At 33.1% G+C, this 53,386-nt stretch overlaps 1 protein-coding gene and 1 pseudogene across 1 annotated transcript in view; one reads left to right on the forward strand and one right to left on the reverse strand.

Annotated features, from left to right (window-relative positions):
• Positions 1–24,820: 24,820 nt before the first annotated feature.
• LOC125834294 (uncharacterized) lies at positions 24,821–44,983 on the reverse strand (annotated as a pseudogene).
• A 6,875-nt stretch (positions 44,984–51,858) lies between these two features.
• The window catches only part of LOC125834295 (adenylate isopentenyltransferase 5, chloroplastic-like), a 28,724-nt gene continuing 27,196 nt past the window's right edge, over positions 51,859–53,386 (forward strand). The window contains exons 1-2 of the mRNA XM_049513455.1: positions 51,859–52,082; positions 52,174–52,214. Of these exons, the coding sequence (XP_049369412.1) occupies positions 51,859–52,082; positions 52,174–52,214 (265 nt within the window). The remainder of the gene's footprint in view (positions 52,083–52,173; positions 52,215–53,386) is intronic.

Raw genomic sequence — 53,386 nt, forward strand, 5'->3', positions numbered from 1 at the left:
CTATAAATGTTTGGGAAGATTCTAACCTTAAAGAATTTTTAAAGAATAACATTCTTAACTCCAAATTTAAAATTGTTACATAGACTAGAAGAAGAAAATAATAAATTTGCAATATCATATCGAGATCATTTATAAGGAAATATATTCTACCAAATTCAATCACGATGCTGTAAGCTTCATTCAATAAAACCATTTATCATATTATTACATGCTGCACAAGTAAATATAAATAATTGTAATTGAAATAGTTATCGATAATTGTTCCTTCCCTTCTAATTGAATTAGACTTAGCGCTTATGACGTGTTGTTAAATAGTGTATGAATTGACGCATTATCACTTGAAGTATTCCTTCAGAAATATTATTTAGTTCTTTTTACAATCCTTTAGAAATCCATATTTTCGTCAATCTTGTATGTTATCTCGTTACAATGTGCATCTAGAAACTTCATCCTAAAATTATTTAAGCCTAATCACCCAATTTCACGCTAACATATATGTAGTTTTTTTTTCAAGAATTATTCTTATCCTAACAGATATGATTTTTTTTTTAAAAAATTTTGGTATATACCAATTCATTAGTTCATAATCACATTTTTACTATAAATGCCCAGTTATATGCCATCTCCAAACAATGTACATTTGATAACTTTATCCTAAAATTATTTACTTGTCATTACCAAAATTCCAGTTGACATATCTATACATTTTTCAAAAGTCATTGATCTTATCCTAAAAGATATCAGTATTTCTGAATATGGTCTGATAATTAATAAGTCCACAAAAATATTGTACTATAAATTGTCAATGCAATCACTTTCATAACCACCATCAAGAAAAATAAGTTATTTTACATAGTTTAATTACATCTCAAGCAAGGTTTCTACTTATTAACTTGATATTTATAAATTTTTTTAATATATGAGTGTATGCATGAGTGGTTTTAATTAGATTATTTATTATTTTAAATTAATTATTATTATAATTTATTTTATGTGTAGCTAAAATGAATACTTTCATCAACAACAATAACAAGTTCAACAAGAAGAAAGTGCTGTTCATAATGGGAGCAACAGGAACGGGAATATCTCGTCTCTCTGTTGACCTAGCCACCTATTTTCAAGGAGAAATAATCAACTCGGACAAAATGCAAGTGTATAAGGGACTTGAAATCGTGACCAACCAGATCACACACGCTGAGAAACAAGGTGTACAACACTATTTGCTAGATATACATATTTGTAAACGACATTTTTTTGTGATTCCTTTATTTTAATGTGAATATTAACTGACAATTATTTTTTTTCACAATTTTTTAGGTGAAATCGATCTAGATTCCAACTTCACGGCCGAAGAATTATGTCTGAAGTCAATTGTCTACATAGAATTTTTTTTGAAGACTCAATGTGTTCCAATTATTGTTGGAGTGTCAAATTCGTATATTGAAAAACTTGTGGAAGACCCTACATTCTTGTTCAGCCATAAGTATGATAGTTCCTTTATTTGGATTAATTTAGAAACAATTAGTCTTGAACCGTAGAGTTCACACGAGAGTTGATGAAATGGTCAATGCACTTAGTTTTTGTAGTTATTTTATATATGAATCAAAATATAAAAAATGACTCCAACTAAAACTTTTCTTATATAGTTTTTCTTAATAATACTTTTGGTTTTCAAATATATGTTCGCCTAAATAAACTATTCTTAAATTTATGTTGCATGCAGAGCTGGTAGATGTGGTGCGCCAAATTTTCATTCCAGATGCAGATTACACCAAAGGAATCCGACGGTCCATTGGTGTCCCTGAAATGGCCAAATATTTAAGAGAAGAAAAAAATATAGACGGAGATGATGAACCAAAGAAGATGATTCTTCAAGCTTCAAATTCAAGTATCAAGTGTAATACTCGTATATTAATTTGTAACCAAACTTGACAAGATTCAATGATTAATAAATGAAAACATGTGGTCGGTGCATCATATTATTGCTACTTACGTTTTCAAAGAAGATATAGAAGAAGCTGTTGACTAAGCATGGAGGAATACTGTTTTGGCAACTATGCCTAGATATTGTGGAAAGATTTCTCAAAAATGATGATCAAAATTTTAGTATTGACTGTACATAAACTATCATTATCTCTATCTTGTGTTATTTTTTCTCTTGGTCATTTTAATTTTTAACCTGGTTTGTACAGTTTGTATCGAACTACAGAAATATATACTTTTCTAGTCTGTAAAATCATTGTTATTTATAGAGTAAATATTTAAGCTTTATAAAAATATTTATTTTAAGGTCCGATCCAAGCCAAAGCGCCAAGTCCTAGTCTGAGTCTTTGATATTTAATATATAATTATATAAATATGTACTTGCACAATTACATGAGATCATTCTTAATATCAAGGTAATAGAGTGAAAAAATAAATGACTATAAATGTTTGGGAAGATTGTAACCTCAAAGAATTTTAAAGAATAACATTCTTAACTCCAAATTTAAAATTGTTACATAGACAAAGAAGAGAAAATAATAAATTTGCAATCTATCGGTAAGGTTCAGTTAAGGAAATATATTCTACCTAATTCAATCACGATGATGGAACCTTCATTCAATAAAACATTTATCTATTATTACATGCTGCACAAGTAAATATAAATAATTGTACTTGAAATAATTATCGATAATTGTTCCTTCACTTCTAATTGAATTAGACTTAGCACTTATGACGTGTTCTTAAATAGTGTATCAATTGACGCATTATCACTTGAATGTATTTCTTTAGAAATATTTTTGAGTTCTTTTTACAATCCTTTTGAAATCCATATTTTCGTCAATCTTGTATGTGATCTCGTAACAATGTGCATCTAGAAACTTCATCCTAAAATTATTTAAGCCTAATCACCCAAATTCAAGATGACGTATCTGTAGGTTTTTTTCAAGAATTATTCTTATCCTAAAAGATATTAATTTCTTTTTAAAATTTGGTATAAACCAATTCATAAGTTCATAATGACATTTTTACTATAAATGCCCAGTTATATGCGATCTCCAAACAATGTACATTTGATAACTTTATTCTAAAATTATTTACTTGTCATTAGCAAAGTTCCAGTTGACATATCTATACATTTTTCAAAAGTCATTGATCTTATCCTAAAAGATATCAGAATTTTTGAATATGCTATGATAATTAATAAGTCCACAAATACCTTTAATTATAAATGCTCAATTCAATCTCTCTCATAACCACCATGAAGAAAAATATATTATTTTACATAGTTTATTACATCTCAAGCAAGGTTTCTATTTATTAACTTTATATTTATAAGATTTTTTAATGTATGAGTGTATGCAGTGTTTTTGATGAGATTACTTACTATTTTAAACTAATTATTATTATAATTTTATTTTATGTATAGCTAAAATGAATACTTTCATCCACATTAACAACAAGTTCAACGAGAAGAAAGTGGTGTTAATAATGGGAGCAACCGGAACGGGAAAATCTCGTCTCTCTATTGACCTTGCCCTCCATTTTTGAAGAGAAATAATCAACTCGGACATAATGCAAGTGTATAAAGGACTTGAAATCGTGACCAACAAGATCATACATGCTGACAAACAAGGTGTACGACACTACTTGCTAGGTATACATATTTGAAAAAAGACATTTTTTTTTGTGATTCCTTTATTTTAATGTGAATATTAATTGACAATTATTTTGTTTCACAATTGTTTAGGTGAAATTGAACCGGATTCCAACTAAACGGCCAAAGATTTCTGTCTGAAGTCCACTGTCTACATAGAATTTATTTTGAAGACTCAATTTGTTCCAATTATTGTTGGAGGGTCAAATTCGTATATTGAAAAACTTGTGGAAGATCCTGCATTCATTTTCAAACATAAGTATAAAAGTTGCTTTATTTGGGTTGATGTAGAACAATCAGTCTTGAACCATAGAGTTGACACAAGGGTTGATGAAATGGTCAATGCTGGTAGGTTTTGTAGTTATTTTATATACGAATCAAAATATAAAAATGACTCTAACTAAACCTTTTCTTGTATAGTTTTCTTTATAATACTTTTGGTTTTCAAATATATGTACACATAAATAAAACTATTTTTAAATTTATGTTGCATGCAGGGGTGGTAGATGAGGTGTGGCAAATTTTCATTCCAGATGCAGATTACACGAAAGGAATCCTACGGTCCATTGGTGTCCCTGAAATGACCAAATATTTAAGGGAAGAAAAAACAAATATAGACGGAGATGATGAACCAAAGAAGATTATTCTTCAAGTTTCAATTTCAAGTATCAAGCGTAATACTTGTATATTAATTTGTAATCAACTTGACAAGATACAATGATTAATAAATGAGAAAATGTGGTCGGTGCATCATATTATTGCTACTGACGTTTTCAATGAAGATAGAAAAGAAGTTGTTGACGAAGCATGGAGGAATACTGTTTTGCAACCTTGCCTAGATATTGTGGAAAGATTTCTCAAAAATGATGATCACAATATTAGTATTGAGTGTACATAAACTATCATTATCTCTATCTTGTGTTATTTTTTCTCTTGGTCACTTTAATTTTTGACCTATTTTGTACAGTTTGTATTGAACTACAGATATATATATATATATATATATAAAAAAAAACTATTCTTGTCTGCAAAATCATTGTTATTTATAGAGTAAATATTTAAGCTTTATAAAAATATTTATTTTAAGGTCCGATCCAAGCCAAAGCGCCAAGTCCTAGTCCAAGTCTAAGTCTTTGATATTTAATATTTATTAATAAAAATATATAGTTTCACAATTACATGAGATCATTCTTAATGTCAAGCTAATAGAGTGAAAAAATAAATGACTATAAATGTTTGGGAAGATTTTAACCTTAAAGATTTTAAATAATAACATTCTTAACTCCAAATTTAAAATTGTTACATAGACAAAGAAGAGAAAATAATAAATATGCAATCTATCGGTAAGGATCATTTAAGGAAATATATTCTACCTAATTCAATCACGATGATGGAAGCTTCATTCAATAAAACATTTATCTATTATTACATGCTGCACAAGTAAATATAAATAATCGTAATTGAAATAGTTATTGATAATTGTTCCTTCACTTCTAATTGAATTAGACTTAGCACTTATGACGTGTTGCTAAATAGTGTATGAATTGACGCATTATCTCTTGAATGTATTCCTTCAGAAATATTATTGAGTTCTTTTTACAATCCTTTTGAAATCCATATTTTTGTCAATCTTGTATGTGATCTTGTAACAATGTGCATCTAGAAACTTTATCCTAAAATTATTTAAGCCTTATCACCCAAATTCAAGATGACGTATCTGTAGGTTTTTTCTAATAATTATTCTTATCCTAAAAGTTATGATTTTTTTTTAAAATTTGGTATATACCAATTCATAAGTTCATAATGACATTTTTACTATAAATGCCCAGTTATATGCGATCTCCAAACAATGTATATTTGATAACTTTATCCTAAAATTATTTACTTGTCATTACCAAAATTCAAGTTGACATATCTATACATTTTTCAAAAGTCATTGATCTTATCCTAAAAGATATCATAATTTCTTAATATGGTATGATAATTAATACGTCCACAAATACCTTTTACTATAAATGTTTAATGCAATCTCTCTCATAACCACCATCAAGAAAAATATATTGTTTTACATAGTTTATTACATCTCAAGCAATATTTCTAATTATTCACTTTATATTTATAAGTTTTTTTAATGTATGAGTGTATGCATGAGTGTTTTTCATGAGATTATTTACTATTTTCAATTAATAATTATTATAATTTTATTTTATGTATAGCTAAAATGAATACTTTCATCAATAACAACAACAAGTTCAACAAGAAGAAAGTGGTGTTCTTAATGGGAGCAACATGAACGGGAAAATGTCGTCTCTCTGTTGACCTTGCCACCCATTTTCAAGGAGAAATAATCAACTCGAACAAAATACAAGTGTATAAAGGATTTGAAATCGTGACCAACAAGATCACACACGCTGAGAAACAAGTTGTACGACACTATTTGCTAGGTATACATAATTGAAAAAGACATTATTTTGTGATTCCTTTATTTTAATGTGAATATTAATTGACAATTATTTTGTTTCACAATTGTTTAGGTGAATTTAAGCCAGATTCCAACTTCACGACTAAAGATTTTTGTCTGAAGTCCATTGTCTACAAATAAATTTTTTTGAAGACTCAATGTGTTTCAATTATTGTTGGAGGGTCAAATTCGTATATTGAAAAACTTGTGGAAGACCCTGTATTCATGTTCAAACATAAGTATGACAGTTGCTTTATTTGGATTGATGTAGAGCAATCAGTCATGAACCGTAGGGTTGACACGAGTGTTGATGAAATGGTCAATGCAGGTAGTTTTTGTTGTTATTTTATATATGAATCAAAATATAAAATGACTCTAACTAAAAAATTTCTTAATAATACTTTTGGTTTTCAAATATATTTTCACCTTAAAAAACTATTCTTAAATTTATGTTGCATGCAGGGCTCGTGGATGAGGTGCGGCAAATTTTCATTGCAGATGCAAATTACATCAAAGGAATCCGACTATTCATTGGTGTCCCTGAAATGGCCAAATATTAAAGGGAAGAAAAAAATATAGACGGAGATGATGAATCAAAGAAGATGATTCTTCAAGCTTCAATTTCAAGTATCAAGCGTAATACTCGTATATTAATTTGTAACTAGCTTGACAAGATTCAACGATTAATAAATGAGAAAATGTGGTAGGTGCATCATATTATTGCTACTGACGTTTTCTATGAAGATAGAAAAGAAGTAGTTGACGAAGCATGGAGGAATACTGATTTGCAACCATGCCTAGATATTGTGGAAAGATTTCTCAAAAATTATGATCACAATATTAGTATTGAGTGTACATAAACTATCTTTATCTCTATCTAGTGTTGTTTTTTCTCTTGGTCTCTTTAATTTGTGACCTATTTTGTACAGTTTGTAACGAACTACAGATATATATATATACTATTCTTGCCTGAAAATCATTGTTATTTATAGAATAACTATTGTAGCTTTATAAAAATATTTATTTTAAGGTCCGATCCAAAGCCCAAGGGCCAAGTCCTAGTCCAAGTTCAAGTCTTTGATATTTAATATTTATTAATAAAAACATGTACTTTCACAATTACATGAGATCATTCTTAATTTCAAGGTAATAGAGTGAAAAAATAAATGACTATAAATGTTTGGGAAGATTCTAACCTTAAAGATTTTAAATAATAACATTCTTAACTCCAAATTTAAAATTGTTACATAGACAAAAAAGAGAAAATAATAAATTTGCAATATATCGGTAAGGATCATTTAAGGAAATATATTCTACCTAATTCAATCACGATGATGGAAGCTACATTCAATAAAACATGTATCTATTATTACATGCTGCACAAGTAAATATAAATAATTGTACTTGAAATAGGTTTCGATAATTGTTCCTTCCCTTCTAATTGAATTAGACTTAGTGCTTTTGACGTGTTGTTAAATACTGTATAAATTGACGCATTATCACTTGAATGTATTCCTTCAGAAATATGATTGAGTTATTTTTACAATCCTTTTGAAATTCATATTTTCGTCAATCTTGTATGTGATCTCATAACAATGTGCATCTAGAAACTACATCCTAAAATTATTTAAGCCTAATCACCCAAATTCAAGCTCACGTATCTGTAGGTTTTTTTCAAGAATTATTCTTATCCTGAAATATATGAATTTTTTTTAAATTTGGTATATAACCAATTCATAAGATCATAATCACATTTTTACTATAAATGCCCAATTATATGCGATCTCCAAACAATGTACATTTGATAACTTTATTCTAAAATTATTTACTTGTCATTACTAAAATTCCAGTTGACATATCTATACATTTTTCAAAAGTCATTGATCTTATCCTAAAAGATATCAGTATTTCTGAATTTGGTATGATAATAAATAAGTCCACAAATACATTTTCTATAAATGCTCAATGCAATCTTTTCCATAAACACCATCAAGAAAAATATATTATTTTACATAGTTTATTACATCTCAATCAAGGTTTCTATTATTAACTTTATATTTACAAGATTTTTTAATGTAAGAGTATATGCATGAGTGGTTTTCATGAGATTATTTACTATTTAAACTAATTATTATTGTAATTTTATTTTATGTGTAGCAAAAATGAATACTTTCATCAACAACTACAAGAAGTTCAACAAGAAGAAAGTGGTTTTCATAATTGGAGCAACATGAACGAGAAAATCTCGTCTCTCTATTGACCTTGCCACTTATTTTCGACGAGAAATAATCAACTCGGATAAAATGCAATTGTATTAGGGACTTGAAATCGTTACCAACAAGATCACACATGTTGAGAACAAATTGTATGACACTATTTGCTAGGTATACACATTTGAAAAATACATTATTTTCTGATTCCTTTATTAATGTGAATATTAATTGACATTTATTTTGTTTCACAATTTTTTAGGTGAAATTGAGCCAGATTCCAACTTCACGGCCGAACATTTTTGTCTGAAGTCCATTTCTACATAGAAAATTTTTGGAGACTCAATGTGTTCCAATTATTGTTGGAGGGTCAAATTCGTATATTGAAAAACTTGTTAAAGACTCTGTATTCATGTTCAAACATAGGTATGACAGTTCCTTTATTTGGATTGATGTAGAGCAATCAGTCCTGAACCGTAAAGCTGACACGAGGATTGATGAAATGGTCAATGCAGGTAGTTTTTGTAGCTATTTTATATATTAATCAAAATATAATAATGACTCTAACTAAAACTTTTCTTATATAGTTTTCTTAATAATACTTTTAGTTTTCAAATATATGTTCACCTAATTAAAACTATTCTTCAATTAATGTTGCATGCAGGGTTGGTGGATGAGGTGCGACAAATTTTCATTCTAGAAGCAGAATACACCAAAGGAATCCGACGGTCCATTGGAGTCCCTGAAATGGCCAAATATTGAAGGAAAGAAAAAAATATAGACGGAGATGATGAATCAAAGAAGATGATTCGTCAAGCTTCAATTTCAAGTATCAAGCGTAATACTCGTATATTAATTTGTAACCAACTTGACAAGATTCAACGATTAATAAATGAGAAAATGTGGTCGGTGCATCATATTATTGCTACTGACGTTTTCAAAGAAAATATAAAGAAGCTGTTGACGAAGCATGGAGGAATACTGTTTTACAACCATGCCTAGATATTTTGGAAAGATTTCTCAAAAATGATGATCACAATATTAGTATTGAGTGTACATAAACTATCATTATATCTATCTTGTGTTATTTTTTCTATTGGTCACTTTAAATTTTGACCTATTTTGTATAGTTTGTATCGAACTACAAATATATATATATATACTATTCTTGTCTGCAAAATCGTTGTTATTTATAGAGTAAATATTTAAGCTTTATAAAAATATTTATTTTAAGGTCCGATCCAAGCCCAAGCGCCAAGTCCAATTCCAAGTCCAAGTCCAAGTCTTTGATATTTCATATATATTAATATAAATATGTACTTACACAATTACATGAGATCATTCTTAATGTCAAGGTAATGGAGTGAAAAAATTAATGACTATAAATGTTTGGGAAGACTCTAACCTTAAAGAATTTTAAAGGATAACATTCTTAACTCCAAATTTAAAATTTTTACATAGACAAAGAAGGGAAAATAATTAATTTGCAATCTATCGGTAAGGATCATTTAAGGAAATATATTCTACCTAATTCAATCACGATGATGGAAGCTTCAGTCAATAAAACATTTATCTATTATTACATGATGCACAAGTAAATATAAATAATTGTAATTGAAATAGTTATTGATAATTGTTCCTTCCCTTCTAATTGAATTAGACTTAGCACTTATGACGTGTTGTTAAATAGTGTATCAATTGACGCATTATCACTTGAATGTATTCCTTCAGAAATATTATTGAGTTCTTTTTATAATCCTTTTGAAATCCATATTTTCGTCAATCTTGTATGTGATCTCATAAGAATGTGCATCTAGAAACTTCTTCCTAAAATTATTTAAGCCTAATCACCCAAATTCAAGCTAACGTATCTGTAGGTTTTTTTCATGAATTATTCTTATCCTGAAAGATATGATTTTTTTTAAAATTTGGTATATACCAATTCATAAGTTCATAATGACATTTTTACTATAAATGCCCAGTTATATGCGATCTACAAACAATGTACATTTGATAACTTTATCCTAAAATTATTTACTTGTCATTACCAAAATTCAAGTTGACATATCTATACATTTTTCAAAAGTCATTGATCTTATCCTAAAAGATATCAGTATTTCTTAATATGGTATGATAATTAATAAGTCCACAAATATATTTTACTATAAATGCTCAATGCAATCTCTTTCATAACTACCATCAAGAAAAATATATTATTTGACATAGTTTATTACATCTCAAGCAAGTTCTCTAATTATTAACTTTATATTTATAAGATTTTTTTATGTATGAGTGTATGCATGAGTGATTTTCATTAGATTATTTACTATTTTGAACTAATTATTATTATAATTTTATTTAAGTGTAGCAAAAATGAACACTTTCATCAACAACAACAACAAGTTCAACAAGAACAAAGTGTTCATAATAGGAGCAACATGAACAGGAAAATGTCGTCTCTCTGTTGACCTTGCCACCCCTTTTCGAGGAGAAATAATCAACTCAGACAAAATGCAAGTGTATAAGGGACTTGAAATCATGACAAAAAAGATGATACACGCTGAGAAACTAGGTATACAACACTATTTGCTAGGTATACATATTTGAAAAAGACCTTATTTTGTGATTCCTTTATTTTAATGTGAATATTAATTGACAACTTCCCGGCCGAAGATTTCTATCTGAAGTCCATTGTCTACATAGAATTTTTTTTGAAGACTCAATGTGTTCCAATTATTGTTAGAGGGTTAAATTCATATATTGAAAAACTTGTGGAAGACCCTGTATTCATGTTCAAACATAACTATGACAGTTGCTTTATTTGGATTGATGTAGAGCAATCAGTCTTGAACCGTAGAGTTGACATGAGGGTTGATAAAATGGTCAATGAAGGTAGTTTTTGTAGCTATTTTTTATATGAATCAAAATATGATAATGGCTCTAACTATAACTTTTCTTAAATAGTTTTCTTAATAATACTTTTGGTTTTCAAATATATGTTCACCTAAATAAAACTATTCTTAAATTTATGTTGCATGAAGGTGTCATTCCCCGAGCCTACACCCTGGGCGGGACTGGCACTCGAAGACCATTGCTGGCTCCAAGCGAAACCTTGGCCTGGCTTACTTAACTCAGCGGAAGACTTAAAATAAACAAAGATAAGTTCATATAATAAACTGGAATGTTATAAAGGAACATTCAACTGGCCATTAAGGCAAACTCAAGTCTCAACATGGAATAATGACAATGAAAAGAAAAAAAACTAACATCTAACTGTCTATGAAGCCTCTAATAACAATTGAGATGGATGTTGGGACAAACCCCACAACATCCTAATAAACTAAACTACAAAGCAATGAAATGGATCCTCCGGAAAGCATGGAGGCTCACCAACAGACTCTGGATTGCTCACTGGATCAACGATGCGTCGGGATGCCGATCCTAGTTACCTGTGTCATCATAATACGATGCAGGCCAACTGGCATCAGTACATTGAATGTACGAGTATGCGAGTTGGAATGCTAAAATACATAGGCTAGAAAGAATCTGAGAGAAACTGAAGAAATTACCCAGCTCAACTCAACTCAACATGACTGAACTCATTTCAATATAAAGCAGTTTAAAAGCAAGTGTAATATAAAGAAAAGCTGTTTAAAAACATGATATAAACTCTGTGTGTATGCAAGATACAAATAACTCTGAGATATATTTAAAAATACAATAAACTGATGTATATAAAAATACAATAATTTCTGTGGGAGTTTCTCTAACCGACAACCATCACTTAAGAGCTATAGTGATGATACATCGATCTACCTCACGCTGCCAGCGCATCCTATACCTGGACAAAGGTATAGGACCTGAACTGCCTAATGGATCCACTTGTCTATTTCGAAAGGGGTTCATCTAAAAAGTATGACCTATTTCTACCCATGATGGCTACATGGTTTTATGGAGACGTGAGTTATCTGAACTCATGCCCGCCCCCAATTCGGTGCTCAATACTACTCCCAAAATATACTAGCTCTTATGTTTTAAAAACGTACTTCTTCTGTGATTTGAGATTAGTGCTCAAAACTTAGTTCAAAGGATATCTTGGAAATCTCAGTTTCCCTACTTGCTTCATTTAGAAAGCTAATACTCTTTTCTGAAAACTAGCCCGAAGGCTCTTTGGAAATCTCAGTTTCCACTCTTATTTAAATGTGAAAACATTTTAAATCTCTTTGGGAATACTTAGTCCCCATATTCTTTTGAAGAAATGAACTTCAAATCTTTACTCTTACTCTTTACTCAACTTGATCTTTAAGTCTTAAAACAAAGTTAAAAGCATTTTGCAAAAGACTTCTTGAAAAGACTCTAAGAACTTCCTAGACTTGGCTCTTGACTTTCCTTGAATTTGAATTTATGGATTCAAGGTTCATGATCTCATGTTTATGGAGGATCTCAATAACAATATAGCAATTCGATAATTAGGAATATAACTTTTAAAAGAAACACGAACTCAAGAACTCAAAATCAACTTATTTCAAGAATACTCAAATCTAGGGAAAAAATCCTAGATTCGTCTTTTACTGATTTAAACGTAGATGTAGGGCATGAGTATGAACTAGTCCAACACTATGATAGCCTTACATACTTGAAAAAAACAAGGTTCTTGAAGAATCTTGAAGAAGAACTTGATTAGAAGCCTTGAAACCTTAGCTAGAAGGTAAACAATCAAGAAGACCTTTCTTGAGATTCTCGAGTTAGTTTCTTAAAATCTCTATAGCCAAAAATTATGATTTTCATGAGTGAAGATGAAAATCTGATTGTTTTGAGCTTTTTATTAGTCAAGAAATCCGTTGATGGTTTTCTTGGAGGTAAAAAGACAAAAACGATTACTTTCAATATTTTCCCGTCGGCTAATTTGTAACAGCACTGTATAGGTTACTAAAATAGTCATAACTTTTTACTCAGATATTGAATTGACGTGAAACTGGTGGGGTTGGAAAGTAGATTCAATTACCTTTAATTGGATAGGTTATGGCTCACGTAAATCTTAATATTCTAAGAGATATGGTCGTTTAAAGTTGACCTAACCAGAATCTTGCTTCAAAACTTAATGAAACTTCAAGAACACTTATCAAGAACTCATCAAGAACTCTAATCTTTAAATTTCAAGAACGAAATTACGCTGAATAAATCATGATTGGTATGTGGGTGAAAGAACCCAACACTGGAAGCTTACATACCTTAATGGATTGAATCCTCGGCGAAATTCGCAAGCAATTCCTTGTGACGACAACAAATCTAGCTTTTTCCTCCTTTTCTCTTTTCTTGCGTTCCTCCTCCAAAACCCTAGATCTATTTGGTAAATGTCTAAACTGATCTAATTCAGTTTAGACCACTTATTAATTACCAAAAATGAATTAAAATAAAAGGGTAAGGAAAAGACCAAACTACCCTTTGAAATCCGGATTGGACATTTCCTTAATCCAACAGCCCAATTTTCAAAGGGCATATCTCACTCATACGAACTCAAAATCGTGCAAACTTGGCAGCGTTGGAAAGATCGTTCAAAGAGCTTCCAAACCATATCTATTAATACTCCTAAATCATCTTGAACTAGGAGTTATGACAATTTGAAAATGACAAAAACTCAACTTTTCTTGCTTACAATTTTCCAGATTTCCCTTGAACTTTCCAAATACGAAAATTTCCAGATTTAAACTACATTCTAATTATGTCTAGATGCGGGATGTTACAGCAGGGTTGGTAGATGAGGTGCGGCAAATTTTCATTCCAGATGCAGAATACACCAAAGGAATCCGACGGTCCACTGGTGTCCCTGAAATGGCCAAATATTTAAGCGAAGAAAAAAATATAGACGGAGATGATGAATCAAAGAAGATGATTCTTCAAGTTTCAATTTCAAGTATCAAGCGGAATACTCGTATATTAATTTGTAACCAACTTGACAAGATTCAACGATTAATAAATGAGAAAATGTGGTCGGTGCATCATATTATTGCTACTGACGTTTTCAAAGAAGATAGAAAAGAAGCTGTTGACGAAGAATGGAGGAATACTGTTTTGCCAGCATGCCTAGATATTGTGGAAAGATTTCTCAAAAATGATGATCACAATATTAGTATTGAGTGTACATAAACTATCATTATCTCTATCTTGTGTTATTTTTTCTCTTGGTCACTTTAATTTTTGACCTATTTTGTATAGTTTGTATCGAACTACATATATATATATACTATTCTTGTATGTAAAATCATTGTTATTTATAAAGTAAATATTTAAGCTTTATAAAAATATTTATTTTAAGGTCCGATCCAAGCCCAAGCACCAAGTCCAAGTCCAATTCCAAGTCCAACTCTTTGATATTTAATATATATTAATATAAATACGTACTTACACAATTAATTACATGAGATCATTCTTAATGTCAAGGTAATAGAGTGAAAAAATAAATGACTATAAATGTTTGGGAAGACTCTAACCTTAAAGAATTTTAAAGAATAACATTCTTAACTCAAAATTTAAATTGTTACATAGACAAAGAAGAAAAAATAATAAATTTGCAATCTATCGGTAAGGATCATTTAAGGAAATATATTCTACCTAATTCAATCACGATGATAGAATCTTCATTCAAGAAAAAATTTATCTATTATTACATGATGCATAAGTAAATATAAATAATTGTAATTGACATAGTTATCGATAATTGTTCCTTCCCTTCTAATTGAATTAGACTTAGCACTTATGACGTGTTGTTAAATAGTGTATGAATTGACGCATTATCACTTGAATGTATTCCTTCAGAAATATTATTGAGTTCTTTTTACAATCCTTTTGAAATTCATATTTTCGTCAATCTTGTATGTGATCTGATAACAATGTGCATCTAGAAATTTCATCCTAAAATTATTTAAGCCTAATCACCCAAATTCAAGCTAACGTATCTGTAGGTTTTTTTCAAGATTTATTCTTATCCTAAAAGATATGAATTTTTTTAAAATTTGGTATATACCAATTCATAAGTTCATAATCAGATTTTTACTATAAATGCCTAGTTATATGCAATCTCCAAACAATGTACATTTGATAACTTTATCCTAAAATTATTTACTTGTCATTACAAAAATTCCAGTTACCATATCTATACATTTTTCAAAAGTCATTGATCTTTTCTTAAAAGATATCAGTATTTTTGAATATGGTATGATAATTATTAAGTCCACAAATACATTTTACTATAAATGCTCAATGCAATCTCTTTCATAACCACCCTCAAGAAAAATATATTATTTAACATAGGTTATTAAATCTCAAGCAAGGTTTCTACTTATTAACTTTATATTTATAAGAATTTTTAATGTAGGAGTGTATGCATGAGTGATTTTCATGAGATTATTTATTATTTTAAACTAATTATTAGTATAATTTTATTTTATGTGTAGCGAAAATGAATACTTTCATCAACAACAACAACAAGTTCAACAAGAAGAAAGTGGTGTTCATAATGGGAGCAACATGAACAGGAAAATGTCGTCTCTCTGTTGACCTTGCCACCCATTTTCAAGGAGAAATAATCAACTTGAACAAAATGCAAGTGTATAAGGGACTTGAAATCGGGACCAACAAGATCACACACCCCGAGAAACAAAGTGTATGACATTATTTGCTACGTATACATATTTCAAAAAGGCATTATTTTGTGATTCCTTTATTTTATTGTGAATACTAATTGACAATTATTTTGTTTCACAATTTCTTAGGTGAAATTGAGCCAGATTCCAACTTCACGGCCGAAGATTTCTGTGTGAAGTCATTGACTACATTGAAATTTTTTTGAATATTCAATGTGTTTCAATTTTTCTTAGAGGGTCAAATTCGTTTATTGAAAAACTAGTGGAAGACCCTGTATTCATGTTCAAACATAAGTATGACAGTTGCTTTATTTGGATTGCTATAGAGCAATCAGTCTTAAACCGTATAGTTGACACGAGGGTTGATGAAATGGTCAATGCAGGTAGTTTTTGTAGTTATTTTATATATTAATCAAAATATTATAATGACTCTAACTAAAACTTTTCTTAATAATATTTTTGGTTTTCAAATATATGTTCACCTAAATAAAACTATTCTTAAATTTATGTTGCATGCACGGCTGGTGGATAAGGTGCGGCAAATATTAATTCCAGATGCAGATTACACCAAAGGAATCCGACGGTCAATTGGTGTCCCTGAAATGGCCAAATATTTAAGGGAAGAAAAAAATATAGACGGAGATGATGAATCAAAGAAGATGATTCTTCAAGCTCCAATTTCAAGTATCAAGCGTAATACTCGTATATTAATTTTTATCCAGCTTGAAAAGATTCAACGATTAATAAATGAGAAAATGTGGTCGGTGTCACGACCCGAGTCTACGCCCTGGACGTGACCGGCACTCAAGAACCATTGCTGGTCCCTAAGCGAACCCTCATCCTGGCTGACTACAAGCGGAAGACTAACTTAAGCATGCAAAAGCTTAAAACTGAAATAAAATTCATGAATAAACTCAACTTTTGAAACTTTAACTCAAATGAACAACTTAGAATAAAAATAATATATTCAACTCGCCATAAAATAATATATTCAACTCGCCATAAAATAGGCACTTAAGTCTTTAATACAGACTTCTTAACTATACTGACTATCTACGAAGCCTCTAACTGATAAAGAATGAAGTCGGGACAAGATCCATGACATCCTGACTAAATTGAAAAGTAAATGAAATCCTCTGAAAAATAAGGAGGCTCACCATAGCTAACTCGAACTCTCGGATGTATCAACGAATCTCCTGTTGATGATCCTGAATACCTATGTCTGCATCATGAAAAGGTGCATGCCAAATGGCTCAGTACGTGGAATGTACAAGCATGTAAGGGGAATTCTAAAGCCTAACATAACCTTGAAAGAATCTGAAAGAAACTGAAGAACTTACCTGGCTCAACTCAACTCAACATAACTGAACTCATTTCATTATAAAGCAGTTTAAAACAAGTGCAATATAAAGAAAACTGTTGAAAACATGTTGTCAATTCATAATCATAATATCATAAAAAGACAAACCATGCTCCCTCTCAAAGTCTACTTGTGCAATGCATGAATGAAGTCCCATACCCCTATTCACACTAAGCAGAACCCCTTGAGGAACCATGCTACTACTGCTATGGGAGTTTCTCTAACCAACAACCATCACTTAAGAACTATAGTGATGATACAACGCTTTACCTCACGCTGCCGAGGCCCATCCTATACCTTCCCGTGATATAGGAAGCTAACTCACTAAGTGGATCCACTAGACTATGCGAAAATGATTCATCTAAAAAGTATGACCCTTTTCTACCCATGATGGCTACATGGTTTATGGGGGCTGTGAGTTATCTGAACTCTCCCCCATATCGGTGCTCAATACTACTCCCAAAATATACTAGCTCTTTATGTTTTGAAAACATACTTCTTTCTGCTGATCTGAGATAATTGCTCAAAAACTTAGCTCAAAGGCTACCTTGGAAATCTCAGTTTCCTCTTTTGCTTCATTTAGAAAGCGAATACTCTTTTCTGAAAACTAGACCGAAAGCTCTTTGAAAATCTCAGTTTCCGTTCTTATTTAAATGTGAAAACATTTATAAACTCTTTGGAAATACTTAGTCCCCACATACTTTTGAAGAAAAGGACTTCAAACTTTACTCTTTACTCTTTACTGAACTCAAAGCTTTAAGTCTTAAAACAAAGTTTAAACATTTGTAAAAGACTTCTTAAGATATGGTTCATGCCGAATTATGGACATGAACGACTCAATGCAAGGTTTTCAATAACCATAGATACAACTCAATACTTGGAACTCAAGAACTTCAATGATACTACTCACTTCAAGAATGCTCAACTCATAGGGTTCATGTGGAATTATGACCATGAACGACTCAACTCAAGGACTCAAAGATACTTCTCTTCTCAAGACTGCTCGACTTATAGGATTCATGCGGAATTATGGGCATGAACAATTCAACTCAAAGACTTTATGGGTAACATGTAATAGTCCCATGCTTAGAAATATAATCTCAAAGGGGATTAGGAACTCAATACTCAAGACTTAGAACTTGAAGATACTACTCCTCTCAAAGATACTTAACTTCTGGAGTTCATGCAGAATTTATGGGCATGAATGACTTGACTCGTAGGTCTACATAACATTATGAAACTCATGTATGTGACTCTTCTCATTCTCTGACTTACTTCCTCAAAACTTAGTTCAAATTGATAGTTGATCTCAAAGGATTCACAATTGAACTCAAATGCTTTCTTGAACTTTACTCTTAACTCTCTCTTGAATGTGAATTATGAATTCAAGAGTTTTGGTTCATGCTATGAAGGATCTCATGAGGACAAAGTAGATTCATGAATACATTCTCCTCATCCTCATACTCACTTGCTCGAGTCTTGGAACAAGTTACTAATAATTGTAGAAGACTCCTCAAAAAGACTCTAAGGGACTTTATCAAAAAGGTTTGAAAGAACTCTCAAACTTGACTCTCAACTATACCTTGAATTTGATTTATGAATTCAAGGTTATGATCATGTTAGGAATGGTTTTAGATGTTTAGAAGTAGCTTAGAGTAGTTAGAATCGAAAAGGAGTGAAGGAGCACTTTAAACGAACTCAAACGGGTAAACAACGACAAACTGGGTGGGGAAGGCGACCCTGGAGCTATGGCCCTAAACTTCAGAAGTGGGTTTGGGGCGCTCTTGCAGGCGCAACGTGCCAGGCTCCAACCCAGAAAATTCAGCAAGTTTATTTTCTCGTTTTCTCACCCTATTTTGCCTAGAATCGAATGGTTTCTTCCCTAATCACTTAGAATTGATTACTTAACATAAGTACACTCTAATCTACTCAATACAACCCTGAAAACACTCACTTTGATCTCAAGAAATCATCCAAAACCCAACACAACAAGATTTAGTATGAACTTCAAGAACACCTATCAAGAACTCATCAAAAACTCAAATCTTTCAACTTTAAGAATAAAATTTGCACTGAAAATAACATGTTTGCCGTGTGGGTGAACAAACCCAATACTAAGGAAGCTTACATAACTCTTAGGGATCAAACCCATGGCGAAAATCTGCTACAATACGCTAGAATCTCGACGAACGCTTGATCCTCTCCTCTTTTCTCTTCTTCGTTTCTCTTCTTGAACTCTCAACTAAAACCCTAGGCATAAACTCGGATTATAAAACTGAACTTAATCAGATTATACCCCTAAAATATTACTCAATGTGCTCCAATTATTGTTGGAGGGTCAAATTCATATATTGAAAAACTTGTGTAAGACCCTGTATTTTTGTTCAAACATAAGTATGACAGTTGCTTTATTTGGATTGATGTAGAGCAATCAGTTCTGAACCGTAGTGTTGACACGAGGGTTGATGAAATGGTCAATGTAGGTAGTTTTTGTAGTTATTTTATATATGAATCAAAATATAATAATGACTCTATCTAAAACTTTTCTTATATAGTTTTCTTAATAATACTTTTGGTTTTCAAATATATGTTCACCTAAATAAAACTATTCTTAAATTTATGTTGCATGCAGGGTTGGTGGATGAGGTGCGGCAAATTTTCATTCCAGATGCAGATTACACCAAAGGAATTTGACGGTCCATTGGTGTCCCTGAAATGGCCAAATATTTAAGGGAAAAAAAAATATAGACGGAGATGATGAATGAAATAAGATGATTCTTGAAGCTTCAATTTCAAGTATCAAGGGTAATACTCGTATATTAATTTGTAACCAACTTTACAATATTCAATGATTAATAAATGAGAAAATGTGGTCGGTGTATCATATTATTGTGTAACACCCTAGAAATTTTTTGAACTAAGACTCGAACCGTTTTTCGTAGTGAGTGAGATTTTACCAAGGAATTTAAAATATCTTAAGTGTTAAGGTCACTATGTAGCACCTTGAGTTTCAAAATTAATTAAATTGGAAATAGCAAAATTTGAAATTTTGCAAGTTATGCTTAAGTATGAGTTTTGGGTCGACTTAAAAAAACCATAAGTCCTAGCTCAGGATGATTTACGTGTGCTACCAGATACCGTAGCGAAGATATTTGAATTATATTTCCAACGCCGATGAGTTTGCTAAGTTTTGAGTTTGGATGAGTGAGTTATGGCAATTTGAAGTAGGCTGCCCAGTTAAGGAAAGTTAGCCGGAAATAGTAAGGGGTATTTTGGTCTTTTCCTTACCCAATCAGATTTAATTCATTTTTAGTAATATTTTAAGGGTATAATCTGATTAGGTTCAATTTTATAATCCTAGTTTATGCCTAGGGTTTTAGTTGAGAGAAATGAAGAAGAGAAAAGAGGAGAAAAGAGGAGAGGATAAGCGTTCGTCGAGATTCTTGCATCTTGTTGTGGATTTTTGACATAGGTTTAATCCCTAAGAGGAATATAAGCTTACATAGTGTTGGGTTTGTTCAACCACAGTCCAAACATGTTATTTTCAGCGCAAATTTCATTCTTGAAGTTGAAAGATTTAAGTTCTTGATGAGTTCTTGATAGGTGTTCTTGAAGTTCATTCTAAATCTTGTTCTGTTGGGTTTTGGATGATTTCTTGAGATCAAAGTGAGTGTTTTCAGGGATGTATTGAGTAGATTAGAGTGTACTTGTCACACCTTGTATCTACACCCTGGACGTGGCCGACACTAGAAGACCATTGCTGGCCCCAAAGTGAAACCTTGGCTTGGTTTACTAGCACAGCGGAAACCTAACTCAACAGAATAACTTAATGCAATGAAAGGTCATAAAACAACCTAACTGATAAAAATCTGGCCAAAAAGGCAAATCGAGTCTCAAAATAGAATATTTACATATACACAGATGAGACACTCAACACTAACTGACTGACTGTCTATGAAACCTCTATAATACTGAGATGGATGTTGGGATAGACCCCTCAACATCCTAATAAAAGAAAACTAGGAAAAATGAAATAACAGAGTCCTCCGAAATGCAAGGAGGCTCACCACTGGCTCTGGAGTGTTCAGCTGGATCAACGGCGTGCTGGATGCTGATCTTGGGTACCTGCGTCTGCATCATAATAAGATGCAGGCCAACTGACATCAGTACATGGAATGTACGAGTATGCGAGCTGGACAACTAAACAATAACTTAAGCTTGAAAGGGATACAAAAGAGAACTTACCTTGGATCTGTTCAACTCATGAATAACTGAACTCAATATAAAGCAATAAGACACATGCAATATATAAAGCTTGTAAAACTATTTAAAACATGACGTCAAAATCATATTTATAATATCATAAAAAAATACCATGCTTCCTCTCAATGTCTACTTGTGCAATGCATGAATGAAGTCCCATACCCCCATCCATACTAAGCAGAACCCCTCGAGGAACCATGTAATTTCTATTGTGGGAGTTTCTCTAACCGATAACCACCATTATGAGCCCTAGTGATGATACAACGTTTTACCTCACGTTGCCCAAGGACCATCCTATACCTTGCCGTGATATAGGACCTTACTTTAACTTTAACTTAGTGGATCCACTAGCTTAACTTACGTGATCATCTAAAAAGTATGACCCCTTAAATCCCAAGTTTGGCTATATGGTTCTTATGGAGAGTTGAGTTAATATGAACTCGTGTCCCCAATTCGGTGCTCAAGACTATTCCCAAAAATACTTTAGCTCATAAGTGTTTTAAACACATCTTTCTTTAGTTTGAAATAATTGCTCAAACTACCATCTTAAAAGAGGTAATTGCTCTTGATAACTCTTTCTAAAAAGAACATGTCAAAACCATATTTTTAATATGATTATTGATTACTCGGGAAGTCATACTGCATAATCATTGATGGTATATATAGAGACCATACTGTTTAAACATTGATGACATACTTGATTGTCATACTAATCATGTTTTAGAAACTCCTTCGCAAAACTCATCTTTTTCTCAAAAAGAGATAGTACTCAAACTCCTCAAAACTCTTTTGGAAATCTCAGTTTCCTCTCATCTTAAATGTGAAAACATTTATAAAATTCTTTGAGAATACTTAGTTCCCTAATAACTTTTGAGAAATGAACTTGACTCTATATTCTTGGCTTAATTTGAAACTCTCTACTCTTTACTTAACTTGAAACTCTATACTCTTTACTTAACTTGAAACTTGAGTCTTAAAATGAAGTTAAAACATTCAATAAAGACTCTTGAAAAACTTTAAAGAGTTGCTTTGACTTACTTCTTAACTTCTAAGCTTGACTCTAACTTCACTTGACTTTTAACTTCACTTGACTTGGATCCTATGTTCCCTTGAATTGGATTATGGATTCAAGGGTAATGATCTCATGTTTATGGATGAGTTCAGGATGTCTAGATGTAACTTAGAGTGTTGAAAACAACTATAAAACATAGGTACATTACCAAGGAACATGCATGAAAAAGTGGGGAATGAATGGGAAGACTTGTCGTCCTTGGCGCTCTGAGAGGCGCGGGGCTCTAGCCTTCAGACTTCAGAGGGGCCTGGTGGGGGCTCTGCTAGGCGCACCCCCCAAGGGTGGAAGCTCAGAATTCCTTTTGGGGCGCGCTGGCTGGCGCGACGCCCCAGCCTTTTTCCCCGAAAACTCTACTTTTCCCCTTCCTTTTTCCAACTCTAAACTTTCTTAACTTCAAAGTTTCCATACCCAAACACTTAGAATCATAAATCCCCTTACTATACAGTAGATTCAACTCGAAATCACAACCGGAAACATACACCAAACCAACAAGAAATTTCAACAACACAACCACAACTTCAACAAACACAACCAATCTTTTCTCGGAATTAAAACAAGTTTGGCGTGTGGGGGAATGAAACAACCCAACACTATGATCTCACATACCTTAATAGGGATCACCCCCGACGAAATCCACGACGATCTCTACGAACCTTGCTTCTTCTTCTCCTTCTCCTCTTATTCTCCTCTTCTCTCTCAAAGCCCTAACCCTCACTTTTAAAAGGGAAAACTGATTTAAAATCAGTCTAGACCCTTAATATAACCAAAATAAATGGTTAGGGAAAAGACCAAAATACACTTACAAATTCAGACTAAAGTGCCCTGCCAACAACCCAACTTCCAAAAGGCATAACTCACTTATACGAACTCGGAATAATGTAAACTCGGCGGCGTTGGAAAGATCATTCCACGAGCTTTGCAAACATAACTGGAAATACACCTAAATCATCCTGAGCTAGGAGTTATGACTGTCTGAAGTTGACCAAAAATTCATTTGTCTCCATACTTAGCTAAATTTCCAGATTTTTAATTCTTTAAAAAAAATGACTATTTCCAATTCTAAGCTTCTTCATAGCTATTTCAAATTGCCAGATGTTACAATATCTCCCCCTTGGGAACATTCGTCCTCAAATGAGATGACTCTTACTAGGATAAGGGTGTAAATCAAACTCAAACACCTAACAAGCAACAATGCCCACAATCCACCTTGATACCTCAAAACACCATCTCCCCCTTGTTCAAAAGCCATTATTGCTTATGAACATTTTGCTCGTAATTCCAACAAGATAGAGTCTGGGTCTTTCTCACCTTTTACTTCTGACACTAATGATGACTCGGCCCCCTTCGTTACTTCTATTCCTCCTTCTGCAGAATCTATAAGTCTAACTCCCAGGCGTGGCAGTCTGTGCACATCTCTTGCTAATTCTCTATGTTCTTCCTCAATATGGGCGGTGCTACCCATAGACAACCTGCTTAAGGAATTAGCAACAATATTTGCCTTACCAGGGTGATAAAGAAAACTCATGTCATCATACTTGAGTACCATAACCACTCTCTCTCTGTTCTAGATTAAGCTCATTCTAAGTGAACACACCCACATGAACATCATACAACAATGACGCCATATCTTCAAAGCGAAAACTACAACAGCCTCTAGCTCATCACATTACACCCCGATTCACCTAAACTCGACTATTGATCTCAAATCCATTTTAGATTCAGATACCCAGTATGTACTCAAGAACCAAATATCATAACTGGGCGGTAGTCAACTTCTCTTTCCATTCCTGAAAGTTTTCCTCACAAGGTTCAGACCATTGAAACTTCGTTGTTTTTCTGAGTCAACTTGGTCAAATAAAACCCTTATCTACTAGATCCCTTTAACTGATCTTTCAACTCTTTCAACTCTGCTGGTGCCATTCTATATGGCGAAAAAGAGATATGACGAGTATCTAGAATGATGTCTTACCAAAGTCTATTTCTCTCTCAGGAGGAATTCCGGGTAGATCATCAGGAAAAACTTCTGGAAACTCTCTTACTATAGGAACTGACTAAAAAGGAGGTATATCAACACTAGAGTCATTAACTCGGACTAAGTAATAGATACAACCCTTCGAAACTAACTTTCTCACCTTGAGGTACGAAATGAAACAACCCTTAGGCACTGCTGAACTACTACTCCACTCTATGACTGGCTTACTAGGTTGCTCAGGTATAACATCAAAGTTCATAGCAACATAAGGAATTACAAAAGATAAACTCGCTTTGGGGTTTAGCAAAGCATAAAAAGAAAAGTCAAAGACTCGAATCATACTAGTGAAAACATCTGGTGAATCCTCTTGCTCTTGGCGACTGTTGATTGCGTAGTGGCGGTTTGCTCCTCTGCCAGTACTACAAGTAGCTCCTCTAGGTACCATCCTGTCTGGGGGAGCAACTGATGAAGCTTGGGCCCTATTGCTCATATTTCCACTACCTTGCCTGTTCTTTGGACACTCTTGCATGAAGTGTCCACTCTGACCACACTTGAAACAACCAATGGAGCCCTCACGACAAATACCTGAGTGGTTCCTACCACACTTGGCACAGACAGGAGGCTTACTACCCCTTGGCACCATACTACCTTGAGGATATGCAAGTCTAGCCCTGAAACTATAGGAATTTCTATTGTACCCATATTTGTTCTCAGGTGCAAGTACACTAGCATATGGTGGAGCAGGTCCATTCTGTTTCTATGGGAGGGATGACTGATTGGCATCATTCTTTTGCTACCTGAACTCGTCCCCTACTATCTTAGCCCTCTTATCCTTAAACTCTTCTCTATCCTTCAACTTATCCTCCTTAACTTATTGTAAATGGATCATAAATCTTGCTAGGTAAATATCCCCTATCAGCATAGCTACCTTGCCTTCCTTGCTTGACTGACGAGATAACCCAATAATATAAAAACTTATTCTACTCCTCATGTCTGCAACCATCTCCGGAGCATAGCGGCAAAGTTGTTTGAACCTCAGACTGTACTCATGAACACTCATAGACTCTGTGTTAAGGGTGATAAACTCTTTTATCTTTGCCTCACGCAACTCACTAGGAAAGAAACGCCCCATGAGAACACTCTCAAACACAACCCAACTCACTACTGGTGCATCCTCAGCCGTATTCTTTTTCCATTGGTCAAACGAGATTCTAGCGACACCCTTCATTTGGTATGCTGCTAGTTCCACCCTCTCCGACCCAGCAACATGCATCACATCAAATACCCTTTTAAGCTCCTCAATGAAGTTCTCTGGATTCTCACTAATACTTGAACCTGTGAAGCTTGGTTGGTTCATCCTTAAGAGTTCACGGATCCTTAAAGTATCAACCACTTCGTGTCGATTATCTCTCTGCCCAACATGAAAGATCGCAACTTGACTTAACATCCGGATAGCTTCATGAAAATCAGCATATTTGATCTCTTCTTGGGTTTGCACTTCTAGGGCACTTGGTAACTCTTGTTCCTCAACACTCTTCATAGCTGGACGAACTCTGATTGTTCTTCGTGGAGGCAAAATCCTCTGAAAACACGCGCAAGCACGAATTAGAAAGAAACTATTTAGAGATAAACTCTAACGCACGAAATGAATGTGAAAGAAGTGAGATAGTTCCTAAGTGTTGCAGCCTCCTAATTATAGATGTGGCGCGCTTCACACCGATAACTAGGACTCTACAGACACGGCTTCATAGACTCCCTAGGACTCTAGAACTCTGGGCTTTGATACCAAGTTTGTCAAGCCCCAAGCCTACACCCTGGACGTGGCCGGCACTCGAAGACCATTGCTAGCCCCCAAGCGGACCCTTTGCCTGGCTTACTAATTCAGCTAAAATCTAACTCAACAGAATAACTTAATGCAATGAAAGGTCACAAAACAACCTAACTAATATCTGGCCAAAAAGGCAACTCGAGTCTCAAAATAGAATATTTACATATACACGGATGAGAAACTCAACACTAACTGATTGACTGTCTATGAAGCCTCTATAATACAGAGATGGATGTTGGGACAGACTCCACAACATCCTAATAAAACAAAACTAGGAAAAATGAAATAACAGAGTCCTCCGAAATGCAAGGAGGCTCACCACTGGCTCTGGAGTGTTTAGCTGGATCAACGGCGTGCTGGATGCTGATCTTGGGTACATGCGTCTGCATCATAATAAGATGCAGGCCAACTGGCATCAGTACATGGAATGTACGAGTATGCGAGCTGGACAACTAAACAACAACTTAAGCTTGAAAGGGATTCTAAAGAGAACTTACCTTGGCTCTGTTCAACTCATGAATAACTGAACTCGATATAAAGCAATAAGACACATGCAATATATAAAGCTTGTAAAACTATTTAAAACATGACATTAAAATCATATTTATAATATCATAAAAAAAATACCATGCTTCCTCTCAAAGTCTACTTGTGCAATGCATGAATGAAGTCCCATACCCCTATCCATACTAAGCAGAACTACTCGAGGAACCATGCAATTTCTATTGTGGGAGTTTCTCTAATCGATAACCACCACTATGAGCCCTAGTGATGATACAACGTTTTACCTCACGTTGCCCAAGGACCATCATATACCTTGCTGTGATATTGGACCTTACTTTAACTTTAACTTAGTGGATCCACTAGCTTAACTTACGTGATCATCTAAAAAGTATGACCCGTCAAATCCCATATTTGGCTACATGGTTCTTATGGAGAGTTGAGTTAATATGAACTCGTGTCCCCAATTCGGTGCTCAAGACTACTCCCAAAAATAATTTAGCTCATGAGTGTTTTAAACACATCTTTCTTTAGTTTGAAATAATTGCTCAAACTACTCTCTTAAAAGAGGTAATTGCTCTTGAAAACTCTTTCTAAAAAGACCATATCAAAACCATATTTTTAATATGATCATTGATGACTCGGAAAGTCATACTGCATAAACATTGATGGTATATCTAGATACCATACTGTTTAAACATTTATAACATACTCGATTGTCATACTAATCATGTTTTAGAAACTCTTTCGCAAAACTCATCTTTTTCTCAAAAAGAGATAGTACTCAAACTCCTCAAAACTCTTTTGGAAATCTCAGTTTCCTCTCATCTTAAATGTGAAAATATTTATAAACTTCTTTGAGAATACTTAGTTCCCTAATAACTTTTGAGAAATGAACTTGACTCTTTACTCTTGGCTTAACTTGAAACCCTATACTTTTTACTTAACTTGAAACTTGAGCCTTAAAATGAAGTTAAAACGTTCAATAAAGACTCTTGAAAAACTTTAAAGACTTGCTTTGACTTCTTAACTTCTATGCTTGACTCTAACTTCACTTGACTTCTAACTTCACTTGGCATCTAAGTTCACTTGACTTGGATCCTATCTTCCCTCGAATTGGATTATGGATTTAAGTGTAATGATCTCATGTTTATGGATGAGTTCGGGATGTCTAGATGTACCTTAGAGTGTTGAAAACAACTATAAAACATAGGTACATTATCAAGGAACATGCATGAAAAAGTGGGGAATGAATGGGAAGACTTGGCGTCCTTGGCGCTCTGAGAGACACGGGGCGCCAGCCTTCAGACTTCAGAGTGGCCTGGTGGGGGCTCTGCTAGGCGCGCTGCCCCAAGGTTGGAAGCTCAGAATCCCTTAATAGGGATCACCCCCGACGAAATCCACGACGATATCTACGAACCTTGCTTCTTCTTCTCCTTCTCCTCTTCTTCTCCTCTTCTCTCTCAAAGGCCTAACCCTCACTTTTTAAAAGGGAAAACTGATTTAAAATCAATCTAGACCATTAATACAACCAAAAGAAATGGTTAGGGAAAAGGCCAAAGTAACCTTACAAATTCGGACTAAATTGCCCTACTAACAACCCAACTTTCAAAGGGCATAACTCACTCATAAGAACTCGAAATCGCACAAACTCGGCAGCGTTGGAAAGATCATTCCACGAGCTTTGCAAACATAACTGGAAATACAGTTAACTCATCTTGAGCTAGGAGTTATGACTATCTGAACTTGACCAATTCTAAGCTTCTTCATAGCTATTTCAAATTGCTGGATGTTACAGTACTTATGTTAAGTAATCAATTCTAAGTGATTGGGGAAGAAACCATTTGATTCTAGGTGAAATAGGGTGAGAAAACGAGAAAATAAACTTGCTAAATTTTTTGGGTTGGCGCCTGGCGCGATGCGCCTGCCAAAGCACCCCAAACCCACTTCTGAAGTTTAGGGGCTTGCGCCCCGCGCCACCCATAGTGTTAGGGTCGCCTGCCCCACCCAATTTGTCATCGATTTCCCCGTTTGAGTTCGTTTAATGTGTACCTTCACTCCTTTCCAATTCTAACTACTCTAAACTACTTCTAAACACCTAAAACCATTCCAAACAATTATTAGTAACTTGTTTCAAGACTCGAGCAAGTGAGTCTGAGGATGAGGAGAATGTATTCATGAATCTACTTTGTCATCATGAGATCCTTCATATCATGAACCAAAACTCTTGAATTCATAATTCACATTCAAGAGAGAGTTAAGAGTAAAGTTCAAGAAAGCCTTTGAGTTCAATTGTGAATCCTTTGAGATCAACTATCGATTTGAACTAAGTTTTGAGGAAGTAATTCAGAGAATGAGAAGAGTTGTATCATGAGTTCCATAATGTTATGTGGACCTACGAGTCAAGTCATTCATGCCATTAAATTCCGCCTGAACTCCAGAAGTTGAGTATCTATGAGAGGAGAAATATCTTAAGATCCTAAGTCTTAAGTATTGAGTTTCTAACCCATTTGAGATTGCATTCCTAATCATGGGACTATTACCTTTTACCCATGAAGTCCGTGAGTTAAGTTTTTCACGCCCATAATTCCGCATGAACATTATAAGTCGAACAATCTTGAGATGAGAAGTATCTTTGAGTCCTTGAGTTGGGTAGTTCATGCTGACAATTCCGTATGAACCCTCTAAGTTGAGCATTCTTGAAGTGAGTAGTATTATTGAAGTTCTTAAGTTCCAAGTGTTTAGTTCTATCTATGGTTATTGAAAACGTTGTATTGAGTCGTTCACGTCCATAATTCAGTGTGAACTATATTTTAAGAAGTCTTTACAAACGTTTTAACTTTGTTTTAAGACTTAAGTTTTGAGTTAAGCAAAGAGTAAAGAGTAAAGAGTTGAGTTCATTTCTTCAAAAGAGTATATCGGGACTATGTATTCCCAAATAGTAAATGTTTTCACATTTAAAAAAGAAAGGAAACTAAGATTTCAAAAGAGCCTTTGAGCTAGTTTTTCAGTAAAGAGGAAACTATGATTTCAAAGAGAGCTGTTAAGCTAAGTTTTGAGTAATAATCTCAAACCAAAGAAAGAGTTTTGTTTTTACAAACATATGAGCTAGGTACGTTTTGGGAGTAGTATTGAGCACCGATATGGGGATGTCAGTTCAGATAACTCAAGTCTCCCTAAACCATGTAGTAATCATGGCTATTAATGGGTCATACTTTTTAGATTATCACATAAGTTAAACTAGTGGATCCACTAAGTTAAAGTGTTCTATATGATGGAAAAGTATAGGACAATTCTGGCAGTGTGTTGTATCACCACTTAGGCTCACAATGGTGGTTGTCGATTAGAGAATCTCCCACAAAAACTATTTTAATTTATTATATAAGTAAAGTTGAGTTTGTTATTGCATTATCTTTAACGAACTAAGTTATGTTTACTGTTTTATAAAGCTTTCCATATATTGCATGCGTATTGTTGCTTTATATTGAGTTGAGTACCCAGAGTCAAATATCATATCATTGAGTTGAGTATCTTATCCTTGAGTACTTCTGAGTTGAGTAAGTTTGAGTAGTTTTGAGTATCCTTGAGTATTCCTTGAGTTGAGAAAGTTTGAGAAGAGGTAAGTATGTTTCCTTTTTATAAAGTTCAAGCTTATGTTTTTGTTTTAGAATTCCCCTTACATGCTCGTACATTCCACGTACTAAGCTATTTGGCCTGTATCTTCTCATGATGCAGACACAGGTGTTCAAGATCATCAATAGGAGCTTCGTTGATACATCCAAAAGTTTGAGTTAGTTATGGTGAGCCTCCTTGTTTCTGGAGGATTTCATTTACCTTTCAGTTTAGTCAAGATGTCGTGGGTCTTGTCCCGACTTCCATCTTTAACAGTTAAAGGCTTCATAGATAGTCAGTATAGTTAAGAAGTCTGTATCATTTATTTTATTAAATTTTTTAAAGACTAAAGTTACATTTTTTATGGCGAGTTGTATATATTTTGTTATACAGAGCTTTCTTTTGATTTAAAGTTTCTATTTAAGTTTTATGAACTTTTATTTCAGTTTTAAGCTTTTGCATGCTTAAGTTAGTCTTTCGCTTGTAGTCAGCCAGGATTAGGGTTTGCTTGGGGACCATAAATGGTTCTTGAGTGCCGGCCACGTCCAGGGTGTAAAGTCGGGTTGTGACAAACTTGGTATCAGAGCACAGAGTTCAAGTGTCCTAGGGTGTCTATGAAGCCATGTCAGTAAGATCTTGTTTATGGTTGTGAGGGCCTCACTTCCATAAATGAGGGACTACATACATTTAAGAAAAAAATACCTTTTTTCATACTCTTAGTCGTGCAATAGATCTATGTCCTAGAGATTTTATTCTTACTCCTACGTTTCTCAGAATTCATTCGACTACCCATCATACTAGAGGTGGTTGAAAAGTAAAGTGTAAAGATTCTTATGGATGAGTTGTCCTTAGCAAGAGTCTTGAGAAAGTCAAGAGACCTCAGAGGGGCTTGATAGAAGCCCAAGAGAAAGTTAAGTGTTCAGTTTCAGAGGAATGCACTCATATTCATATGAATCGTGCGTTTGAACTAAAAGCGAGTTGTACTCTTTTCCTTAAGCCTTGTTTTGAGATCCTTTTAAGAAGCATGTTTAGAGCTTGGGTATGATTTTCACCCAAAAAGGTAGCATGAGTTATGAGATCATGAACAGTAGTAGTGAAAGATCCCAGAGCTAGAGGAAAGTATGTAGAGGTTTAGTAATCTAAGTAAGGGAGATGGTGTTTTGACAAGCTATGTTACTATAGTCAAGTACCTGGTAAGTTAGTAATGAGGAGTTTTCCCTTATGGGTAGACTAAGAAGTGATGAGTTGTGAAGATTCCATCATAGGAGGTACAGTGTGTTGTAGCTAGAAAGGAGTTTGTGATGAAGTGTCATTGTGTAGGTAATTGAATAGAAGAGAAGGAGTATTCATGAGGTGATGAATCTAAGCTAGGCTTATGATTTGAGGGAGAGCCTTAATATTCAAAGTGTTATAAAACTAATTAGGCATTGATGTATAGTGAATGAGTGAATAGTACTCAAGTTGTGAAGGGAAATGTGATGTTAAATTGTAAGAATGAATTCTAAGAAGTGAGGATTAACTACTTGTCATAAGGTCCTAGTGGATGAGTGTTTCTAAAATTGGCGTATAGTAGTGGTGAGTTTGTGCAGTAGGCGAGCAATCATATTAATATTTGGGAATAGTCATAAACATTAATCTTGAATTTGAGATGAGTGTCATGATCAAAAGAATGACAACATGAGGGTGATGATGTTAGTCTTGAGATTTGATCTAGAAGACTTGACATAGAGTAAGTGAGGAATTGAGATGTTAGTTGGAATAGATATGAGTGGTACAAGTGAGAGACCCTAACCTTCAGATAAAGGCAGTGAAGTGTGGCTAAGTCACAAGAGTAACTAAAGCGTTAAGAGGTGTACCGAGAGGGTATGCAATCGGAAAAGGTTAAGAGAAACATCTTAGAAAGAGGTCTCAGTACCTGTTTATGGAGAGTTTAGTAGCCATGAGATAAGTATTACCAAGTATTAGAGTAAGATGATTGTAGACCAGTTTAGAGATGATGGAGTAGGTCCATAGCTTTCAAGTGTAAGGTTTAGACCTAAGGGGGAGATGACAAGATGAGAAATCAAGTCAAGTGTTTGATATTAAGATGGTAATGAATTTCAAAGAGTTTGGGGGATATCTTTTTAGAGGTCTTTTTAGTAATGAAGTGATGTTAGAAAGAGGAGGTTGATGATCCTATCGTGATAATGATGGTGTGATAATTCTATCTAAGGTTATTAATGAGGAGGAAGAAAACTTAATGTTTTTCTATGAGAAATAGTTAAATGAGAGCCCTTAGTTGGTTCTGAAGGAGTTAGTTAGTAGGAGTCCATGGAGTTGTTAGAATACTAAGCTTGAATGTGGTGTTAAAAAGTAATAGTCTTGGGAGGAGATTCCCTATAGAAAGGTATAGAATGCGAACCTAAGGATTTGGGTTAAGCTTGAATATAGTGAGAGCGTACCATTAGACTTAAACCTTAGTAAGAGTAAACCCATTCCATACCCAGTCCAGTCGTCATTCGAGGACGAATGATCCCAATGGGGAGATATTGTAACACCCTAGAAAATTTTCAAACTACGACTCGAACCGTTCTTCGTAGTGAATGAGATATACCAAGGAATTTAAAATTTCTTAAGTGTTAAGATCACTCTGTGGCACCTTGAGTTTCAAAAAGAAATAAATTGGAAATAGCAAAATCTGAAATTTTGCAAGTTATGCTTAAGTATGAGTTTTGGGTCGACTTCAAACGACCATAACTCCTAGCTCAGGATGATTTAGGTGTGCGAACAGATACTGTAGCGAAGATCTTTGAATTATCTTTCCAATGCTGCTGAGTTTTCTAAGTTTCGAGTTCGGATGAGTGAGATATGACTTTTTGAAGTAGGCTGCCAAGTTAAGGAAAGTTAACCGGAAATAGTAAGGGGTATTTTGGTCTTTTCCTTACCCAATCAGATTTAATTTGTTTTTAGTAATATTTTAAGGGTATAATCTGATTAGGTTCAGTTTTATAATCCTAGTTTACGCCTAGGGTTTTAGTTGACAGTTCAAGAAGAGTAAAGAAGAAGAGAAAAGAGGAGAAAAGAGGAGAGGATCAAACGTTCGTCGAGATTCTTGCGTCTTGTTGCGGATTTTAGCCATGGGTTTAATACCTAAGAGGTATGTAAGCTTCCATAGTGTTGGGTTTTTTCACCCACACGCCAAACATGTTATTTTCAGTGCAAATTTCATTCTTGAAGTTGAAAGATTTGAGTTCTTGATAGGTGTTCTTAAAGTTCATTCTAAATCTTGTTGTGTTGGGTTTTGGATGATTTCTTGAGATCAAAGTGAGTGTCTTAAGGGATGTATTGAGTAGATTAGAGTGTACTTATGTTAAGTAATCAATTCTAAGTGATTGGGGAAGAAACCATTCGATTCTAGGCGAAATAGGGTGAGAAAACGAGAAAATAAACTTGCTGAATTTTCTGGGTTGGGGCCTGGCGCGATGCGCCTGCCAAAGCGCCCCAAACCCGCCTCTGAAGTTTAGGGGCTGGAGCCCCACGCCACCCATAGCACCAGGGTCGCCTGCCCCACCCCGTTTGTTGTCGGTTTCCCCGTTGAGTTTGTTTAAAGTGTACATTCACTCCTTTTCGATTCTAACTACTCTAAGCTACTTCTAAACACCTAAAACCATGACTAACATGATCATAACCTTGAATTCATAAATCAAATTCAAGGTAGAGTTGAGAGTCGAGTTTGAGAGTTCTTTCAAACCTTTTTGATAAGGTCCCTTAGAGTCTTTCTGAAGAGTCTTCTACAATTATTAGTAACTTGTTTCAAGACTCGAGCAAGTGAGTCTGAGGATGAGGAGAATGTATTCATGAATCTACTTTGTCATCATGAGATCCTTCATATCATGAACCAAAACTCTTGAATTCATAATTCACATTCAAGAGAGAGTTAAGAGTAAAGTTCAAGAAAGCCTTTGAGTTCAATTGTGAATCCTTTGAGATCAACTATCTATTTGAACTAAGTTTTGAGGAAGTAATTCAGAGAATAAGAAGAGTTGTATCATGAGTTCCATAATGTTATGTAGACCTACGAGTCAAGTCGTTCATGCCATTAAATTCCGCATGAATTCCAGAAGTTGAGTATCTATGAGAGGAGAAATATCTTAAGATCCTAAGTCTTAAGTATTGAGTTTCTAACCCATTTGAGATTGCATTCCTAATCATGGGACTATTACCTATTACCCATGAATTCCATGAGTTGAGTTGTTCACGCCCATAATTCCGCATAAACATTATAAGTCGAACAATTTTGAGATGAGAAGTATCTTTGAGTCCTTGAGTTGAGTAGTTATGCTCATAATTCCGCATGAACCCTCTAAGTTGAGCATTCTTGAAGTGAGTAGTATTATTCAAGTTCTTGAGTTCCAAGTTTTGAGTTCTATCTATGGTTATTGAAAACCTTGCATTGAGTCGTTCACGTCCATAATTCGGTGTGAACCATATTTTAAGAAGTCTTTTACAAACGTTTTAACTTTGTTTTAAGACTTAAGTTTTGAGTTAAGCAAAGAGTAAAGAGTAAAGAGTTTAGTTCATTTCTTCAAAAGAGTATATCGGGACTATGTATTCCCAAAAAGTAAATGTTTTCACATTTAAACAAGAAAGGAAATTGAGATTTCAAAAGAGCCTTTGAGCTAGTTTTTCAGTAAAGAGGAAACTATGATTTACCAAAGAGCTTTTAAGCTATGTTTTGAGTAATTATCTCAAACCAAAGAAAGAAGTTGTTTTAAAACATGTGAGCTAAGTATATTTTTGGGAGTAGTATTTAGCACCGATATGGGGATGCCAGTTCATATTAACTCAAGTCTCCATAAATCATGTAGCCATCATGGGTATTAATGGGTCATACTTCTTAGATGATCACATAAGTTAAGCTAGTGGATCCACTAAGTTAAAGTATTCTATATGACGGCAAAGTATAGGATAGTTCTGGCAGCGTGGGCGAGATGTTGTATCATCACTTAGGCTCATAGTGGTGGTTGTCGGTTAGAGAATCTCCCACAAAAAACTATATTACTTCATTATATAAGTAAATTGGAGTTTGTTATTGCATTTTATTTAATGAACTAAGTTGTTTTTACTGTTTTATAAAGCTTTCCATATATTGTATGTGTACTGTTACTTTATATTGAGTTGAGTACCTATAGTCGAATATCATATCATTGAGTTGAGTATCTAATCTCTAAGTTGAGTATCTTATCCTTGAGTACTTCTGATTTGAGTAAGTTTGAGTAGTTTTGAGTATACTTGAGTATTCCTTGAGTTGAGAAAGTTTGAGAAGAGATAAGTATGTTCAAACTTATGTTTATGTTTAAGAATTCCCCTTACATGCTCGTACATTACACGTACTGAGCCATTTCGCATGCATCTTCTCAAAGAGAAAATAATAAATTTGCAATCTATTGGTAAGGATCATTTAAGGAAATATATTCTACCTAATTCAATCACGATGATGGATGCTTCATTCAATAAAACAATTATCTATTGTTACATGCTGCACAAGTAAATATAAATAATTGTAATTGAAATAGTTATCGATAATTGTTCCTTCCCTTCTAATTGAATTAGACTTAGCACTTATGTCGTGTTGTTAAATAGTGTATGAATTGAAGCATTATCACTTGAATGTATTCCTTCAGAAATATTATTGAGTTCTTTTTACAATCCTTTTGAAATCCATAATTTCGTCAATCTTGTATGTCATCTCATAACAATGTGCATCTAGAAACTTCATCCTAAAATTATTTAGGCCTAATCACCCAAATTCAAGCTGACGTATCTGTAGGTTTTTTACAAGAATTATTCTTATCCTAAAAGATATGTTTTTTTTAAAATTTTTTTGGTATATCCCTATTCATAAGTTCATAATCACATTTTTACTATAATTGCCCAGTTATATGCGAACTCCAAACAATGTACATTTGTTAAGTTTATCCTAAATATATTTACTTTTCATTACCAAAATTCAAGTTGACATATCTATACATTTTTCAAAAGTCATTGATCTTATCCTAAAAGATATCAATATTTCTGAATATGGTATGATAATTAATAAGTCCACATATACATTTTACTATAAATGCTAAATGCAATGTCTTTCATAACCACCATCAAGAAAAATATATTATCTTACATAGTTTATTACATCTGAAGCAAGGTTTCTACTTATTAACCTTATATTTATAAGATTTTTTAATGTATGTGTGTATGCATGAGTGTTTTTCATGAGATTATTTACTATTTTAAACTAATTATTATTATAATTTTATTTTATGTGTAGCTAAAATGAATACTTTCATCATCAACAACAACAAGTTCAACAACAAGAAAGTGGTGTTCATAATGGGAGCAACAGGAACGGGAAAATCTTGTCTCTCTGTTGACCTTGCCACCCATTTTCGAGGAGAAATAATCAACTCGGACAAAATGCAAGTGTATAAGGGACTTGAAATCGTGGCCAACAAGATCACACACGCTAGGAAACAAGGTGTACGACACTATTTGCTAGGTATACATATTTGAAAAAGACATTTTTTTGTGATTCCTTTATTTTAATATGAATACTAATTGACAATTATTTTGTCTCACAATTTTTTAGGTGAAATTGAGCCAAATTCCAACTTCACGGCCGAAGATTTCTGTGTGAAGTCATTGACTACATTGATTTTTTTTTGAATATTCAATGTGTTTCAATTTTTGTTAGAGGGTCAAATTCGTTTATTGAAAAACTTGTGGAAGACCCTGTATTCATGTTCAAACATAAGTATGACAGTTGCTTTATTTGGATTGCTGTAGAGCAATCAGTCTTAAACCGTATAGTTGACACGAGGGTTGATGAAATGGTCAATGCAGGTAGTTTTTGTAGTTATTTTATATATTAATCAAAATATTATAATGACTCTTAACTAAAACTTTTCTTATATAGTTTTCGTAATAATACTTTTGGTTTTCAAATATATGTTCACCTAAATAAAACTATTCTTAAATTTATGTTGCATGCACGACTGGTGAATGAGGTGCGGCAAATTTTCATTCCAGATTCAGATTACACCAAAGGAATCCGACGGTCCATTGGTGTCGCTGAAATGGCCAAATATTTAAGGGAAGAAAAAAATATAGACGGAGATGATGAATGGAAGAAGATGATTCTTCAAGCTTCAATTTCAAGTATCAAGCGTAATACTCGTATATTAATTTTTAACCAACTTGACAAGATTGATCGATTAATAAATGAGAAAATGTGGTCGGTGCATCATATTATTTCTACTGACGTTTTCAAAGAAGATAGAAAAGAAGTTGTTGACGAAGCATGGAGGAATACTGTTTTGCAACCATGCCTAGATATTGTGGAAAAATTTCTCAAAAATGATGATAACAATATTAGTATTAAGTGTACATAAACTATCATTATCTGTATCTTGTGTTATATTTTCTCTTGGTCACCATAAATTTTGACCTATTTTGGACAGTTTCTATCAAACTACAGATATATATACTATTCTTGTTTGTAAAATCATTGTTATTTAGAATATATATTTAAGCTTTATAAAAATATTTATTTTAAGGTCCGCTCCAAGCCCAAGCGCCAAGTCCTAGTCCAAGTCTTTGATATTTAATATATATTAATATAAATACGTACTTACACAATTACATGATATCATTCTTAATGTCAAGATAATAGAGTGAAAAAATAAATGACTAAAAATGTTTGGGAAGATTCTAACCTTAAAGAATTTTAAAGAATAACAATCTTAACTCCAAATTTAAAATTGTTGCATAGACAAAGAAGAGAAAATAATAAATTTGCAATCTATCGGTAAGGATCATTTAAGGAAGTATATTCTACCTATCTCAATCACGATGATCGATTCTTCATTAAATAAAACAGTTATCTATTATTACATGCTGCACAAGTAAATAAAAATAATTGTAATTGAAATAGTTATCGATAATTGTTACTTCCCTTCTAATTGAATTAGACTTATCACTTATGGCGTGTTGTTAAATAGTGTATGAATTGACGCATTATCACTTGAATGTATTCCTTCAGAAATATTATTGATTTCTTTTTACAATCCTTTTGAAATCCATAATTTCGTCAATCTTGTATGTGATCTCACAACAATGTGCAACTAGAAACTTCATCCTAAAATTATTTAGGCCTAATCACCCAAATTCAAGCTGACGTTTCTGTAGGTTTTTTACAAGAATTATTCTTATCCAAAAAGATATGATTTTTAAAAAAAAATTGGTATATACCAATTCATAAGTTCATAATCACATTTTTACTATAATTGCCCAGTTATATGCAATCTCCAAACAATGTACATTTGTTAAGTTTATCCTAAAATTATTTACTTGTCATTACCAATATTCAAGTGGACATATCTATACATTTTTCAAAAGTCATTGATGTTATCCTAAAAGATATCAGTATTTCTGAATATGGTATGATAATTAATAAGTCCACAAATACAGTTTATTACATCCCAAGCAAGGTTTCTACTTATTAACCTTATATTTATACGATTTTTTAATGTATGAGTGTATGCATGAGTGGTTTTCATGAGATTATTTACTATTTTAAACTAATTATTATTATAATTTTATTTTATGTGTAGCTAAAATGAATACTTTCATCATCAACAACAACAAGTTCAACAACAAGAAAGTGGTGTTCATAATGGGAGCAATAGAAACGGGAAAATCTTGTCTCTCTGTTGACCTTGCCACCCATTTTCGAGGAGAAATAATCAACTCGGACAAAATGCAAGTGTATAAGGGACTTGAAATCATGGCCAACAAGATCACACACGCTGAGAAACAAGGTGTACGACACTATTTGCTAGGTATACATATTTGAAAAAGACATTTTTTTGTGATTCCTTTATTTTATTGTGAATACTAATTGACATTTATTTTGTTTCACAATTTCTTAGGTGAAATTGAGCCAGATTCCAACTTCACGGCCGAAGATTTCTGTGTGAAGTCATTGACTACATTGAAATTTTTTTGAATATTCAATGTGTTTCAATTTTTCTTAGAGGGTCAAATTCGTTTATTGAAAAACTAGTGGAAGACCCTGTATTCATGTTCAAACATAAGTATGACAGTTGCTTTATTTGGATTGCTATAGAGCAATCAGTCTTAAACCGTATAGTTGACACGAGGGTTGATGAAATGGTCAATGCAGGTAGTTTTTGTAGTTATTTTATATATTAATCAAAATATTATAATGACTCTAACTAAAACTTTTCTTATATAGTTTTCGTAATAATACTTTTGGTTTTCAAATATATGTTCACCTAAATAAAACTATTCTTAAATTTATGTCGCATGCACGACTGGTGAATGAGGTGCGGCAAATTTTCATTCCAGATTCGGATTACACCAAAGGAATCCGATGGTCCATTGGTGTCGCTGAAATGGACAAATATTTAAGGGAAGAAAAAAATATAGACAGAGATGATGAATGGAAGAAGATGATTCTTCAAGCTTCAATTTCAAGTATCAAGCGTAATACTCGTATATTAATTTGTAACCAACTTGACAAGATTCAACGATTAATAAATGATAAAATGTGGTCGGTGCATCACATTATTGCTACTGACGTTTTCAAAGATGATAGAAAAGAAGTTGTTGACGAAGCATGAAGGAATACTGTTTTGCAACCATGCCTAGATATTGTGGAAAGATTTCTCAAAAATGATGACCACAATATTAGTTTTGAGTTTACATAAACTATGATTATCTCTATCTTGTGTTATTTTTTCTCTTGGTCACTTTAATTTTTTACCTATTTTGTACAGTTTGTATCAAACTACAGATATATATACTATTCTTGTTTGTAAAATCATTGTTATTTATATAGTATATATTTAAGCTTTATAAAAATATTTATTTGAAGGTCCGATCCAAGCCCAAGCCCAAGTGCCGAGTCCAAGTCCAAGTCCAAGTCTTTGATATTTAATATATATTAATATAAATACGTGCTTACATAATTACATAAGATCATTCTTAATGTCAAGATAATAGAGTGAAAAAATAAATTACTATAAATGTTAGGGAAGATTCTAACCTTAAAGAATTTTAAAGAATAACATTCTTAACTCCAAATTTAAAATTGTTGCATAGACAAAGAAGAGAAAATAATAAATTTGCAATCTATCGGTAAGGATCATTTAAGGAAATATATTCTACATAATTCAATCACGATGATGGATGCTTCATTCAATAAAACAGTTATCTATTATTACATGCTGCACAAGTAAATATAAATAATTGTAATTGAAATAGTTATTGATAATTGTTCCTTCCCTTCTAATTGAATTAGACTTAGCACTTATGACGTGTTGTTAAATAATGTATGAATTGACGCATTATCACTTGAATGTATTCCTTCAGAAATATTATTGAGTTCTTTTTACAATCCTTTTGAAATCCATAATTTCGTCAATCTTGTATGTGATCTCATAACAATGTGCAACTAGAAACTTCATCCTAAAATTATTTAGGCCTAATCACCCAAATTCAAGCTGACGTATCTGTAGGTTTTTTACAAGAATTATTCTTATCCTAAATGATATGATTTTTTTTAAAAATTTGGTATATACCAATGTTAGGTTTTTAAAAGGTGTGAATTGAAAATGAAGAGTTGCGACTTTTATGATGAGTTGCGACTTTAATGAAGAGTTGCGACTTTTATGAAGACTTGTGACTTTGATGAAAAGTTGCGACTTTTATGAACAGTTGTGACTTTTATGAAAAGTTGCGACTTTTATGAAAAGTTATGACTTTTATGAAAAGTTGTTACTTTTATGAAAGGTGGTGACCTTTCCGAAAGATTGTGACTTTTCCAAAGGTTTGTGACCTTTCCGGTAAGGCACATTAAGAACCTTTCCACACTACCCTTTTTTTTCTATAAATTGAGGGATTTCCTCTCATTTTAAGAACGATCTTCTGAACTTCTTCTTCTACTACTAAATCTAGTATTCTAAGTGTACTTTAGTGCCGTTGAGTGGCTCGCTGACACTAGCGTTTTGGGTATCAATACATTGGTGATTGAGATCATTCTATCCTGGGAGGACATATTCCGAATCAAACCTCGGATACTAGAGGGGAATAATTTCCTTAAGGGGACACTGTGCATTCAGTGGGCTTGATCTTCTTTCTGTTTTTCCAGATTCTGGTATGTGTTATAGATTTTAGAGTTGTGAATTATTTTATGTTCTTCTGTTCTTCACTGGTTCATTAAACTTTGGCAACTTCGTGTTTCTGCAAAGTTTGTTGGAATCAATAAGATTCTTTAAACACAGATTGACAACAATTCTTCTTTAAGAAAAAATATTTCATATATTTTTCCTAATTTGTTTCTGATTCTAGTTTTAATTTTCTAGTTGTGAAAATGTTCTTAAACTTTATTGTGTCTTACTAAGTTCTTCATAGTTTTGTTCTAAGTATCTTAGGAATACAAGATGTACAACAATCTTAAGGAAATTATTATATTGTCGGTATTTCTTGTATTCTACTGATTGAGAGAAACAGATCATGGAAGTAGAAGTTAAGGCATTTCTTCTCCATAATTTGGTGCTTTGTTTAGCAAGGTCGAAGTGAGAATGTACAGAAAAAATTGGTGCTATTCTGGTTAAAGATTACACCAGGTAACCTACTTATTATTTATCTAAGGAGGAAAATAGTTTCTAAGAGTTAACAATTTTGATTTTTTATCATGTGTATCTTTGGAAAAAGATCTGCAAACCATTTGTTGTGGAATGAATTTTTCTTGGCAAATAGTACTGCCTTTAAAATTCTGTAGTTTGCAAAATGAGAGATGCACATTTTTGTTTGATAAAATAGTATGTCAAAATGTTATAGTTGGAAGACTATTTGAAAAGAAAAAATTTATATGTGATAAAGAATATGTTTAATTCAGTTTGGAGACTAAAAAAAAAAAAAAAAACTTTTGTAGTTTAGGACTCCATTTGAAATTTGTTTGTGTCTGATTTTGGTAGGCTAAAAACTTTTATAGTTTATTACTCTGGATAAATCAGACTATGCAATTGGTTTGAAAAATTATGAAAACTTCACATAATAAGTCAATGATGTACTTTTGACTTTCTATAAACTCACTGTTATATAGAAACAAATTGTACAAATTTTTTTGTCTTTATTGTTGGTATTCTAAATACTAAGTGGTATGTCTATTTGTGATAGATGGAAAAATACCAGTGACTTACAGTTTGTGATTTTGTGCCTCTATGAATTAACTTTGACACTATGTAAATATTGTCAAAGAGAATTGAAGCAATATAATTCTTTTGTAGAATAATATTTCCAAAAGAGGTTTCATAGTGCCAATGATATTTTGATAGTTTGGGAAAATATGTGGAAAAACTATTTTCAAATACTTGAAAAATATTTTTGAGATCATATTTAAAATGTGGGGGTTCTTTGCTTATGATAAAGATAAAATTAGACTTGGTGTCTAATTTAATTTTGGAGAAAAAGATATGAAATTCAATGATACTTTTGTATTATGTTAGACTCACAAAATTCTTGGAGTATATTCGGTATTGTGGTTGTTGAGTTTCTCTATTACTAGTATATGATGTGACTAGTATGAAACTACCAAATTATATATATACTTGTTCAAAATAATTGTGTTCTTTTATGAAAAAATGTCTCTTAAAATGTTGTGATTTTTCATGAAAATATATGTCTATTATAATAAAAGAATTTGCATAGACATGAATATTGGTGAATAGTTATTCGTTATGTTTAGTAAAAGAAACATTTGGATTATATTGCCTTTATTGGACCTGATGAAACTTTGTTCACGGGTAGTTCTATAACAATCAAATTGAAAGTCATGGAAAGCACCTGTTGAAAAGGACATTTGACAAGGTGATGACTCTAAACAATGCTTGTGTCATACAAAATTGTAAAAAATAGGAACAAATATCTGTGAGAAAAAGCTACCTCGCGGAAAGCTTTTCAAACTCAATATTTTTAATTGTTCTTACTTGCTTGAGTCAAACTGTTTGTGACATGAACACTTGGGACTTGTCAATTACAAAACCTTGTAAGGAAAATTGATCAACTTAGAAGTTTTGTCTAACTTTGAGTGCAATAAATAAAAAATGTCAAGTTTGTGTGAAATCTAAGTATGCTGAGCATTCTTATAAATCTGTTGAAAGGAATTCTAATCCCTTAGAATTGATTTACACTGACATTTGTGATATGAAGTCAACACCATCTCATGGTGGAAAAAGGTATTTCGTAACTTTCATTGACAATTGCATTAGAAATGACTATGTCTATTTGCTGAATGGTAAGGATGAAACAATAGAAACGTCTAGACAATATAATATTGAAGTTGAAAACTAGTTGGGAAAAAGATAAGAAGTAATAGGGATGGAGAGTATAAATCTCAATTTGCAGAAATATGTTTGAAAAGTGGAATTATCCATCAAACTGTTGCCCTATTCACCTCAATCTAATGAAAAAAGAACTAACTTTGAAAGAAACGATCAATGCATTACTTATAAGTTTTGGTTTACCACAAAACTTGTGTGGAGGAACTATCCTTACTGCAAAAGGGAACAACAAAAAGTTTTGCCTTTTCATAAAGAAAGCAATGGAAAAATTTGTTTTTCCAGGACACAATCTATTCCATATGAGAAATGGAAATGAAGGAAATCCAACTTGAAATATTTCAAAGTGTGGGGGTGTCTAGCCAAAGTCCAAGTTCCTATTCCTAAACTGATTAAAATAGGACCTATGACTGTGGATTGTAAAATTAGACTAATTGAGTAGTCTAGTGAAGGGTCTAAAAGACCTTGGGAAAGGAAAAAAAGAGAATTGTAATGACCCAGAATGTCATTTTTAGAAATTTTCGTGAAATTACCATTACATCCGTTCCAATAGTTTCCCCGAGTCATTCATGATCAGTTAGTGGAATTGGTTTGAGAATTTTGAACTATTCGTTTAGCTTGAGTTAATTAATTGATAGGTAATTGTAGATAATTGACTTAACCGATAGTTAATGGACTAAAGTGATAATTTATTTAATATCTTAAATTTAATTCATTTATTAAAATAAATAGTACAGTTTGTCACTTTTAATATATAATTAATTTAGGGAAAAAAGGATGAAGAAGAGAACCTAAAATTTCCGTGAGAGGCGAGCACCGTGAAAGCAGAAAGGTTCACATTCAGGTAATTTACTAATATTTAATATCGTATTGCTAGATATGGAATGAGATATAAATGCTATGGTAGTTATGTTAATTAGATTGGAAAGAAAGGTTGGAATTTATGTCAAATTGATTAGAAAGAAAGGTAGGAATAGATTGTGGTGTTGCATAGTTTTTCGGGGCAAACCTGCACTTTAATCATTGCCTAATCAATGCCAAATGATTGATGCATTAGTGTAGGTTATGGCTTTGCAACAAAAGAGAGTATATTATTGTCCTTAGAGGTTAACGTACTGGTTCCTCTTTTTCTTATCAAATAGGTCTTACAACGATGATATTATATAATTAGCCTAGCTTGATATAGTGGTATATAAAATTAAATATTGAGTATATTGTATTACATGAATACCATTAGAATTGTGATATTGGAGAAGTTGAAGCTTAACCCTAGACTTGAAATTTAGAAACTTGATTGTAAATTTGAGTGAGTTTTTGGGTCTAGGCTATACCTATAGTAATATGGGTGTTGTTAGTTTCGAAATCTTATTGTGACTATGTACTTGAATAGATTGCATTGATTTGAAAGCTCAACGAAAGGGGAAGACTCAAGTCCCAGAGTAATCATTCGATTGTTTGAGGCAAGTGGATTTCTAAACCCTTGTAGGGTATGGAATTCATGTATTTCCTTGTAATATGTATTTAGGGTAATGAGGCTTGGTGATGGGTTGACTTGTCTACATTGATTAATTCTAATGATGAAAAAGGGATAATAAAAGGCAATATGATCAATTGTTTGTGTGATGTGTTGAGAATTGTTTGAAAGACTTGTTGAATCATTGTTGATGTTGTATCCTGATTGTCTTATTGTGAATTGTGCAATGTTATGAAAATGGTCATCTCCTCATTATTTGTGTGAACATGTCATTTGCATTGTTCTGAGACATGGTTGTGACAAGTGTTATGTGCATTGAAAAATAATAAGAAAATAAAGAGGATGTACCATTTCGAGGGACGTATCGCGCACCGCAATGGATACTATATTTTGAGGGACGTGTCGCGCGCCGCGACGGATACTATATTTCGAGGGACGTCTCGCGCGCCGCGACAGATACTATATTTCGAGAGACGTATCACGCACCGCGATGGTTACTATTATCGAGGATCGTATCGCGCGCCGCGATGGATGCATGGACAAATATGTCCCCCATGGGTCCCGAACTGAGAGACAGCGAGTGTGTATCATTAGGTCAGACATGCATCACTATACTTGACATTGCATTTCATTGCATTGCACTTCTTTATTATTGGTGAACTTGATCTTGTGTGTTGCTGATCTTGTGAGTGCCTTTCTATGGAACTTGTGACTGATGAATATTGAGCTTGTTGTTGAAGATATGCAATTGTTAGAGTGTTGTTGTTGAGGATATGAAACTATTGTTGTTGTTGAGGATATGAAATTGTTAGAGTGTTGTGTTGAGCTATGTGCTTTGTAAATTGTGAACTGTTAGGTTAGGCTGGTTTTATACAGTTTGTAGTTGTGAAGGTTCGGTTGGAGTGTAAGAAATACTTGTATTCTATCCCCTTAGCTCGTGTTTAGAGGTTTACTTGTTGAGTACCGTGTGGTTTGGTACTCACCACTTGCTTTTACAAATTTTTGTAGGTTACGAGCCTGGATTTTTGTGTACTTGTTATTCTCTTCATTTCCAAGGCTTCTGGGAGATTTGTGAGGTAGTTGTTTGTCTTCTCAGTGATCCTTCTTACTCCTGCTTATGATCTTGTTCTACTCTAGAAACAATGTCATATGAGACTTGTATTTTTCTTTTGATTCAATTGTAATACTTTAGAGGCTTGTACACGTGACAACCAGATTTTGGGGTATATTTGAGTTTATTATAAAAATTTCCACATTTTATTGTAATGGTTGAGTTTTAGGCTGACTTGTCTTGGTGGGGTAAGATGAGTGCCATCACGTCCATTTTTGGGTCGTGACAAGAATGTACTTAATAAAGAGATTCAAAGGCGTAGCAAATGTCAAAGGACATTTACTTCATTCGAATATGATTTTGTAACATTTCTTGTGTCTTCTGTAGACTCATCCTTTTGGAAAGATGGTGTCAATAGTGAGATTGATGAAATCTTGAGCAACAATATTGGAAGTTAATTGATCTTCTTCTAGAAAAAAAAACCTTTGGGTTCAAAGTGAATCTTTAAAAGGAAAATGAAAGTCGATGGAACTATTGACAAATATAAAGCAAGACTTTGTGTCAAAGGCTTTAGACAAAAAACAAGGTCTTGAGCATGTCGATATATACTTGTCAGTAACTAGAATTACATCCATTCGGATGCCAATATTATTAGTTGTGTTATATGACCTCCAAATTCATCAAATAAATGTGAAAACAACTTTCTTAAATGGAGAATTGGAGGAAGAAATTTACATGGAACAACCCGAGGGTTTTGTGGTTCCTGGTAAAGAAAAGAAAGTGTGCGAACTTGTTAAGTCACTTTATGGACTAAAACAAGCACCCAAATAATGACATAAGAAATTTCACCAAACTATGTTGGTAAATGGATGTAAGAATGATGGAAGTGATAAATGTGTTTACATTAAAATCACAAGGGTATTATTTGTTTGTATATTGGTGATATGTTGATCATCAGTAGAGACACTAATGGCATAAATGCTACTAAACATATGCTAGAAAGCAACTTTGATATGAAAGATCGTGGAGTTGCTGATGTGATCTTAGGTATAAGAATCCTTAGAATTCTAAGATGTTTAGCATTGTCACGGTGTCATTACATTAAAAAGGTACTTGACTAGTTCAAATATTTGGATTTTAATATTGTCAAGACTCCAATAAATGTGAACTTTGCCTTTCAAAAAAGTGAAAGCGAAAGTGACTCATAATTAGATTGTGCATACACTTTGATAGTCAAGATGCAATAGGTAGGGCATGGAGAATGATGTATAACGGAAAGTCTCGTCATATAGGACATAAACAAGATACCGTTAGAAAACTACTCTCTAGTGGAATTATCAGAATTGACTATGTAAAGTCAAAGGATAATGTGTCGGATCCACTTACAAAAAGGCCTAACTAGAGAGAAAGTTGAAAGATCATCTAAGGGAATGGATTTACGGCTTAGGACAAGTCATCATGGCGGTAACTCTATCTAGCAGACTGGAGATCCCAAGAGCTAGATTCAAGGAGAAAAACAAAGTTGTGACTGACGGTTCGGCATTGTCAACCAACTCAATCCATTCTCATGATGAAGACAATGCTCAGGAACAAGGATACATCATTAAGGCTTGTTATAGAGTTAATAAAGCTTAATGTTTTTAATGATTTGCTAAGTTTGGTAGATTTGACCAAATAGTGTATCTACGCGATAACACGGTTAGAAATCACCTATGTGAGTGTGAAGTGTAAGCCGCTTCAAAGAGGATGATTGTCAAAAGCCCATCTCTCTATACACTTATGAAACCAGGAGGTGTTCATGGCTGAAACGAACACAACCGTAAGAACCATAAGCGGTAAAGGGTTAATTGTGTGACATATGGTTGTCTAGGTATACACCAAAGCTCGACGGTTCAAAGATATCGCATCTACCGATTGACCGAGTATATCCGACATATGTTCACTACGGAAAGTCCAAGGGGAAACCTACTTATCCAGATGCAATTAATTCTTGCTTGTAAAGTACACATATTTGTCTGTTTCTTTGTCTTGGAGTCATTCCCCATTCATGCGGGGGATTGTTGGGTTTTTAAAAGGTGTGAATTGAAAATGAAGAGTTGCGACTTTTATGAAGAGTTGTGACTTTAATGAACAGTTGCGACTTTTATGAAGAGTTGTGACTTTGATGAAAAGTTGCGACTTGTATGAACAGTTGTGACTTTTATGAAAAGTTGTGACTTTTATGAAAAGTTATGACTTTTATGAAAAGTTGTGACTTTTATGAAAGGTGGTGACCTTTCCGAAAGATTGTGACTTTTCCAAAGGTTTGTGACCTTTCCGGTAAGGCACATTAAGAACCTTTTCACACTACCCTTTGTTTTCTATAAATTGAGAGATTTCCTCTCATTTTAAGAACGATTTTCTGAACTTCTTCTTCTACTACTAAATCTAGTATTCTAAGTGTACTTTGCTGCCGTTGAGTGGCTCGCTGACACCAGCGTTTTGGGTATCAATACTCTGGTGATTGAGATCATTCTATCCTGGGAGGACATATTCAAAATCAAACCTCGGATACTAGAGGGGAATAATTTCCTTAAGAGGACACTGTGCATTCAATGGGCTTGATCTTTTTTCTGTTTTTCCAGATTCTGGTATGTGTTACAGATTTTAGATTTGTGAATTAATTTATGTTCTTCTGTTCTTCACTGGTTTATTTAACTTTGGCAACTTCGTGTTTCTACAAAGTTTGTTGGAATCAGTAAGATTCTTTAAACACATATTGACAACAGTTCTTCTTTAAGAAAAAATATTTTGTATAGTTTTCCTAATTTGTTTCTGATTCTAGTTTCTCTACTAGTTTTAATTTTCTAGTTGTGAAAATGTTCTTAAACTTTATTGTGTCTTACTAAGTTATTCATAGCTTTGTTCTAAGTATCTTAGGAATACAAGATGAACAACAACCAATTCATAAGTTCATAATCACATATTTACTATAATTGCCCAGTTATATGCGATCTCCAAACAATGAACATTTGTTAAGTTTATCCTAAAATTATTTAATTGTCATTACCAAAATTCAAGTTGACATATCTATACATTTTTCAAAAGTCATTGATCTTATCCTATAAGATATCATTATTTCTGAATATAGTATGATAATTAATAAGTCCACAAATACATTTTACTATAAATGCTCAATGCAATCTCTTTCATAACCACCATCCAGAAAAATATATTATTTTACATAGTTTATTACATCTCAAGGAAGGTTTCTACTTTTTAACCTTATATTTAAAAGATTTTTTATTGTATGAGTGTATGCATGAGTGGTTTTCATGAGATTATTTACTACATTGAAAATTTTTTGAAGACTCAATGTGTTCCAATTATTGTTGGAGGGTCAAATTCGATTATTGAAAAACTTGTGGAAGACCCTGTATTCATGTTCAAACATAAGTATGACAGTTGCTTTATTTGGATTGATGTAGAGCAATCAGTCTTGAACCGTAGGGTTGACACGAGGGTTGATGAAATGGTCAATGCTGGTAGTTTTTGTAGTTATTTTATATATGAATCAAAATATAATAATGACTCTAACTAAAACTTTTCTTATATAGTTTTCTTAATAATACTTTTGGTTTTCAAATATATGTTCACCAAAATAAAACGATTCTAAAATATATGTTACATGTAGGGCTGGTGGATGAGGTGCGGCAAATTTTCATTTCAGATGTAGCTTACACTAAACGAATCCGACGGTCCATTGGTGTACCTGAAATGGCCAAATATTTAAGGGAAGAAAAAAATATAGTAGGAGATGATGAATCAAAGAAGATGATTCTTCATGCTTCAATTTCAACTATCAAGCGTAATACTCGTATATTAATCTATAACCAACTTGACAAGATTCAAAGATTAGTAAATGAGAAAATGGGGTCGGTGCATCAGATTATTGCTACTAACGTTTTCAAAGAAGATAGAAAAGAATATGTTGACGAAGCATGGAGGAATGTTGTTTTGCAACCATGCCTAGATATTGTGGATAGATTTTCAAAAATGATGATCACAATATTAGTATTTAGTGTACATAAACTATCATTATCTCTATCTTGTGTTATTATTTCTATTGGTCACTATAGTTTTTGACCTATTATGGAGAGTTTGTATCAAACTACAGATATATATACTATTCTTGTTTGTAAAATCATAGTTATTTATAGAGTATATATTTAAGTTTTATAAAAATATTTATTTTAAGGTCTTATCCTAGCCCAAGCATCGGGTCCAAGTCCAAGTCCAAGTCCAAGTCTTTGATATTTAATATATATTAATATAAATACGTGCTTACACAATTACATGAGATCATTCTTAATGTCAAGATAATAGATTGAAAAAATAAATGACTATAAATGTTTGGGAAGATTCTAACCTTAAAGAATTTTAAAGAATAACATTCTTAACTCCAAATTTAAAATTGTTGTACATACAAAGAAGAAAAAATAATAAATTTGCAATCTATCGGTAAGGATCATTTAAGGAAATATATCCTACCTAATTCAACCATGATGATGGATGCTTCATTCAATCAAATAGTTATCTATTATTACATGATGCACAAGTAAATATAAATAACTGTAAATGAAATAGTTATCGATAATTGTTCCTTCCCTTCTAATTGAATTAGACTTACCACTTATGATGTGTTATTAAATAGTTAATGAATTGACGCATTATCACTTGAATGTATTCCTTTAGAAATATTATTGAGTTCTTTTTACAATTCTTTTGAAATCCATATTTTCGTCAATCTTGTATGTGATCTCATAACAATGTGCATCTAGAATGTTCATCCTAAAATTATTTAGACCTAATTACCCAAATTCAAGCTGACGTATCTGTAGGTTATTTACAAGAATTATTCATATACTAAAAGATATGATTTTTTTAAAAAAAATTGGTATTTACCAATTCATAAGTTCATAATCACATTTTTACTATAATTGCCCAGTAATATGCGATCTCCAAACAATGTAAATTTGTTAAGTTTATCCTAAAATTATTTACTTGTCATTACCAAAATTCAAGTTGACATATCTATGCATTTTTCAAAGGTCATTGATCTTATCCTAAAAGATATCAGTATTTCTAAATATGGTATGATATTTAATATGTCCACAAATACATTTTACTATAAATGCTAAATGCAATCTCTTTCATAACCACCATCAAGAAAATATATTAACATAGTTTATTACATCTCAAGCAAGGGATCTACTTATTAACCTTATATTTATAAAAAAAATTAATGTATGAGTGTATGCATGAGTGGTTTTCATGAGATTATTTACTATTTTAAACTAGTTATTATTATAATTTTATTTTATGTGTAGCTAAAATGAATACTTTCATCATCAACAACAAGTTCAACAAGAAGAAAGTAGTGTTCATAATGGGAGCAATAGGAACGGGAAAATCTTGTCTCTCTGTTGACCTTGCCACCCATTTTCGAGGAGAAATAATCAACTCAGACAAAATGCAAGTGTATAAGGGACTTGAAATCGTGACCAACAAGATCACACGCGCTGAGAAACAAGGTGTACGACACTATTTGCTAGGTATACATATTTGAAAAAAATATTTTTTTTTTTGTGATTCCTTTATTTTAATGTGAATATTAATTGACAATTATTTTGTTTCACAATTTTTTTGGTGAAATTGAGCCAGATTCCAACTTCACGGCCGAAGATTTCTGTCTGAAGTCCATTGACTACATAGAAAAATTTTTGAAGACTCAATGTGTTCCAATTATTGTTGGAGGGTCAAATTCGTTTATTGAAAAACTTGTGGATGTTACGACCCAAAAATGGATGTGATGGCACTCGTCTTATCCCACCAAGACAAGTCAGCCTAAAACTCAATCATTACAATAAAATGCGGAAATTTTATAATCAACTCAAAAATACCCCCAAAATCTGGTTGTCACGTGTACAAGCCTCTAAAATATTACAATTGATTCTAAAGAAAACACAAGTCTAAATAGACATTGTTTCTAAAATAGAACAAGATCATAAATAAGAGTAAGAAGGTCCACTGAAATGACAAGCATCTACCTCACAAATCTCCACAAGAAGCCTTGGAAAAGAAGAGCATGACAAGTACCACAAAAATCCAGGCTCGTAACCTACAAAAATTTGTAGAAGCAAGGTTTGAGTATCAAACCACACGGTACTCAGCAACTAAACCTCTAAACACGAGCTAAGGGGATAGAATACGAGTATTCCTTACACTCCAACTGAACCTTCACAACTACAATCTGTATACAACCAACCCAACCTAACAGTTCAGAATTTACAAGCACATATCTCAACAACTATATTCTAACAATCATATATTCTCAACAACAAGCTCAATAGTCATCAATTACAACCTGAACAACTACAGCCTGCTTAAAACCAGGCCAACATAACAATTCACAGTTTACAAAGCACATAGCTCAACACAACACTCTAACAATTTCATATCCTCAACAGTAACAACAATTTCATATCCTCAACAACAACACTCTAACAATTGCATATCTTAAACAACAAGTTCAATATTCATCAGTCATAAGTTCCACGGAAAGCACTCACAAGATCAGCAACACACAAGATCAAGTACACCAATCATAAAGAAGTGTAATGCAATGTCAAGTATAGTGATGCATGTCTGACCTAATGATACACACCCGCTGTCTCTTAGTCCGGGACCTTTGGGGGACATATTTGTCCATGCATCTATCGCGGGGCGCGATACGACCCTCGATAATAGTAACCATCGCGGCACACGATACATCTCTTGAAATATAGTATCCGTCACGGCGCGCGACACGTCCCTCGAAACATAGTATCCATCGCGGCGCGCGATACGTCCCTCAAAATGGT

The sequence above is a fragment of the Solanum verrucosum genome, unplaced genomic scaffold (genome assembly GCF_900185275.1).
Source record: "Solanum verrucosum unplaced genomic scaffold, falcon-dt-bn FXZP01000026.1, whole genome shotgun sequence".
Classification (NCBI taxonomy): Eukaryota; Viridiplantae; Streptophyta; class Magnoliopsida; order Solanales; family Solanaceae; genus Solanum; species Solanum verrucosum.